Genomic DNA, 71,861 nt, shown 5'->3' with positions numbered 1-71,861 from the left:
TTATCATCACTGAGCCAAGACATGTGTTTGGATCCCTGGAATGTAAAGGGCCAAGGATTAAACTGCCATATGTTACTTTGGGTGATAATTATCTCTACGGTATTTCAGAATTAGGAACAATGTGGAATGATTCATGTCCACATTTTAATCTAACAGCTCACTATATAAAAGGGAATTATTCTCATAAACAATGAGCACATTTTCATGGCTGTCTTCTGATTATGACTTTTTTGAATCACAAATGTGATTAGTACGATGCTTGATCTGTTTAGTTATCACATAAACCACCTATAATGTCTCTAGGATCTCAGTAGCTGGTGGGGCCCAGGTTCCAGCAGTCTTTTCCTGTGTATCTGTGCAACTGCAGACTGAAATGTAGCAACACAGCAGTGTATGTGAAAATAGGTAAATAAAATATATACAATATCACTCACAGATCAACATTTTGAATCCTGGTGGCCTAACTCCCAGAATCAGGGCTCAATAGTAAGAAGAATCCCCTGAATCATATATATAGTAGCCCAGTGTCTGAGAGTCTGTAACACTGAAATGCTGGCTATTCCCTCTGGGCGGCGCTGTTGCCCGAAATGCTGGCTGTTCCCTCTGGGCGGTGCTGTTGCTGAAATGCTGGCTGTTCCCTCTGGGTGGCGCTGTTGCCTGAAATGCTGGCTGTTCCCTCTCAGCGGTGCTGTTGCTGAAATGCTGGCTGTTCCCTCTGGGCGGCCTGTGCTGCATGGGGAGTGTGGGGCCCAAACAGCCGCTTGCTCCCCCGTGGCGACCCGGCTGAGTGGCGCAGAAGTCAGCCGAGCGCCACGGCAGAAGGGGAAGGGAGGCGGGCGGTGATGTGTGGCATGACAATGGCTCCAAGCCCCGCCCCCTGGCCGTGAACATCACCGCCCCACCCCCCTTCACCTCCCGCCATGGCACTTGACTGACTTCTGCGCCACTCAGCTGGGCCGCCACGGGGGAGCATGCAGTGCAAACGACTGTTTGGGCTCCATGCTCCCCATGCAGCATGGGGAGCGCGGAGCCCAAAAGGCCATTTGGGCTCCGCGGTCCCCCGAGTGAGAGGCAGGAGGGGGAGGAGAAGAGACAGAGAGAAAGGCAGGAGGCAGCGGAGAGCTGAGAGAGAGAGGGGGAGGCAGTAGGAGGAGGAGGGGAGAGAGAGAGAGAGAGAGAGAGAGACGGAGCAAGAGACCGGAGGCTCAGGAGAGAAGACTAACGTGGAGGAGAGACCTGAAAATCCCGTCTTATGATGGGCTAATTGTCTAGTTAGATTATAAACATAGTCAATTCCAGAACTTTCAAACTCAGATGCCTGAAGTTTGGCTTCTAACATTTGTATTTAGGCTCCTAAATAAAAAGCCTGATTTTTAAACGATGCCGGACACATGCACCTCCTCTCAGGCCATATTTATTTAGGTATCCATCAACTGAGGAGCCTAATTCTAGTCACCAGATTTTGCCCAATGTACCCTTTTCTTATCATTGACAAAATACATTTGTTAGATCTTGTAGTGAGCAGGGGTGGCCGCTCACTGACCCCGAGAAGGAGAAACCCCTCTCTGAGCCCGGGTGGGCCATGACGGAGCCTGCCCCTTTAAGTTCACAGAGACCTAGGAGTGGGGCAGGAAGTATAAAAGCCCATCTCAGGAGCTCAGTAGGGGACCAGCCACTGGAGGGAGCAGAGGCCTATGCTGAGCCTTCAAGCTTAAGCCCGGAGGATCTGGCAGAGGTGGACGACTGGCCCGGACTGCCAGGACCAGGCACTGAAGAGTAGACTCATAGACTTTAAGGTCAGAAGGGACCATTATGATCATCTAGTCCGACCCCCTGCACAGTGCAGGCCACAGAATCTCACCCACCCCTCTTAGAATAATCCTCTCACCTATATCTCAGATATTGAAGCCTTCAAATACTTTGAAGACCCCAAGATGCAGAGAATCCTCCAGCTGTGATCTATACCCCATGCTTCAGAGGAAGGCGAAAAACCTCCAGGGCCTCTGCCAATCTACCCTGGAGGAAAATTCCTTCCCAACCCCAAATATGGCGATCAGCTAAACCCTGAGCATGTGGGCAAGACTCACCAGCCAGACACCCAGAAAGTTCTCTATAGTAACTCCTATCATCCCTCCATTGACCTATTTCCCACTGATAATGAATGGTCAATTAGTTACCAAGATCATGTTATCTCATCAAACCATCCCCTTCATAAACCCATCTAGTTTAATCTTGAAACCAGATAGATCTTTTTCCCCCACTACTTCCCTTGCAAGGCCGTTCCAGAACTTCACTCCTCTAATGGTTAGAAACCTTTGTCTAATCTCAAGTCTAAACTTTTCATGCACTATCCCCATAGGCAGAGTATTGAGACCCTGCGAACCCGTCGCTGGTTGAGAGCCAGGTACAGTGTGGAGGAGTTCAGAAGTGGCCCAGGAGAAGTGGATGATGATCAGGTGGAGCTGATAGCCCCTTGATGTGTGTCAGCATATTTCGGAGAGGATTCCCCGCTGACCCCAGTGGCCGCCAAGGCTGTCACTGCCAGGACACGGTGAAGTAGGAAGGGCCCACGTCCCCCCTGCCGCCCCATCTACATGGTGGCAGTTTCCCCATCTCCACTTGTGCTGGGAAAACTGTTTGTTCACCTGCCCCGCCTTGAACCAGGGCCCAGGCTGTATTGACTGTGGACTGGCACAAGCGTTGCAGCCTGCCTTGCTCTCTGGCCCCACCATCTTAAAGAGTCCATCAGACTAGTAGGTATAGGCCCAATCATCAGTCAGGAGCCCAGGACTAAGCGAGACCGCTTACATGTAGTGGAGAATGGGGGCACGACCCAGCCCCTGAAGTAAGGGGTTTAAAGGACAAAAATGGAGAGAAAGAGAGAGGGAATCAGGAATGGCTCTAGAGGCAGTCGAGCAGGTACCCAAGCTAGCAGGTTGGGCCCAAGAGCAATTGACCACCCTATCCGCTCCCAATGTATCAGGGACCATCCGTGTGACCTATCAGAGACTCCCTGGGGAGGTGCCCCAGGATTATAAACAGATAAAAACAGTTGCTTTAGAGACACTACAGAGGCTGGATATGGCTGTTACTCTAGGGAAAGACATCCTGACTTCAGAGAATTCTGCTAAGCTAGGGGCACGCGTCCCAATCCCAATGCCAAGGATACGGGGTCCCCCACCAATCCCAAGACCCAGAAGGAGGGCCGACGAGAGGGCCATGGGGTTCCTGAAATTTGGGGAACAAGGAGGGGGGAGAGATGCCACACGTCCAGGAGAGTCAAAAGCCCAGGAGGATGGTAACTTTGGCCAGGTTTGTATGGCAGAGGTCCATGCCTGCCCACCCGGCCCACCCAAACTTGAATACCATAGAACTGGGCCTCCAGGAGGTTATTGTCCTTCTTGACTCAGGCTGCATCCAAACACTTGTAAAAAGAGGGGTTATCCCGGACCCTATGGAGGTGGTCAGAGAGCTCAGACTCCAGTGTATCCATGGGGATGTAAAGACTTACCCCAGTGTAAAGACTTACCCTAGTGGCTTTAACAGTAAACGGAGTCACTGAGGAGATGGCAGTAGGGTGGCCCTCACCTTGGCTTACCACATCATTCTAGGTCAGGACTGGCCCGGGTTCAATGAGTTTCTCTGAGAGACCAGCCTCTGAAGTCTGGCCCCTTTGGTGGTCCAGGAGGGAGAGCCCCCTGGGAGGGACTCTGCCAGCCCCCAGATTAAGGAACCTCACAGGGAAGCTGAAGAGGGGTCCTCCATGATAGAAAGACCAGAGGAATTTCTGCCCCTGGGGAGGAACTGGGTACGGACAGCCTGGGCAACTTCCCCCAAGACCAGCGAGATGACCTAACTCTGCAGTTTGCCTACGACCAGATAACTCATATTAATGGAGTAGTGATGAGTCCTCAAAACCCTGAGCTATGGCCCCATTTCAAGTCAGTAGCAGACTGTCTTTTCCAAATGTCTCAAGATCCACAGATGCAGGAGGCTCGCTTCCCTCTACTGGTCCCTCATCGTCACTGGAGGGTGGTTTTAAAGCTAGCTCACGACATCCCCATGGCTGGTCATCTGGGGTAAGATAAGACCTTGGCTTGAGTCCTCGCATGCTTTTATTGGCCTGGAATTTATCAAGAGGTGAGGGACTACTTCCGCTCCTGCCCCGAATGTCAGCTGGCTGCGGAAGCACCACTGGTCCCCTTTCCCATTGGGGGGATCCCCTTTGAGCAGGTGGCCCTTGACTTAGTGGGGCCGCTACTGTGAAGCAAAGCATGGTATCGATATATTCTGGTCCTGGTGGACTACACAACCTGGTTTCTTGAGGCCGTTCTGCTCTGAAATACTGGAGCACAGACCATCGCTTCAAAGCTGGAGAAAATTTTTGCCTGAGTGGGACTTCCCCGGGAGTTACTGACTGACCAGGGAACCAATTTTACCTCCCGGCTTCTTTGACTAGCGTGCACCCTGTTGGGTGTCCAGAAGTTACAGACATCAGTCTACCACCCCCAGACTGATGGGTTGGTCGAGTGGTTTAATCAAACTTTAAAGGGGATGTTGAGGAAATTTCCTCCTACCGAAATGCAGCACTGAGACCAACTCCTCCCACCTTTGTTACTGGCTATCCACAAGGTGCCCCAAGCCTCCCACCATTTTTCACCCTTCGAGCTCCTCTATGGGTGTTAGCCCCATGGGGTGCTTGATTTGATGTGAGAGGTCTGGGAAAATACCCCCTCCCTCTCTAAGGGCCTGCTTCAGTAATGTGTTACAATTCCAAGAGCGCCTGGACTGAGCTGGAGCTTTGGCTCGAGAAAAACTTCAGGGTGCCCAGGGGACCCAGGAAAGGTACTACAACCAGAAGACCTGGGAAAAGACCTTTGAGCTGGGGGACCAGGTACTTCTTCTACTCCCCTCGGAGGAGTCACAAATCATGGCCTGATGGCAGGTCCATCAAGTGGGCCCAGTCATGTATGAGGTCCATCAGCCTGATTGAAAAAAGAAGTGGCAAGTATATCATTGCAACCTCCTGAAACCATGGCGATCCTGGGAAGGGTTACTCATTAAGCCCTATGCTCCAGAACCGGCACTGGGACCCCAGGTATCGGAATTAACTGAGGAGGAAGGACCACTGCTGGGAGACACATTGTCTGACAGCCAGCGGAAGCAGGCTCAAAAATTGATAGAAACCTTTAAGAACACCTTTGCCACCTTCCCTAGCCGAACGACGGTGATAACTCACTCCATTCAAACATCTCCCATCCAGAGAGTGCTAGAAGGGACCCATCCCCTACCAAGATGAATGAGGGAGACCATGGACCACGAGGTCCAGACTATGGTGCACCTAGGGGTGATTGAGAGATCGACCAGCAAGTGGAGGAGCCCTCTGGTTCATGTTCCAAAGCCGGACGGTAGTATACACTTCTGCATCGACTTCTGCAAGGTCAATGCGATATCAAAGTTTGATGCATACCCAATGCCTACAACTGAAGAACTGCTGAACCATCTGGAAATGGTGCAATATCTGACCACCCTGGACCTGTCCAAAGGGTATTGACAGATCCATTTGAATCAAGAGTCCTGGGAGAAGATGGTGTTCTCCACCCCTTCAGGCCTATTTCATTTCATCCAAATGTCTTTTGGCCTTCATGGGGCCCCTGCCACTTTCCGGATGATGATGGACCAGTTTACTAAGTCCCCATGCAGCGTATGCACCAGTTTATATAGATGATGTGGTGATCTACAGGCGAGACTGGGAGGAACATTTACTGCAAGTGACGGCCATCCTGCAAACACTCTGGGATGCTGGCACTGCAACCAATCTTAAGAAATTCCATATTGGATGGCAGGAGACAACCTACCTGAGGTACCAGTTGGGGCAAGGATTGGTGTGCCCCTTCATAAGTAAAGTAGAGGCGATTCAGGAGTACCCCATACCCACCACAAAGCGTAAGGTACGTCAATTCCTGGGACTGGTCAGCTACTACTGTTGCTTTGTGCCCCAGTTTTTTGGCCATCGCGGTGCCCGCTATGGGGCTGTTAACCAAAAATAGCCTGCAACAAGTACGGAGGTCATTGGAATGCAAGGAAGATTCCCAAACCTGAGCCATTCTGTTTAGGAGACAAATCTGAGGAATTGTCCCAGATTGAGGTGTCATTAGAGGGGGTTTTGGAACAAATTGAAAAACTTAAGAGTAACAAGTCACCAGGACCAGATGGCATTTATCGAAGAGTTGTGAAAGAACTCAAATGGGAAATTGCGGAACTATTAACTGTGGTTTGTAACATATCCTTTAAATCAGCTTCCGTACCTAACGATTGGTAGATAGCTAATGTGACGCCAATATTTTAAAAGGGCTCTAGAGGTGATCCTGACAATTACAGACTGGTATGTCTAACGTCAGTACCGGGCAAATTAGTTGAAACTATAGTGAAGAATAAAATTGTAAGACATGTGGATGAATATAATTTGTTGGGGGAAAGTCAACATGGTTTCTGTAAAGGGAAACCATGCCTTACTAATCTGCTCGAGTTCTTTGAGGGGGTCAACAAACAGGTGGTCAAAGGGGATCCAGTGGATATAGTATACTTAGATTTCTAGGAAGCCTTTGACAAGGTCCCTCACCAAAGGCTGTTAAGTAAAGTATGTTGTCATGGGATAGAGGAAAGGTCCTTTCGTGGACTGATAACTATAAATGGTAAGTTTGCTGCATGGAGAGAGGTAACTACTGGGATCCCCCAAGGGTCTGTCCCGGGACCAATCCTATTCAACTTATTTATAAATAACTTAGAGAAAGGGGTAAGCAGTGAGGTAGCAAAATATGCAGATGATACCAATCTGCTCAAGGTAGTTAAGACTAAAGTGTGACGAACCATATGAAGAGAGATTAAAAAGACTTGGACTTTTCAGCTTAGAAAAGAGGAGGCTAAGGGGCTATGATAGAGGTCTATAAAATCATGACTGGTATGGAAAAAGTATGGTCATTCTTATGTTCTTATGAAGCCTTCCAGACCCTGAAGGACGTGTTGTGCCGGGAACCTGTCCTATTCAGCCCCAACTTCAGCTGACCCTTTGTTGAAACGGACATTTCGGAAGTCAGTGGTCCTCTCACAAGACATGGATGGGGAGGAACATCCCATCCTTTACATTAGCTGAAAACTCTTTCCTAGGGAGCAGAACTATTCCGTCATCTAGAAGGAGGCCCTGGCCATTAAATGGGCAGTCCTAGGGGACTCGTTCACACTAATTATGGTCCATGCAGCCCTCAAGTGGCTACACAATATGAGGAACGCCAACGCCAAGTTGATGCGAGGTACCTTATCCTGTAGCAGTATGCCTTTACTGTACAGCACCAAGCCGAGAAGGAGAATACCAATGCTGATTGCCTGACCCGGGTGGGGAAAGACCAAGTGCCCAAATCCTGAGAACTGGGAGATGGACTTAAGGGGGGAGGTATGTAGTGAGCAGGGGAACCCTGCTCTAAGCCCGGGTGGGCTAAGATGGAGCCTGCCCCTTTAAGTCCACAGAGACCTAGGGGTGGGGCAGGAAGTAAAAAAGCCCAGCTCAGGAGCTCAATAGGGGGCAAGCCACTGGAGGGAGCAGAGGTCTATGCTGAGCCCTCAGCGTAAGCCCTGAGGATCTGGCAGAGGTGGATGACTGGCCTGGACCGCCAGGACCAGGCACTGAAGAGGAGACTTTTCATGTGCTATCCCCACAGGCAGAGTACTGAGACCCTGCGAACTCGTCATTGTTTGAGAGCCAGGTACAGTGTGGAGGAGTTCAGAAGTAGCCCAGGAGAAGTGGATGATGGTCAGGTGGAGCTGATAGCCCCTTGATGTGTGTCAGTGTGTTTTGGAGCAGAATCCCCACTGACCGCAGTGGCTGCCACTGCTAGGGCCCTGGGCTGGGACACAGTGAAGAAGAGAGGACCTGTGTTCTCCCTACCTATAGAGTGGCGGTTGCCCCCTCCCATTTGTGCCAGGGAAACTGTTTGTTCACCCACTCTGCCCTGAACCAGGGCCTGGGCTGTATTCACTATGGACTGGTGTTAGCCTTGCAGCCTGTCCCACCATCTTAAAGGGGCTGTTGGACTAGTAGGTATAGGCCTGATCATCAGTCGGGGCCCAGGATTAAGTGAGAATGCTTACAGATCTGTTGAATAAGACTATGCTGAATGCTTTGAAGGTATCTTTTTCTTATGTATTTATTAATCACTGTAATCTGTCTAATATTTAATATAAAACTTTATTATCATTTTGATGTCCAACATGACAAATCTTTGGATGGGTTTATCCCATTTGTAACCATTTACAGGTGGAACAGGGCTAAAGATGAATGTGGTGGAATAGGGCTAAAGATGAATGTGGACATGAAAAATCAAGGAGTAAGTTAAGTTTGTTGTCAAGTTAGCTGTTTGCTTCTGCTTTGGACCATAGAATTAATCTGCACTGATATGAATATTTGGTGCAGATTACACAAAACTTCTGTCATTATGTGCCAACATTTCTACACCATTTTATGCTGCAAAGGTAGCTTTCCAGATACTGAATATTAACTGGCTCCTGTTTAGGTCAGGTTATTAAATCTGCTCTACCATTTTTCCTTCCCTGGACAGCATTGGTTTTGAATTACATCAGTATGCTTCACTATATATGATAATGTATCACATGAATACATCATTAAAGTGACAGCTTGTTCTGATGATGCATTATCGGTGTACATTATGTATGTCTCAAAAGAAGCTGCAGTCTGGAGAAAAGTAAATCCAGGAATGGATTTAGCCAGAGACGAAAAGCACATGCTAAGGTGCTGGAAACTGTATAGACCAGTGGCCCCCAACGCAGTGCCTCCGGGCACCATGGCACCCACTGAGGCATTTATGTGTGCCTGCCTAGTGACCAAGGCCGGCCCGAGCCATTCTTGCGCCCCGAGTGCTCGGCGCATGCATGGTGTCATCCCCGGGCACGCAGTGCATGTGCAGCCCTACTCCCGGACGCCTGGCAGCCCCAAAAGGTATAGACATAGACTGTGGAATAACAATATATTGTAATGTTGCTGTTGCATGTATTTCTGCACTTAGGGGATGCTGGTATCTTTTTTAAATGATCAGATTCTGACAATGTTGCCAGTCCTATTTGTTCTGCAGCATTTGTCCAGTCAAAGTGCAAAGGAAGAAGTGACTCTAAGGATATGTCTACACTGCCATTAGACATCTGCAGCTGTGCTATACCAGCTGACAAAGGCTCGCAGGGGTTAAGCTAAAGGGCTGTTTATTGTGGTTTTGCCCCTTGGGTTCAGGCTGGAGTTTGGGATTATAGGACGCTGGACAGTGTGAGGGTCCCAGAGCCTGCACCCCAAGTTGGAATATCTATCCCATAGTTCAAGCCCCACAAGTCCAAGTCACCTGACCTGGGGAAGCCATGGGTGTCTAACTGCAATGTACACATAGCCTCAGAACAAGCATCACCATCTTTCCTGTTAGAAATAATAATACCCTTCTAGAGTGCTTTTCACAGTACTTTACGTGGTAGGTTGCTGTCATTACAGAGGAGGAACCATGGCATAGATAAGGAAAATAAGTTGCCCAAACAGTTAGCATGTCACTAGGGCCACATCTACACTGCACATTAATTTTGAAATAAGCAATTTTGGAAGATATCTTCTGAAATAGCTTATTTTGAAAGTGCATCTACACACCAAAAGTGCCTCGACATAGCACTTAGCTATTTTGAAATAGAGCATCCACACTGATTGGACACTAACTCGCATTTAAGGCCACCCAGAACCACTTCAGGCCAGGCATCAGGTCAGCAGTTACTTTGTGTGGCTGCTGCCTGAGGGTATCTGAGGCTCTTGCCTAAAGGGACCCCCTGTACAGCTGTGTCTCAGGCTCCTCTCCTTTGCCTACCTCCTTGAGAGACAGCAAAGTCTTTTCTTCTGCTTGCTGCAGTTGCCCTTGTGGACACCTCAGCTTGCCAGCTATGGAGCCAGAGCTGCCTCGGAGCAGTCTATGGCTATTGCAGCTTATGCAGCAGTTTCTGCAGGCTGCAGCCTAGTCTCTGCAGGAACCCAACCCCCCGCTCCTCTGGGAGACTCTCCTTGGATCTCTGCAGGTGCAGCTCATGCAGCTGGATCTCGCCTACCTTCCCGTGTACACCATGTGCCGCTGCCTCTGGCATCTGGACACCAGTGCAGACTGGTGGGACTGGATTGTCATGGAGCAGTGGGGAGACCAGCAATGAAGAAAGACACATTTCTAGACCTCTGAGTGGCTTGCCCCTGCCCTCAGGTGATGGGATACTCACTTGAGACCTGCCATACCCCTCTGGAAGCTCACCACACCAGCTAGCTACCGATCTGTTGGGAACCAGTTCAGAGTGGGGAGATTGATTGTCGGGCCCATGGTCATGCCGGTAAGGCATTTGAGGGCTATTGTTCCAAGAAGGGCTGGGCTGCTGGAATGGGGTTCCCTAGATAAAGGAGGAGTGGGGAGGTGTAAACACTCTCCCCAGGAAGTTTTCTCAGTTCCACACTCACCCCAGCCTCCTGGCAGACTGAGTGGAGGGGTTGCTCCTGGTGTGTGGGGAGGGGAATGGGTGTGTGCTGAGGGACCTCCCAGGGATCCTGGAACCCCTATGAATCTCTGTCACCTTCTGCAGGTGGTGCGGGCCATCAACACCATCCTGTTATGCAGGGTCACCCACCTCGGCAATATTGACACCATTATCGCTGGCTTTGCTGACATGGGCTTCCCTAACGGGGAGGGGGACTATTGATGGTACCCACATGCCCCTCTAGGCCCTCAACAACCAGACATCTCTGTTCATCAACCGTAAGGGATACTTTTGGATAATTCTGCAGGCTGTCATGGACCACTGGGGCCAGTTCACCGACATCTATGTCTGGTGGTTGGGTAAGGTGCATGATGGCTACGTCTTCCACAACTCTAGCATATTCCAGAAGCTATATGCTGGAACTTTTTCCCCCCACTGAATCATCAGGGGTGGGGATGTGAACATGCCCATCTGCATGGTGGGAGACACAGCCTACCCTCTCTTGCCTTGGCTCATGAAACCAAACACCAATCACATTGACCCTCTCGGGAATGCTACAATGCCAGGCTCAGCAAGGCCTGCATGTTGGTGGAAGGTGCCTTCAGGCGTTTGAAGGTGTGGTTCAGATGCCTCCTTACCCGGCTGGACCTCAGGGAGCACAACATCCCTCATGTGGTGGCTGCATGTTGTGTGCTCCACAATATTTGTGAGCAAAAGGAGAAAGCATTCCTGACAGGGTAGGGAGCAGAGGCTGACCACATCGGCAGGGCCTTGGAGCAGCCGCACACAGCTGCCATCTGGCAGGCCCATCAGGGACCCGTGTGCATCTGGGAGGCCCTGAGGCAGAGTTTCTTGCAGGAGCCCCAGTAACACTCTCCCCTGGGCCTCCGCCCTAGGGGCCCTCTCTGCCTTTCCCCCTCCCCCACCTTCCCTAATGAGATTATTTTTAAAAAAAAGTTTGTTTTGGAAAAAATAAAATCTCCGTTTCTCTTTATTTGGGGTCAAAGTAACTGGGGAGGGACTGGGGAAAGAACCTGGGAGAGGGGAGGAAAGGGGGAGATGAGCTCCTTGGAGGGGTGAAGAGAGAGCTGGAAGAGGAAGAAGAGGTGAGGAGAAGCTTGGGGCTGGGAGTGGCACCTGGCTGTGGTGATCTCTGGCGGCCATGGCAGCCATGGAGAAGTATGGAGTGTTGAGGGAGAAGCAGGGGGAACAGGAGTGGGAGGAGGAGCTACAGCGAGAGCAGGCGTCATGCTGACAACGAGGGTTTGCATGGCTGCACACATGGTGTGGCCCGTATACAGCAGCTCCCGCCAGGTGTATCACTAGAGCCTGCTCCAGGGATCGGAGTACCGCAAGCTGCTACCTCTGGAAGTCATCCATGGGTCTCAGGCACCTGCAGGTTCCTCGGGTTTAGGAGGCTGTCCTGGGTGATGTCGACCGCCTTCTTCGCAGCTGGTCTGATTGTGGAGAATGAAGAGAGACTGTTAGTCATCCCAGGGGCACTGTGCCTGAAGCTTTGTCCTCATCTCTGAGCCAAGAGCGACAGTTCTCAGCTCAGTCGAAGGTGACGTGCTAGGAGCATGGCCATGTGTGCTCTAGCCTGTGGTCCCTTTCCGGCAGAGGCCCAGATGTCCCCAGCAGGGGGAGAGCTCACCATCCCTACGTTCCGGGAACAAACAGGAATAGGAAGGTGCTGGCCAGATCAGGATCCTGCAGGCGGAAAAGGGGCTTTGGGGTGGCTGAGCTTCCTTCCGTGACACACACACACACTGGGCCTGGCAGTGGCGGAGGAGTAACGAGGAGTAACGGTAGTTCGAACTACCTAGTTCGTGCCTAGTTTGAACTACCTAGTTCGTGCCCCGTGTAGCCGTGCTGCACGGGGTTCGAACCAGCAGGGTTTTAAAAATGGCGGCTCCCCGCTTATGCAAATGAAGCCCGGGAAATTCAAATCCCGGGCTTCATTTGCAAGTGCGGTATGTCTACATTACCCCGCTAGTTCGAACTAGCGGGGTAGTGTAGACATACCCATAGTTATTTTGGAATGATGGCCATTATTCCAAAATAACTTTGCTGGGCAGACATACCCTAAAAGACCCAAGAATAGAACGCAGGTTCTTTAGTAATTTTTTCTCTGTACATTATTGCCAAAAAGTGGCTCACTGTCTCTCTCTTCCTGCCATTGGGGGTTGGGATTCCAGATTGAGCATACACCTATAAACCACAATTTTGCCACTTCTCAGTCTGCCCATCCTGCCCTTCTTTACATTCCTACATAAAGAGCGATTCCAGAGCAGTGCTCTACATAACACAGAAAGTTGCTGACTACTGTATGCAGGTATGTCCTGCCCTCTCCTCCCAAACATACTTTGATATGTAGAGCTTTCAATGCATTTTGGGACTTGTTTCATGGAAAGCAGGGGAATTTGGACCTTAACTGACAAGATTTGAGAACTACCTTCTTACTTGCCCTCACTGAAATACCTTCTGGAAATTCCTTACTCCACTGAAGGTACGTCTACACTACACAGATATTTTGGGATATCAGAGGTATCCTGAAATAGTAACCCGACATCTACACAAGCTGCCCATTATTTTGATTTTTTTTTTCAAAATAACAGGTGCACTATTTTGCCATCCCTGTTGCACGAGGCTGATGGCTCGAAATAGCACGTTATTTCGAAATTTGGTGCTATGCAGATGCACCAAATTTCCAAATAAGCTATTTTGAAATAGGTTCAAGATAAGATATGCATAGTGCAAATGGCGTATCTTATTTTGAATTTAAGGTGCTGTGCAGACGAACCCTGAGATGTAACATTGCTGAAGCCATTCAACTGGACATACTGACCATCAGTGCAAAATACTGCAATGACATGCAGATGGAACATTTGTATTTACTGCAGGTGTTACTGTGTGTAGCTGAGAGGAGTTAGCATGGCATTTATGTAGTGGAAAAGAGGGGAAGAAGTTGCTTAACAAATGTGACATTGCTAGAAATGGAAGATCAACTTTAAACTTGTCCTAGTTCGATTAAAAATGTTAAACACTGTTATAACCAAATCAGGCTCTCAGGGAACACAGAGTGCAGCAGCTTGTGGCAGAGAGGCTTAGAAGCCAGGTTGGCACACTCAAGCAGTTGCAGTGGGTGGGTATCAGAAGCCAAAGAAGACCTCCATGGCTCAGCCGGTGGACCCGCCCATGCTCTGTCCCCCCTCCTTCTCAGCCCTGATGCCAGCAGGGGCTCCGCTCCAGGTTAAGGATGTTAAATATTGACTAACTGACTAATCGAAGAGTCGATGCATTTTGCATCAACTATTCAATTAGTCGAAAGGGCAATTCTGCCTTCCAAATGAAGCAACAGCCTTAGGGCTGTTGCTACACTGCAAAGGCAAAAGCAGCACATGGCACCTGGGATTAGCTGGGGACTCCACCTGATCCTGGGCTCCACGAAGTGCTGCCACTTTGAAACACTGCATACAGCCTGGGGACACCCCAGCTGGCCCTGGGCTGCACACAGTATTTCAAAGCGACAGTGCTACATGGAGCCCAGGATCTAGCCCCAGGCTTTGAAGTATCCCCTACTTTCCCCCCGTTGCTGCCTCTTTCTGACAGAGGCAGCAAGGGGCTGGGGAGTGATTAGTCGACTAGGATGTTGGCTAGCCGATAAGTGTTTGCTTATTGGATCATCAACTAGTCCTTCACATCCCTACTCCAGCTGTGTCTGGAGTTCAGCAGACAACCAGAGGCTGGGCCAGCCATCAGTGAGGGTTGGACCAACTGGGATGGCTCAGGTGGCCCAGGGCTCAAGCCAACTGGCTGGGGTTGGACCCACCAGCACAGTCCAGGGCAGCTTGGGAGTCAGGGCAAGAGGTGTCATGGGGCAGGCTGATGTAGCTGGGGCAGGCCAGCCAGTGTGGCTCAGGTTACGGGGGGCTTGGGGTTCTGGCTGCAGACAGGGATGGGGGTAGACTCCCTGAAAGCAGGGGGACAGGTGGGGGGGAAGTTCAGCTACCACCTGTGGACTCAAGCTTGCAGGGGTTGGACTAATGTGTTGAAACTAGGTTGTATAGACTCGGGCTGGCTCTGAAGCCAAGCGACAACATCTATTCAGTTATTTTAGTGCTGAGCCCTGCAAACTGGGTCAACCCAGGCTCTGAGTCTTGCTGCCATAGGTTTTGTGTAGATATACCCAAAGAGTCTGAGTTTTCACTAAGTTTAAGATATGAAGAAGAGAAAGGAGCGTTAAGTCACTTAAAATTCTTTGCTTCTGTTAATACCCATTTATTAAAAAAAACAAATTAACAGTCCCTATTGTTTCAGCTGTCTATTCATAAAGGAGCATAATTGCTTTTTCATTTATTTGAGATGAGAGTTATGAGTGTTATGCCCACTTGCTTCAACAAAGTTTTGCCCAACTCTCAGCATATCAGGTTTACCTCTGCTTACGCTAGTATCTCTTCCAGGTCCTCCAACAAAACCTGATTGTATACTCCGGATAATTCTAAGTTAAAAAAAAACTGGAGTGAAAAGTTTTGTTTTGCTTATCAAACAAACAAAAACTTTTCAAGTCTCAAAGGGGCAGTCGTGTTAGTCTGTAACTGAAAAAAAAATTAAAAAACAATGAATGGTCCTGCAGCACCTTAGAGACTACAAAAAAATTTAGATAGTATCATGAGCTTTCGTGGGCTTCATCTTGTTCAGATGGAGTGGGTTGTGCCCACGAAAGCTTGTTTTAAAAAAAAACTTTTCAGGCCTTCAGACATCAGAGAGAAGCCAAAAGAGGGCCTACAGAATCTTTTTTGCTTCCTAAAAAATATTTTACATGTCACCTTTAAAGTGACTTTTGCCTGTGTTTTATAAAAACTCGGTGATTAAAATGGGAACAATAATAATTTCATGCCTATGTAAATTATTATACAAACATCTCCAAGGACTTTACAAATGTTAACAAATTAGATGAGGTAGCTGAGTGTTCCTATCCCCATTTTTCAGATGGGACAGCTGAAACACTTTACACAGGGTCATACAGAAGGCCTCTGACATTGCTAAAGAACCCACATCTTCTGACACCTGCTGCTGTGCCCTAACCACAAAACCATCTTTCTCATTCATACTATGGACTGTGAAACACAAGGATTTGCATAGAAATGGAGCCTAAACTTTTTTTTATCAACTACACTTTAAAAAAGGAGCAATGCAAGAGGAGTTTACATGTCTAATTAACGTCTTGCCAGACTAACGGAAGAATCCTTTGTTTAAAGCGAAAATATAATATTAAGAATCATATGTAAATAAATAACACTTGCCTGCTGATTGTTACTAATAAATTCTTGGACTATTAAAACCGATAGTATTTTAAAAATATAATTTGTTTAACTATTTTTACTCTTTTTTCATTTCTTTATTTGGGCAATGAAAATAAAGTATTAGTTTCACTTTCTGATTGGCTTGCTATGGAACAATGCTGCAACACAGGAGAATGCTTTTTAAAAAAAACAGCTCAGGCTAGGATGTAAAGAAAAATAATAGAAATTTGTCTTGGTTTTAGTTTTCCACTGCATAAACTGGGAGGGGGGGGGGGGTGCCTACATCTGATGAAGCAGTAGGTATCTATTGAACAGCTATTGTCCAATTTCAACCTAGCAAGTAAACCGTATGGTTTTATATTTTTGTATCAGATTGCCTCCTGTTTCACACTTCCTTCTGTGCAGATCTGAGGACTGCAAAGCATAGAATTAAAAAAAATATCCAGGACTTGCTAGTGATAGAAATATAGTATGAAACCTAGAGCATTGTTTTGAACCTATTAGAAAGCTACAGCCGCTCTGCTCTGCACGTGTCTTGATAGTTTTCTACCTAGGGTGAAGCACCTCTCGCACCGACACCAATTTCAAAACTGTACCAAATGCTTCCCAGAGACCAGCAGTTGAATATTTTTCACTGGGAGGATACCTGCCAAAAATCGAAGCACAGGCGAATTCCCTAGTCAACTCCTAATATCTCCCCCCTTTGTTTCAGCAGAAATGAGCTGCCAGCCTTTTCCGGAGGGAGATGGCTGTTGCTTTGCTGTGACCAGTGGAGACTGCCTGCCAGCTTTCAGGCGTGCGCTCATGAGAAGCCAGAATGGAGGAATGTGGTTAAGTCAAGGTGGCTGCTGCTGCAGCAGCGTCCTGAAGCACCCCTAAGCAGCCATAGTCTCTAGAGCGGGGGCGGCGCTTCCCCGCCTGGAGCGGCCGGAGAGGTCAGTCATGGGGAGCGAATGCAGCATTGGGCCGCTAGAGGGTGCGTGCTGGAAACGAAATGCCACAGAGTAACCTCTGTAAATTGTCAAACACAGTAATTGTTAAAGGGCTGGAGACTGATCGCTCAGGTAACGTGAGCCCTGGACTTTTCTCTTTTTTTCAGTGTCTTTGCAACGATTCTCATTTGCTAGCTTTTTATCCTGCTTTTGGATTTTTGTTTTGCTTCGGGTGTTTTTTGTTTGTTGCCCCCCCCCTCCCCAATTGCTTTTGGTTGTTCCTTTCCGTTTAAATCCTTATTACAGGCGATTCCAGTGCGACTAACTTCAAATGAATAAGCAAAGCAACCTTTTCCTCATGGTCAAACATCGACCAAACAAAATTAATCAAGACTGAAATAATCGAGTAAACAACAGCAGCAGCAGCAACATTGTAAGTTCAGTGAGCCCACAGTTTTAATTAATTTGTAACAAGGTTCTATGGACTTGTGGCTCACACCAAAAATGGATTATTAGAGAACTGCAGTATTTAGCTGACCTGTGCTGAAGCTGTTCCTTTTGGATCCCGCAGATAATCCAGTTATTCAAGTTTAAAATTAATTTAATAGAGCTGTGCAATGTTTTAATTACTTTTATTACTATAAAAAGACAGTTTGAAGGGAAACTTTTAACTTTTTCTATGAGTTTTAAAATAACTTGTTTTAATCTGTTAAACTAAATACATTATGGCAATATTTTTCTATCATGACTTTTTAATACTCTAGTCAAACTGATCAGTAAAGATATTTCAAATATTTGCAATGAATATATGCATCAAAATAAAAAAGCCTAAACTTTGCCATTTTTTGTTGATCTAATATATTGTAGAATGTGTCTCATATTACTTTATCTTAACTACTACAGTGCTAGCCATCCTGCAGTTTCTAATTAAAAAGAAAAGTGTTTACTTTGCAAACTGGAAAAGTGACTTATTGTTTTACATATAAAGATGTAATTGATAATAATCACGGCCATCTATGGTCTCTTGGAATATATATGTAATCACAAATTCTTTCCTGTGGTAAGTAAAAGTCTGATTTCTATTTCACTGCTTTATTTAACTGAACTATTTCTTGTAAACCATAATGATTATTAAATAATGCAGACAAGGCACTTTTTACAGCGCTGTAGGCATATATTTAAAGAAGTAATATGATGGTGCGATCTGGAATGGATAGGAAGGGCTGATTGACCTTGGACCCCCTTCTGAATGCAGCATTGCTCAGTAAGAAGCAGTTGTCTTTTCATGGTTGCACTGTGTAGTATAGGCCCAATGGAGTAACAGTTTGGTATACCTTAAGTCTAGAGTAAGATTTACAACCTCTGAAATTCACTCAGCACTGACAACTTTTAGCCTTTGATTGTATATGAAGAAAAAAGCGCCTGTTGGCCTTCTTACTTTTAATCAAATGTGCTTCCAGATGAGACTGTTTTTTACTTCCTTGTTGCTCTGCCTTGACAGGCCTGAAAGGAAACCTGAACATTTGCCCAGTCAGCTTTTGTTTGATTATTGAAAATAACATCATTGAATTGTTATTTGAAACAATAATGAAATACATTTCACTTTAAACATAAAAGGACTCCTCTGTTCAGTGTTGATCTGAGAACTCCCCCTTGAAAAGAAATGCGTATGCCTGCAAATTCAGTGCTGTATATGGAAGAGGCCTGTCATGATTTCCAGTAGCCATCTTCTAATGCAACAGATTTTTGCTTTATTGTCTGCTAAAAATACCCCTAGCTATCTCTTCCTTAGTTAAATGAATAAGAACTGATTTAGTTTTTCTAGTACCACAGTATATCATTTAGAAAAAAGGCATTCTAGAAAATGGGATTTATATCACTTGAAATTAAACTGCAATAATAAATCCAGGTTTTGAAAGACAGCCTTACTCATTTGGAATCAGACACTCCATTTGGGATTAATTGTAAAGCAGTTTTTACAATATCATTACATATGATGAAGCATTTTGCATTGTGTGCCAGTAAGGCTTTTGAAATCTCACACATAATTTATTGAAATTTCACTCATTCACTTACAATTTGACACTCCTGCAACTCTGTAAGAGCAAGTGTTTGAGTTATAAAAATGTACAGATTGATGGGTGCTGAGAAAAGTGAGTTGTTCTCAGTTTCCTAAGAAAGCAAATTTAAGGTTGCAGTTAACCCCTTTTAAGCGGATATAAGGACTTGCTGGATTTGTATACTTGCCAGCATTTGAATGCCATAAGACAGCCTTTAAACGCCATTGTAATATATGTGAACTAGGATATCTTTTTTAGAGCTGCAGTATGGGAACAGCTTATTTAGTTTTAAAAACCCCCACAAAGACTGCTTCTTTCCTTCCCCCTTTTACATAAGGACAGACCAGACAGTCAATACATATGGATTAGCAGTAAATGACGGTGTAGTTGTCTTTCACAAGGAACAATATGGAACCAGGAAAATTCTTTAGCATGGGTAAATGATCGTGCTGTAGACAAGTGAGGATGGTGTAATTATGCCCTAAAGCAAAGGTTGGAGCAGAAGAGGGAACATCCTTAACCTAACCTATTATTGCATGTGGAGTATTCATCCTCCTCAAACCGAGGCTAGGGAAAAGAGAGGACTCCTCGATTCTTTAACGTGCTATGGATCTGATTTTCCTGCATCCCAATATAGCGCAGAGGGGTAACGCACTGACCCTTTAACACGTTGAATACGGTGATGTGAGGGCAGAGCAACTTGACTCTTATGTTACTGAAGTAGTGTTCTGGGGGCAGAAAGGAGACCTGCTTTCCACCCCCCCCCCCTTCCCCCAACAGGCCACACCGGCAGCAGCAGTAGCCGCTTTAGTCTTACTGACATGCTCTTCTCCAATAATCACCCTGAACTGTAGCCAATTGTTGCAGGACTCGGCCGTGGAACGTTCCCGGGAGGAAAGCATTGTGACGTCAGCGCACCTACTAATCCTCCCAATTGAGGGGGAGCCTGGAGCCATGAGGTCATCGCAGCGGCCGGTGTAGCTCTCCGGGCGGCGGCAGCAGTAGCGGCAGCGGCGGGGGAGGGGATTGCAGAAAGCAGAGCAGAACGGGCAGCGGGCCCAAGCGAGGCCGACTGGGAGCCTGCTGCCGCGCTCCAGCTGTACTGAGGCGGACGCCGAGCTCCTGCAAGCATGGAGGAGGCTGAAGCGAAGGAGCTGCAGGTCGGCTCCTGGCTACCGGTGCTGGTGGAGCAGATGGTGAACGACACGTTGGTGGTCACCTTGAGCTGCGGGGAGAGGCGTTTCACGGGGATTCTCCTAGACTGCACTAAAAAGTAGGAGCCCTCAATGCTTTGATTGTTACCCGGAATATTTCCAAGGGTGATGATTGCAACTGAGAAGTTTCTTTCTAGCCTTTGGCCTGCTGTTGCACAGAAAGATCAGAGCAGCTGGGAAGGAGGAGGGATTAGGCCATAATCAGATTAAGAGTTAAGGTTGCATTGCACATTGCATGTGGGGGAGGGGAGGAAGGGAAAAGAGGGGGGAGGTTCTTCTAAAAAAGCAAACTCTTGGGCTTTGGTTTCATTTTCTTTTCAAAAATCTAGCATGGAAGGAGACTTTCAGAGGGTTGTTCTCTGCAAAATTAATCTGAAAATACTTCTCCGTGACCATTTTAGAGTCTTTGAGAGAGAAGAAAAACCTAGTGTGGGAGTATTTGAAAATAACTGTTTTTATGGGCATAGGTTACTAGAAAAAGTAGCCCCTTCCCCCCCTCCCCCCCCCCCCAAGCAGGGAATTGATTACATCTGTTTAAGTGCCTTCCTTCTCTGTCCCAGAGGCTGCTTGTAGAGTTAACGTTTTGTTTTGGATCAGAAACCACATTTTTCAAGGAAAAATGTTCTGTTGAATAAAAATATTAGAACTTGACAAAGTTCTTCTTAATGATGTTATGCTTGTCCAGTATGTCTGGGTGTGCTGGGTAATGGTATGATACGCTCATGATGTCAGAGACTGCCATAATTACAGACTTTCTTTCTTTGTTCAGGAATACCATAGGCTTCAACAGCTTTATCTCCTGGGGAAACTGACCTGTTACTTTTAATAATGCAGAAATTAAAAGGGCATAAGCATATTAGTTCTAGGTTTTCTAGACCATTATACAAAAAGAACAGTTGAGTAAAACACTCTTTTTCACCCTGTGTTTGGCGCTAATATGCTTAGTGAAAAATATTAGTGTGGTAGAAGACCCTGATTAGTATGCAAGCATACAGTAGTAGAATACTTTTATGTGCATCAAGTTAACATATGCTCTGTGTTTGCCATGTAATCACAAAACTGTAATAAATGATCTCTTAGACATAATGAAATGTGTAATAGCCATTTAGGCTACTGAATCTTATTTATTGATAGTGTGGAGGGTTTTTTTAACCTACTTAGAAATCCGTGTAATCACACACAGATGATAAATATTTGTTATAACTTAGTTTCAAATTGGGGCATAGACTGTGTTTTAGCTAGTTGTCTGTATTGCATCTTTATTTAGTCCTCTGGTATAGTAAAGTCCCTGGAATATATCACTGTAGAATAATGGGATCCTTCTACTAGAGGCATTAATCAAACATGTATGTCTTAGCTTTCCTTTAGTGTTTTGCTGGGTTTTTTTTGAGTGGGCATGGTAAATGTCTTGTGCCTTTTGAAGGTCTCAATTTTTTCCTTAATAAATTCCTAGACTTTGCTACAACCTCTTCTCCTCTTCCTCCCCCCCCCCCCCCAGCAGCACAAAGCCATTATCCGTTGACAATTATCCTACTGGCATTATCTCTTAATTAGATATGCCAGAAGCCATTAATATTAAAGTCACGTGAGTTAACATATGGCTTCACGTTAATTTTATCCATCTACCTCATTATCTGCGGTGTATGACAGTGCTCAACTCAAATATTTTAAACTAAGATGCAGCTAATTAGGGGGTTTACATGCTTTCCTTCTCATTGTCCAAGTAGCCAGCTAGCATTACTAATATCAGATAGCCCTAGAAATCCTTGCATTATGTTGTCAGCCATTGGAGAAGGACTGCAGCTCTATTGATTTCTCTCTGTCACTGAAGACTCTGAAGCCAATAATGTGTGTTCATTCCAACATTTCAAGCTTTCCATTGGGGAATCTCTATGGTCATTCTGCTGCCTTCTCTCAGAAGCTTGCCATATTAAAATGATTTTCAATTTCTGTTGCTCATCTTAAATCCTCAGGGGGGCGGTGTGTTTTTTATTTTTGTTTCATTGTTTTGGGGGGGTCTTGTTTGATTTGCTGGCCTGATCTTATTTAATTTTGTTTGTGGATTCTACTGCAGCAGCAGGGTCCCATGGCCATGTCTTCTGCCACAAAGCCATCATGGGTATATTGTACCCACTTTTAAGTGATCAAGACCTCTTCTGATTTTGATAGTAGTTGCCCCAAATGCTAATTTTATTGAGAGTAGGGGTCATGTTCACACCTAGGTTGCTTTAATGATCATTTCATTACAATGATCTTAAAAGAATTTAGACAGTTAATAGTAAAAATACCTTTCCAGACAGTAATGTTTGTTGCACTATTGTCTTTTTAATGTTTTAAAGTTCATGGAGGAGTTATCACTTTTATTCATTTGCGTTTTACATTTGTGAGCTAGGGTGGACTGTTGATTTATATATTTGAGTAGTCATTTTCACTCTGGCAACATTTGTTTCAGACTCATAGGACAAAGGACATGTGAAAGGAGACTTTTGGCTTACACTTTTATAAAATGTTTAAATAGTTATCAATTTCCCAGACCACTTCAGATTTTTCCAGAACTTTGGGGGTTAGATTTGCAAAGTTATGGTGCGTTAACATGAAGATAGGTATCTAACAGGAATTTTTAAATACCTAAATGGATTAGGTGCCTAACGCCTATTGGTTTTTAATGTATGCTACACACCTAACCTGTTTAAATACTTTTGAAAATCCCAGTAGGCACCTCTTTGTGGTGTTAGGCACTTACATATCTTTAAAAATCTGGTTCTCAGAGTCACTTTTGAAAATGGGACTTGGGTTCCAAAATCACTTTAGCATCCTTGAAAATGTTACTTTGAGTGCATAACGCTCTCTCCCTCCCCTGACCTTAACCTTTTTATCATGGTTTTCCTCTCTAGTGGAAATGGTAAGTTGCTTCTCAATTTCCAATATGCTTCTTTTCAAACACTTAAGCCAGGTCTATTCTACAAAATGTTGTTGGCATAGCTATGACCCTCAGGAATGTGGAAAAAATGGCACCTCCCAGCCAACATACTTGTGATTGCAACCCCCAGCATACATACTTCTGTTGATGTAGTTTTATGTCATTCAGGGATATTCTGTTACTATTCTTGCAGAAACCCCTCTTCAAGGGCATATGTTATGCCTATATTCGAGAGCTGTGCCCATAGGGCTGTATCAACAAAGACTGTGTAATGTATGCTAGGGATGTAAGCTAAAATTTAAAAAGTTAACTGTTTAAACGGTATGGTTAACCATGGAGCAGTCCTCCACTTGTGGCATGACGTAGTGGGCCCGTCTTGGCCGAAGCAGCCTATTGGTCGTGGTAGAACTGGCCAGGCTAGAGCAGCTCCCTGACCAGGTCACTGGTTAAGCAGTTACTGGTAAGTATCAAATCACTGGGTACCCCTTCATATCCTTAATGCATATCAGCCCTTAAGGTATTTTTAAAATTCTTCTCTGCCAATTCTAAGGTTAAGTAAGTGGAATGTTAATGTATGTTCACACTATCTTCCATCCACAAATTCCTGGTGAAATCAGTGATCTTAAAAATAATCTGAATGTGTGGAGTCCTCTTAGAGGCTAAAACCCTCCAATTATCTGGCAAGTCAGATGCCTGCTTCCTGAAAGTATTTAACTATATAATCACACAGCAAAAAAATGATGTATTAAAGTCTATTTCTGACTAGGAAGTAGGGTAAGGAAGCCAACATGAATTTAAGGCAAAGGAGTGGCTTCTCTTTCCTGATTATATGTGGCTCATGTTAAATAGAAATAGGGTAATGTGGACTAAAAATAATTGCTTGTAGATCTGTCTATTTCTCTTGAGTAATTGTCGCATTTTGGTGTTTATCTGTGATGACAAAACTAAACAGAAGTACTTCTGAGATCCATCTTTGGTCTTTTTTTTTTTTTTTTAAGAAGAAATTTTGTTTAAGATCTTTGAGATGGCCCAGTGATTCAGTCATTTCAGCCATCTTGCAAAGAGGTGCAGTGAAACAACTGGGAGCATGACTAATGCTTTGTCTAAACATAGTAGTTTAAAGAGCAGCCACAGCAGCACTTTAAACTGAAAGTGTGGCCATGTGCTGGTAGCCTGCTTTACAGTTCTGTCACTTGCTGTGCTCTGGGGAGAGGGGGGGTCTCTTCATACCCCGAGCCAAAAATGTACTGTACAGCACTGTAACTAAGAGAGGTTGTATGGTAGGGACTGGAAGATACAGCTTTTCCCTGCCTGCATTTAGTAAGGATGAAGAACTTTAAATCACTTCAGACAGAGGGTGATATGGAAGAGGGAATCGCTATGTACATTACTTGGCTACAGTTAGATCTTGTCCATAGGGTATGGATTCTAGATCTTGTTGGTTGGTTAGACTCCCCTTTTGCAGGCCCCTTCCTAATCTTCTGGTCAGCCTACCTAGTTATAGGTGTATGAATATTGTGCCTGTACTATCGAGGTATCAGTGGGGCAAGTTCTCTCGTTAGGTGTCCTCTCATCCCTACTTAGTCTGTTCTTGCAATAATTTATGCAGGTGGTCGCCTGGCTCCTTGCAAAAGAACCCTAGTTACTTTAGTGGGCCTCCATAAGGGTTTTCTTATGTGGATCACACTGAAGGATTGGAAACTTTACTGCAGGGAAAGCTTTAGCCAAGACTTTTTTTCCAAGAGTGACTTGTGGTGGGGTGGGAGGTGTCTGACTTCAGAAAGCCAGTTCAGATAGCTTGGAGAGGCTGGGCACTCTTCTGAAAATCAGGCTGCTTTATAGCATCTTGGCCTAGGCACCCACAATCACTAGTTGCCCCAAAACTTAAAGGTTAAGGTTCTCATGAGAACTTTCAACAGTGAACATTAATCTTGCTTATCTGTTGATTTGGCTACTGAAAGTAGAGCTGGAACATGCCATAAAGGAGCTGCATTTATTCTGTTGCAATGGAAGATGGATCTATTTATGATGCAGTTGCCTAGAATTAATAGATTTTGCCTCCATAAGAAAAGCTCAAACTCCAAGCAATTACTGTTAAACCCAAAGACAGCAAGAATATTCTCACTGTTGCAAAGCTGATTAGGCCCTTGTTCAAGACAGGACATTAGAGTACGATTGTGTCTGAAACCCTTTATAAAATAATCTCTGTGGTCAAAGCTTGAAAAACAGACTTGCTTAGAATCTTTTCTTGTGGCAAATGCCACAAGTTCTGCAGAACTTAAGCTTTTCTCTTTTATATGAATGCTTAGGTTCCCTTCCACCTCCTTGATAGAGAGAGTCTTTGCTGCTGCATAGAGCTTTAAGGAAGAACAGCAGAGTTAATGCTGACTTGAGTCCTGTCACACTTTGTGCTGCTGCTCAGATGCCTGCTAGCAGCAGTGGAACTGACAAAATTCAGGCAGCTCCATGCTATTCATTGTTAATAAAAATAAGGGGATGTCAGGTAAGGATGATAAAATGTATTTAGGTAAATGTGCTGCCTGTTCCCCACACTACTTCTTCTGATACGGAGGCACTAGCTCCTACCTAATATAGAGGCTGCAGTGCCATGGAGGAGGGCCTGCATGTAATCGTGAAGGTTAACAGATGAGATCAGGCTCATCAGTTAATCGTGTACACACTTTACCCTGCACTAGAGATGTGAAAGTGTGTGTGGGGAGATGATGGGAGATGGAGTAGATGCTACAGCCCAAAGCTGGAGGGAAAGGGAGAACAGAAGAGACTTCACCCTATCTTTTATCAGCCATGAAATTTTACTGCTTTTTTGGGGGGGGGGGGAGGAAATGGTGACACTCCCACATTTTATCAAAAATCTACTATCTGGAGGGTGAGATGAAAACCAAAGACTCTGAGCTGGGTCCAGGACAGATCCTTGGTAGCAATCATAACACCCTTCTCTTTCCCAGCATTGGGGGAGGCTGTTTCCTCCATGTGTTGTTTCTCTGGAGAGCAAAGGTCTGAATCTCCTGTCCTTGGCTAAGAAACACAGTCCTTAAAAAATGTTACTAGCCTATCAGTGGGCAGGATGCCAGAGCAGCCCCTATCTGAGAGGCAACCTGGCCTGCCACAGGCTGCTCTCACAGGAAAGAGACTCAGTTTGGGGCTGCTCCAGCTGGGCTGGAGCATCTCTCCTCTCCCTCCTCCTCTCCCCCCCCTTCCTCCTTTAATCAGTTAACTGGTTAAACATACTGTTTAACTGGTTAGCCAATTAAATGGGATTTTACATCCCTAATTAGTAGACTTAGCCATTAGGTTAGCAGAAAGTTGCCTGGGTAAATCCTTTTTCTAAGCCTTGCCTTGCCATTAGCATCACAGGAATTTGCACACACAGTCCGTGTTTTTCTGACAATGACAGAACAGATGTTGCTCTTCAGAGGAAAATAACATTTCAATATCACAGCTTCTGGCCCATAGCTGATATAGGTAGGCGCACGTGCATGCGCACACGAGGTATAAAAACAAAAATGGTGATTTTTATATAGCAAGGGATGGCCAGACACCTCTCGTGGGCCGGATCCAGTCCACCAAGCACTGGATCTGGCCTGTAGGCCACCCTGCCTGGACCCTCAGGGTATGTCTACACTACAGAGTTTGGTCAGAAAAACAACCGTTTTTTCCAACAAAACTCAAGGAACGTCCACACTGCAATTGCATTCTTCTGCAAGAAAATCTAAAGAACAGAGGAGTTTTTCCGACATTGATAATCCTCATTCTACAAGGAAGAAGCGCGCCCCCCCCCCCCTTTTTTTTTTGAAGATCACTTTTGCAAAAAGGCACGTGTGGACGGGGAAGAGGGAGTTCTTTCGGAAGAAGAAAAAAGGCACAGGTGCTCTGGTGGCCATTCCGTCCATAGCAATCACAGCTTAGATGTGACAGCGCTCGCATCAAAAAAGTGATCTGCTTTTTCAAAAGAACTTTTGCAGTGTGGATGCCCTCTTTCAGATTAAGTGTTTTCGGAAAGTCTCTTCTGAAAAAAAGCTTCTTCCAAAAGAAGGCTGCAGTCTAGACGTAGCCTCAGGCACGCAGCAGCTGCGTTTTTAAGCACTGGGTTGCTCTGTGTGCCCCTCTGCTCTGGAGGGAGGGGGAGGCTTCATGTGATCTCCCCGCCTCCAGCCCAATCCTCAGCTCTTTTGGCCAGAAACAACCAGCCAATAAGAAGCTGAGAGGTTGGCCTGGAGAATGGGGGCAATGCAAGCCTCTTCCACCCCCTCCCTCCTTCCAGAGTTGAGAGCCATATGGAGGGAGCAGCCTGCAGTTTTAAGTAGGGATGTAATAGTATAGTCGATATAGGTTAATGCTATAGATGCGTGCATTTCCTCCCACCCCTTGCCAATACACTTTTTAGCATGCTGGTCAGCAGCCCAGCTCAGTCCTGGCTTTCACTGGGTCCTGGACCTACCCCCACTGTGCCTCTGCATTTAAAGAGTATTAAGAGCCCAGTGGGCGGGCAGCCTGGCTCAGTTCTGGCTCGTGCTGGGTCTTGGAGCTCAGACCCCTTCTTGCCAGACAGGGGTAGCCCAGGGACTATAGCATAGTCAACTAACCAATAAGAATTCATGAGGTTAATTGAATAGTCAATTAACCAAGTTTTAACATTCCTAGTTTTAAGTGATCTGGGGCTGCAGCAGGCAGGGAACCCAGTTTGCCTTGGGGTGCTGCAGGGCTGCTGGCTGGGAGACACTTAGGTAAGCGCCTCCCATCCAAAGCCTATCTCTGGCACTCCAACCCCTCCTGTGCCCCAACTCCCTCCCCCAGGTTACCATCCAAATCCTGTGCACCTCTTTACCCTAGGTCACAACTCCTTCCCAGACCCTGTACCACCTCCTACACCCCTCCTGCACCCACACTCCCTCCCTGACCTTACCCCCCAGTCCCTTGACCCAGGTCACAACCCCTTTCTTCACTCAAACTCCCTTTCAGACCTCATACTGTCTCCTGCTCCCCAGTCCCTTACCCCGTGGGCCCTTCTGCACCCAAGCTCCATCCCAGATCCTGCACCTCCTCCACAGAAAAGTGCAGCCCTTGACCACTTTCCAAAATCTTGGAGTAGCATGCCCCTCCCCACCAAAAATTATTACCCACCCCTGGTATGCAACTATATGTTAATCTTTAAAATAATGCCTGTATACGGAGCCCATCTTTCACTGCAGTTAAACAGCATGCACTCAGACTTTACTGGGTCTGACAGTAACTCTTATCAGTTCAAACCACTGATTTGTGTGGATGATACTTTTGGTTTGTCATAGGGATGTGAACAACTAGTCGACTATCCAGTAAGCAAATGCTTATCAGATCAACACACTAGTTGACTAGTCGCTCCCCCCCCCCCCCCCACACACACACCTTGCTGACTATCAGAAAGATGCAGCAAGGGTGGGGGGAACAAGAGGGGGAGCCGGGGCTACTGCTATATCGAACTACCCACACTCAATTGGCCAAATAGCCACATGTGACTAGTGTATTGGACGCTGCGAGTTTAGAAGGACTATGCCAGTCCAGAAACTTATTTAGCTGCAGGCAGATCATAAAAAAAGTCTTAATTCTGTGTGCAAAAAACTTTTTTTGGAGTACCTTTAAAATTGTGTAGCATAGTTTTCCTTAAGAGCTAATATGTCAGCCTGAAATCAGGGGGGGCTGCAGAAGCCTGGTGGAGGGCAGGTACGTGGGGAGTTGGGAATGTGGGTTTATGTTCCCTGAATAGGCTGCCAGAGACTGTGGCTCAGCCATTAGGTCAGGCAGGCACCTGAAGCCCATCTGCAGTCAGCCTGGAGTGAAGCCTAATTAGAACACCTGCCACCAGTTAAAGCCTGTGGGCACGTAATAAAACCCTACCCTCAGGCAGGGTGGGGGAGGAGGAGAAGGGTGGACCAGAGGAGAGGCTGAGCGAAGGCGAGCCCTGTAGGAAGCAAGCTGAAAGGGCCTGTTCCAAGACACCAGGGAGGGGGTACTTAGGGAGTGGTTGGGGAAGTGGTCTAGGGAGGGGCTGCTATTCAGTGGGACAAGGGCCAGGTTTCCCAGCCCCACTTGGGGCTACTTCATAGGACCCTGGGCCAGAACTTGGAGTAAGTGGGTGGGACTGGATTCCCCCAACCCTCCTCCTGGCTGGTGGGCAGCCAGCAAGGAGAAAAGGACCCTTGGACTGACTGAGGGGCTGATCTCCAAACCTTTGACTGGCCAATGATGAAAAGGGCTCTTGAGCAGAGGACCCTTGCCTCAGTGGTAGGGACACCGTGGGCTAGAAGGAGATGCCTTTAAAAATGTGTAACCTCCGAGGCTGGAACTCTATGCTCATGTCCACAAGACAGCTTAAACATGTATTCTGCAAATCAGGCAGCAGGCTTGTGTGAGGAGGTCTCTCTCACTACTTCTCTGATAACCATTCTGATTTTTCAATGGCTTTCTTCACCTCTTCCCCCTCCCTCCCACACCCTCAGCGGAAAGCCGAGCTGTGCTGCAGCCTCCCCACTGCATGGGGGCTCTGCTGCATGGGGGAGGGTGAGGCTGAGCTCCCTCCCCCTCTCCATCCTTCTGGGGGAACAGAAATGCATTGACTCGTGAGACTTTCCCCACTGCAAGGGGGCACAAAGCCAGGTAAGTGTCCCCCTTATGCCCAGACCCCTGCACCCAACCCCCTCACTACCCTCCCTCTACCCAAGACTGTGCACCCCCAGCTTGCTTTTGACACCCTCCCTTGCTCCTGCACCCTCCCTCTTGGCCAGATACCCTATGCCCAGGCTGCACCTTTCTTACTCCTGCACCCTTGCCCCTGGCCAGACGCCTAACTCCTACCCTGCTTCTGCATCCACTGTTGCTCCTGCTCCTTCTCCCTACCCAGACACCCTACTCCAAGCCTGCTTCTGCACCCTACGCAGATACCACCCAGACCTCAAACTTCTCCCCCTTCTGCACCCTACCTCCCAGATCCTGCACCCCATCCCTATCTTACTCACTAGCATCCCTGTTCCACACACTGAACTCCCAATTTTTGTCCCCACCCCAGAGCCTAAGGCGTTCCATAAAATCCAGAACCCCAGGAAAGTAAATCTGGCCTATGGGAAGCCCTGAACCTCAGTCCTCCCTGTCCCTTCCCCTCACCTGGTGGGGCTGGAGCACCAGAGGAGTGTGGTGTCTTAGTTGGGAGCCACTTCAGTGAGGGGGTTTTGGGAGGTGGTTGGTGTGGCGTGTGGTTTGTTTGGTGTTTTTTGCTTCTGGTTTGTGTGGTCCCCCACTGATTTTATTTTTCTGTGGGTCAGTAGCCTCCAACTCCAAAAAGTTCCCCACTCCTGCCATAAATAAAACATTGAATCTTTTTGTGTTGAACATAAATTAATATTTTACTTTATTTAAAATGCAGTTTGATAAACTAACATGCAAAAATAAAAACAATCTGTTTAAATTAAACCATTTCTCTCTAGTTGAAGCACTAGGAAAATGGCTCAGATGTAATGTTGTTTCCATTAGCAACTGGTGGTTTGCAGGAAAGTTTACATTGAGCCAGGTGGTCCATGGGCCAAAAAGTTTGAGAACCACTGCTTTAGATGCATCTCTTGGATTCAGACAATATACTACGGTACAGTATTGGATATTAGTTGCCTGTTGTCTGCAGTACTATGGTAACTAGTCCAGAGCTCAGACACATTAGATACTCCTGTGTTTGATCTGTCAGAATAACACTGTGAAGTAATTGTCTAGGCACAAAGGTTCTCACCAGATGGCTCCTTTATTGAGTGGCATCTCGTGTCCTCCCTTCACTCCTGTGTACCCACACCAGGTCAACCACGATGAGTTCTGCTCAGTCCTTGTAATACCGAAAACACGCTTTAAAGTCCCGATCATGTTGGAACCGACAGTTGCTCCCAGTGGCGGAGTAGGGGTGCTCAGGCCCACCTCCTCTCCGAGCCCCAGCCCAGGGCCCTAAGGCAGGATTAGTGTATCCCTCCACAGCAGCTGGGGTAGTAACCCCTAACCCCACCCGCTCTCTGGTTCCACGGCCCTGCTCTGGGCCGCTTCCTACTCCACCCTCGCGATACCCTGTTATGCTGTTGGCCCCGCCCCAAGGAGGGTTCCCAACTCACCTCGTGTCCCGTTCCACACTATGCTTCCTTCTCCCATGTGCCCTGGCCACTTCCCAAATAGTCTGCCAGGCCGGCGGGTGACGTCATCCGTCCGCGCCTCCGGCCGTGCGTTTATTCCCAGCTCAGCCGTGCCGGCACCCTCTCTGCCTTCCCTGGCTAGCTCTCCATGGCCCTCCTGAGTACAGTGCGGAGGCGCCCTGTTGCAAACACTAACACAATGTTATGCCAAATTCAACTATTTTAGTCATTTCAAAATTCATGTGGAATGCCATGTCTCTAACAATATAGACAACAAAAAATTCCTTACTACGCCTATTAATACAGAGCTCTAATTCAATTAAAATACAGTATAGAGTAGTGGTCACCAACTAGTAGATTGGGATCTACTGGTAGATCTTGGAGCCTTTGACAGGTGATCCTGACAGGTTTGGCTGGGAGGCTGTCAAGTGCCGGCATTTCATCTGCCCCTCTCAGCACTGCCATGCTGCTCCTACCCTTTGCCTTGGAGCTGCCTCCCACTCCCTGGGAGCCACCTCTTGCTGTGCCAGGCATGGGAAGAAGAGGAGGGGGTTCTGATATCTGGGTGTCTCCTGCCCCTCCCCATGCCACATCTCCATAGAGCAGGGGGGAGACAGGGATGAAGAGAGTTTGCTGGCTGCTTTTGGGAGTGGTGCAGGGCCAGGGTAGGAGTGAGCCTGCCTTAGCCCCTCTGCACCACCACCCGGCAGCCACTTGTGGATGCGTCCGCAGCCACCTAGAATGTGCCCGCATTCTGAGCCTTGGCCCTGAACTGCTCCTGCACCCAAACCCCTGTCCTAGTCTTGAGTACTCCCTGCACCCAAACCCCCTCCTGTATCTTGACACCCCCCCTGCACCTCAACTCCCTGCCCCAGGCTCAGTTCAGAGCTCCTCCCACTCTCCAAATCCTTTGGCCAAGATCAGAACCTGCATCCCCCTCCCCTGCACCTCTGCCTGATAAAAGTGAATGAGGATGGAGTGAGCAGGAGTAGGTCCTTGGAGACGGGGCGGGAAGAAGGTGGGGGCAAGGGTGGTCGGGTTAGAGGTAAATCCTGGATCGCATTTCAATTCAAAAAGTGATCTTGTGCTTCAAAAGGTTGGGGATTACTGGTCTAGAGCCATATTTCCCACACCCTTCCCCTCTGCTCCTATCATATTATTGTTTTCACCCCATGCCTTTGCACTGCTCTGAAGGAAGTTATTGCTAGGAGGTGGGGGGAGTCTGGATATGAACATGAAGGATTATTGGGTGTGGGTGGTGGGAAACCTATGGAATGGAGGTTTTTTTGGGCAAGGTGGAATTGTTCGGGAACCTCTATCATGCATTCTCTAGCTGACCCCTTAGTCTTTTCCATGCAATCAGGCACATCTACGCCTGTCTCCGTGTAGCCCTGAACCTCTGCTCCCATTCAGCCTTTCCAAACCCTAGACTGTGCTCCTTCCTCCCCTCCCCCCACAGCAGCACTATATGCCCCAGGTTTTCTGTCCCTCCTGACTTGGATGCATAGGCAGTGCGTGTGAGGAAAGCATCCTCTTCTCTTCTGTATCAGCAGCTAGGGCTGGTCCCAGGGGCAGCTGTTCTCGTGCCCCAGTAGTCCCCAGTGGATGAAAGGCATAAATGCAGCACTTTTCCACTAACATTTATTTTCTACAGGGGGAAAAATGTGCAGCACATGAATTCCACACAAATGCAGTGGTGCAGAATTCCCCTAGGAGCAAACAGAGAAATCTTTTTTCCTGGGCGGGGGTGGCTCTATTTCACTGCCAATCTTTAGTTATTTAATCTATAAAGAGTTCAACTTCCAGTTGCTTTGTTTCACGCTATAATCTTCAAACAAATCTTTGGAATGACCTTGAGCTCAGTTAGTAGACTAGACAGGTGTTGCAGTTCTGTGCTTAGCTCATTTTAGCAGTTATGATTGTGGGGACAGCTTTGTCAAGGCAGATCCAAAACCAAAATGATCAATTTAAACTCCCACCTAGAAACAAACATGAAAGCTAAGCAACACTGGGGTGCAGCCCCACCTTGAGCCTTCCAGAGAGTGCACTGTATACTCTACTCTCAGCATGATCCAGGTAAGGATAACTGTGAACCTCCCTATATACTGATCCTTTTCCCCAAGAGCAGAAAACCGTCTGGGCCACTACAGCTGTTAACTGAACATGCTGGAGCAACCAGGGATCTGAAATAGCCCCTAGATTTGAGTTCTGAGTAATAGATAGCCCGGGCAATCCCTCAGTCCCAGAGGCTGGTAGTTTCTCCCAAGCCACCAGAATTATTTGTGGCAGGGCTGGGCCCATGCCGATGAACAGATTCAACTGCTGCCTTGGAGATGGATGTGGCAGCAACATGACTATTTCTAGATTACACAGAGCTAACATTAGGGGCTATCGCTTGACTACAATGTTGTCTAGAGTCTAGCATAATGAGGCCCTAGCTTGGTTGAGCCTTCTTGACATTACAACAATATAAATATTAACTAGTCGTCAGCTCTACCGTTTATTGTAGCGCTGCCCCTTGATTGACTTTAAGGAAAGGCTAAAGTGTAGAGGATAAGCCAAGTTAGAAACACCTCTCGTTACTCACACTCACACTCTGTCTTTCTCTCTCTCGTACTAGGGTAGTGACTTCACTTCACTGAACTTTCCCAGATAAAATAGCTTTGGATTAATTATAATCTGGCCATATATCAGTATCCATTTGCTATAGCTGATTGACATTTACAGTAAATCAGAAGAACAGAGGGGTTTTTGCTTTGCAAGCCATGTCTGCTCCTGAAGCCCCCCTCAATCTCCCTGGTCCTCAACAAGAGCAGCCCCAGGGGTCTCAGGACTCACTTGGGGGAGCAGGAGGTGTGCACTCTCCTGGTCAGGCCTGGAGATCGAGTCCTTCCTGGAGCTGTGGGGCCGGGATGAGAGGCTCCAGGATCCCTGGGCCAAGAGGAGAAACGCTGACATTTATGGCCAGGTGATGCAGGCACTGGAGGAGCACTGAAACTCACCCCGGGCCATGTAACAGGTTCAGAGTAAGGTCAAAGAATTCCTCCAGGGATACGTCCCTGCCACCGAGCACACAGGGGCAGGACCCCACACCTGCCTCTACTACAGGACCCCACACCTTTGTGGACTCTGGGCTGCCAACCCCTGTCATGCTCCAGCCAGAGGAGGAGCAGGAGGGTGAGGGCCAGCCAACCAAGGACGAGGAGGAGGAGGAGGAAGACAGAGGCATTGTGACCCTCTCCCTGGAGCTGGTGTCCGTCAGCCAGGACATCTCCCAGGCCACCTCAGAGGCCTGGGAGGGATCCTCAGGTGAGTGGTCTCTGTCACTCACACAGAGGGTGGGGGAGGCAGCGACACTCGCACCCCACCCCCTGTGCACCGAAGGCTGGACATTGTGCTGTGGTCTGTGCATGTGCAGCGTTACTGTGTGGCATGTGGATGCAGCAGGCGGCCGCTGAGTATGCCTGGGATCCTGCTGGGCGCACAAGTCCTGCTATGGGGGGAGGGAGAGGGTGCACCGGCTGGAAGCAGGCTAGACACAAGGGTGCAGGCCTGACCCCTCACGCACCACAGACAGTGCTGCGAGCCACCCCTGTGTGTGCGGCCCTCAGGGAGGCCCAGGCTGCTCCTGGCTCCTCTGCTGCCCCTGATGGGATCCCACTGTGGCTGGACACTTCCCTTGGCTGCTTGTCTGTGGATGTGGGGGAGGGGGTGAGGAAGTGGGCAACCCAGTCCTCTGGGCCGTGGATGGTTGGTCGTTGCTCACAGAGGGCGGCACAACCTCGGACAGTGTCTGCAGGAATGACTGACAGTCTCTGCCTCTCTGTGTGTTCTCCACAGCCAGACCAGCTGGCAGTGAAGGGCCAGCCAGTCCACCTAGCCAGGTGCCACAGCCCGGGACACGTGAATGCATGCCAGGTTCCAGGAGCAGCTGATGCGGTGGCATATCACCGTCCTCGAGAGGATGGGGCAGATGCTGATGCATAAGGTCCGTGCCGACCTCGAGCGGTTTGAACATGCCTGGAGCCGGTTTCTGGAGCGCTGTAACCTCATGGCCAGCATGGCGGCACACCTGCCTCATGCCACTACTCCTGGCTCCCACCCTCCTGTGCCCCCTGCTATGTCCATTCCCCATCCACTTGCCGCCTTAGCAATGCCTTTCTCCCTCCCCAGGTGATGCCCATGCCCCCTCCTCCTGCCAACCCTGACCCCACTCCTGCCGACCCTGATCCAGCCCCCATCCTGGCCACCTCCCTGTGCTCCCTGCTCCCACCTGACCAGAACCCCGATGAGGCCCCCGCACCCGAGGTGGCACATGGAGCCACCCCCCCCCACTCCTTGCAGTTCTGAGTCTCCCTCCCTCTGCCCACCTTTTTTATGTACAATAAATAGTTTATTTTTTGTTAAACACACCTGTTTGGTTCATTGGGAGGTCAGGGAAAGGGTAAAGGGAGGGGTTGTGGTGGGAAAGGGATAGGGCTGCAAACCACAGGCCCCAGTGCGGTGGCCCTGGAGCCAGTTACTGGAGAGCTTGAGCGAACCTCTCCCGTAGGACCTTCTGGATGCGCACCCCAGCCTGATGGGCCTCGTGGATGGCAGCTGTCTGGGACTGCTCAAACGCATGTGGCTGGCATCTGCCCCCCAGCCCAAGGGGCAAGCCTCCCCCTTCCTCTCCACAGTGTTGTGGAGGACACCAGCATGTCACGACCACCTTGGGACTGTTGTGCTCCCCCTTGTCGAGGTGGATCAGTAGGCACTGGATGGAAGCATGCCTTGAGGCAGCCAAAGGCGCACTCGACCTGAATCCTGGCCCAGTTCAGGCAGGCATTAAATTGTTCCCTGCTGGGGTTTGGGTGTACAGTTTCATCAGCCACAGCATGAGGGGGTAGGCCACGTTTCCCATGATGCACAGTGCCATCTGCACATCCCCATCTGCAAAATCCCAGTATGGGGGGGGGGGGGGGAAAGGTGCCTGCCTCGGGCTCGCGCTACAGGCTGGAGTTTCTGAAGATGCGGGCGTCATTTGTCTTGCCCAACCACCCCACAAAAATGTCCGTGAAGTGTCCTCAGTGGAGGACCAAGGCCTGTAGCACCATTGAAAAGTAGACCTTCTGATTAAACCAGTGGGCCACTTGATGTTCTGGGGTTCAGATTGGGATGTGGGTCCCATCTATGGCTCCCCTGCACTTGGGGGAACCCCAGGGCAGCAAATCTGTCCATGATTGCATCCAGGTTTCTGAGCCGGATGACCCTCTGCAGCAGGATGGAGTTGATGGCCCTCATCACCTGCAGAAGGACACAAAAACAGAGCATGGGAGAAGGGGTGTGTGAGCCCTTAGGAGGTGCCCACCCTCCTTCTCTCCCTCAGCATCCCAGGAGCCACCCTTTGATGCTGCCCCTTGCCCCCCAGCAGCAGGGCTGTATAGGGATGGGATGGCACAAGCCCCCCAGGGATGGGGCTTCTCTTCCCCTCCACCTTGTACAGTTCCCAGCCCCTCCTGCTCTCTTCTCTCCTCCCCCCCCCCTCCATATTCAGGGACTGCAGCCCGAGAGCAGCTTACCTGCATGAAGAAGGCTCTGAGGGTGGACTTCCCCATACCAAACTGGTTGGACACTCCCTGGTAACCGTCTGGGGTGGCTAGCTTCCAAAGGGTGATGGCAGCCTGCTTCTCCAGGTGGATGGTGGGCCGCAGGTGGGTGTTGCATCTCCGGAGGGCAGGGGTAAGCCAGGCACACAGCTCCAAAAAGGTGGCCTTCCACATGTGGAAGATTTTAGAGCCACTGCTGGTCGTCCCACCAGTCGGAACTGGTGTCCAGCCTCCAAAACCACGTCTCCACAGTGGACTGCGGTTGCCAGAGTGTAGCAGCTGCTCCCAGGGAGAGGGACTTGAGGTTGTGGTCAGGGGTCAAGCTCCTACAGGAGTAGCATGGCAGCATGAATCACTTGCTGCACAAACTGCAGCATAGCCATGGGGGGCCAGGACATGCCCAGGCCAGCTCTGGCTCCACGGCACAAGGGGAAAAAGCTGTGGCATCCAAAAAAGCACCGGGCAACCACAGCAGGTACTGCTAGAGCTTTCCTGTCCCTCAAAGAGGTAGTAAGCATGCAGAAGCAGCAGAGAAATGGCTGTCTAGGGGGTCCCTTTAAGCACATGTCTCTGCAAGGCTCCAGCTCCAGCACCAGCCCTCAGAAGCAAGGGTCACCTTAAGCCCTGCTTGAAGTGTTTCTGGGTGGCCTTTTTTGTGAGAGCATCCATGCAGTCTGGATGCTCTCTTGCGCAAAAGCACATCGCTTTTTCGATGCGCTTTTGTAGTGTGGACGCGCTCTTGTGCAAGAAGACTTTGTAGAAGATCTCTTCCACAAAAAGTTTCTTGTGCAAGAATCCTGCAGTGTAGACATAGTCTAAGAGTAAGGTGAATGGGATTTCTTTATTCTACTCCATTGGAAGGTAGAATTTCTCTATCATAAAATTTTATTTGATCAAGCCAGAACCATTCCCTCTAACTCAATAGGTAAAATATTTCACAGTTCTGACAAAGCTATGAGAGTAAGAGCATTATGCTGGTTTCCGTTATAAACTCCACTAATATCTCAGGCTGGATGCACACTTATGGCTGCTTTATAGCAAATATGTTAAGAGTCTTTCCATTTTTAGGTAAAGCTCTCAGAACAGAATATCTTGGTTTTAAATTCTGTATTGTAGGTAAGAACTTTAATTCTTTACTTTTAGACTAAGCTAGTTTTCTCCTAATTTGGAAAATTAATGTCCCCTAGATAAGGTAGTGTCTAAGTATAAAAATGGTCAATATATTGCAATTTCTCTGCAGGAAAGAAAATTTCTTTTTAGAAAGGGCAAATGACAACTTGTGGGGAGGGATAGCTGAGTGGTTTGAGCATTGGTCTGCTAAATCCAGGGTTGAGTTCAATCCTTGAGGGAGCCATTTAGGGATCTGGGGAGAATCTGTCAGGGATGGTACTTGATCCTGCCATGAGGGTGGGGGACTGGACTCAATGACCTCTGAAGGTCCTTTCCACTTCTATGAGATCAGTATATCTCCATATTAATTAATTAAAAGTTTGTAGTTATCCAGTTACTAAATTATTTGAACTTTTAAAGAACAAAGATAGAGATGAATTGGTGCCAAAATTGTGACTCATACAAGCAATTTCTTTTTCTTGATGGGTTTTCTCACCCAAATCACATAAGAGTTTGGTGATTAACAATGTCTGCAAAAACAAAAATGAAACCAGTGTCCTGTTATCATAATAAAATAGAGGAATGTGAATATTCTGGTTAATGTTGAGAGGGGAAGCATTAGGGACTATTCCAGACTTGGGAAGAAAGCCACCATTTCTCTTCTTTGGTATGAGCTTGTACGTGATTTCCACTAATGCTTCTTTAGGAAGAAGAGGGTCTCTGTTTGATGTGCAACTGTCATCTGAAACATCAGTATTTTAAGAAGATCTGCTGCAAGAGTGGGAGGTGTTCCACCTTGGGGACATGGTGCTGAAGGAAATACAGCAGCCTCACCAGTACAGTTTGAAGGCATGTTCTGGAGACCAATCAGGAGAAGCTCCTGGGAGACTCAATCAGCTTGCCTATTTTGACTTGTTGTAACCAACAAAAGAATACTGATGGGTTCTTTGTGCTGCTCTCCTGAAGAGACTGGACGTGCGGTTGAGGGAGTTTCCATACTTCTCAATTATTGTGTGAGCTGGGGCTGACAAAATACCTTTTCTGCTGACCTGTGTTGGCACCTGCCACCTTCTCTTTATGCAGGAGTTGATCGCTGCAGATAGCAGGAGGGAAAGGGTGTGCTAGAGAGGAGATTAAATAGTTTCAAGATAAAATAGTCTGTGGTTGGCCTTTGCCTTCCATTCTTCTTTGTCTCTTAGAGCTTAACTTGCAAAACATTTAACATTTATTTAAGAAGTTAAACACTTGCAAGAAGAGCTCATAATATCAGCATTACCAAAGTTACCTGAACATTTATTTCCTCCTGAAACTTTCCATTTTGTTTCCGCCCAAAGATAGAAAACTACTTTACAAAAACCTAAGCACAATTTATCAAGATGATGATAGATTTTCTAAAACAAGCTCAAAAGTACCATCCAATAACAAATTGAAACTTTCTTACCCTAAAGAAAATTTAGCCCTTTACTTTCAGAAACTAAGAATGGATGTAATAATATGATTTGCAACAAGCTTGTTTCCAGGGAGCCAGACAGAAAAAATGTTTCAGGTATGTCAGTCAAGTATAAGGGAGCTATACTGCACTGGTCACTCTAATTGCTATTTGCTGAGTTAATTTTATATGGTAGCTGAAGGCTGAGGAGGATGTTGAACAAAAGAAGAAAATGGATAAGGAGAAGAATAGATATCTTGGGTGGAGAGAGACAATGTAGCTGTGTCTTGGTAAGAGAATTGTGGGATACAATAAATGTCATGTAGAAATTCACAGGATAAAATTAACTCATCTAGACCTTTATTAGAATGATCTGCCTTAAAAGGAGAATGTTTCCTGCTTCCAGTCCATAAGAATGGAGAGTCTTGTTCTTTCTGTTTTTTTTAAAGCAGGTTATGGTTGCTAAAACTGATCTTATAAAATATAACATTCAATAGGGTATCTCCCCCAAGGTCCTGGGGTGCTGGAACAGTACGTGTAGTGGGGGTGCGGGAGCCATTGAACCACCCTGTCAATCTTCTATATGATTTAAACCACGGTGTGCTGTAGCATCCCTTGTTCTAGCACTTATGCCAAGGCCCGGCTTGCCTCAAAGTATAAGGTGAAGTTTGGAGCTTAAAAATATGGCTACAAATTTCATGCTACATTTCTTACTGCCATCAAAATATTGGAGAAAAAGGTTGAATTGGAACAAAATTTTGTGTCTGGGATGTCTTGGTGTTGATATTTCAATCAGAAAGAATGTGGGTTGGCTCTCGTCGAGTTTTGAGGCCCACAGAAAAGCCATTGTAATATTTGTTAAAGGAATACATTGCATATCACATGGAATCATTTTGAAACAATAAACATGGAAGCCTCATGATGGCCTTCTTTAAAAAAAAAAAAAAAAAAAAAGACTATTTTATGAAGAACTTGAAATTTACCTATTCTCAATCTGTCAATAACAGAATGGACAGTCGAAAGTCAGTGGAACATAATGCTCTCACTTTTGCTTAATAAATCCTAAACACAAAGTAGAATTTCATATTACAAAGAGTCATTTTGTCAGAGTCATGTGTTTATGGAAAATCTGTCTCCCACTAATCCTTTACTGCTCTATTGCAAGGAAAGGTGAATTCCTTCCTCTTAGGCAACATTTTTCATACTGAAGTGGTGAACTTTCAGAACAATGAAGTGCTAGGTTAGTGTCCAAAGCATAGTCCTTGGTTAACCATTACATGCCCTGGTTCTGAACAAGCAAGAAAATCCTGAGGGCCAGGCCGAGGCATAGAAGTGAACCACTGCAGAAAAATATATCCCAAACATGTTGGTAGCGAAAGGGAGGGGAAAATCTACAAAGACTGGTGCTGCAATTAAGCAGTATTTCTACTCGTTATCTTGCTTTCCATTCTCCACAGAAGTGACCCTGGGCCTTGCTTGACTAAGATTTCGGAGATTAGCCCAGATATAATGCCTGATTCAGTAACAACTGTTGGCACAGCTGGCTGTCACTATTCAAAAGAAATCTGTGGAAATCAAATTTTCATTTCTTTAGATAGGGAGGGGCCCTATGACATGCTCAGGAGTGTATGAAAAGTGTAATATTCTATGATAAAAATTTGACATTTTCTGCTGGATTTGGCTAGCTTGAGAAATAGCAAGTGTATATATTTTTAAATGTAGACGATTAAGAGTTCAGGGGGAACATGCATTCTATTATAAAATCCCATGCTTGAATGTGCACATTGGGAAATTACTCATTCAGTGACCTGACTGGCATGTGCACGTGGTTCAAATGTTGCACAGTAATCTGAAAATTTAAGTCATAAAAGCCTAACATTCCAAAAGACTTAATAGTGCTCCAAAGACTTGCAGAGTTCTGTTCTTCCATACTTTATCTTTTCCATGGTATGACTGGCTTATTTGAGTGTGGCTGTACTAAAAGTAAATCTAGTTCTGGATTGTGTGCATGGTGGTAGACTAGAAACAAAACTCTTCGGTACATGTACCCACTTCGCTAATATAATGGTAAAGTGCACAGGTCACTTTGGACTTTCCACTTTAAGAATTAGATTATACAGTTTGAGAGGGTACTTTTTCAACAGGATAATATTAGCTGCTCTTTTAAAACGAAGGGGAAATGTTGGCCTATATTACTTAATTGGGCAAATATTCCTTCAGAAAATGGCATTTTGGTAAGTTTAATCTTGTCAAAGAAACTTCTTTCCAACAGTTCTGACTTGTGTATTTTTTTTCCTCTACACTTCTATAGGTCTGGGTTGTTCTGCCTTCCACCAACTTCGCTGCCAAAACAAGAGGAACCTCCTGCTGATGCTTGCACTAACTGGGTTCCTGAAGGCAGACAGCCAGTGAAGGGTGAGGCTGAGTCACAGCTTTCTAGTGAAAAACCTCCCAAAGGAAACAGTGATGAACAGGTTCCTCCTCTTTTGCCACCTCCATCTCCAGGCAGCGTTCCTCCTTACCCTCCCTATTTTGAGGGAGCTCCTTTTCCTCCTCCCTTATGGTTAAGATACACATATAACCAATGGATTCCTCAGCCACCACCAAGGACTATAAAGAGGACAAAAAGACGGTTGTCACGAAATAGAGACCCAGGAAGGCTTATCATGAGTACTATTAGACTGAGGCCCAGGCAAGTGCTCTGTGAAAAATGTAAAAACACTCTGAACCCAGAGGAAGCAAACAAAGCCAGGCAAAATGCTAAAACTAGGAGGAAACTAAGCATTCAGGACAAAGAGGAAAAAAAGCACAGTGATTCTGATTATATAGAGAAAAGGAACAAAAGAGAAAAGAGAGAGGAAGACAAATTTTCTGGGGAATTGGTGCATCGAACTCCAGTTATAAAAATATCTTATAGCACACCTCAAGGTAAAGGCGAAGTTGTAAAAATTCCCTCCCGGATTCATGGCTCAGTTAAACCATTTTGTTCACAGCGGATATTGCAGAATGGAGGGGAGGACCAAGAGGAGAACAGAGACTCTGAACGATGTCAGGAAACCAAATGTTTTATGGATAAGTCAGCAAGCAGCCAACTTGCTTCCATTCCAAAACTGAAGTTAACTAGGCCGGTGCATTCCAGTGCAGATGTTCCACCTCCAAAAATCAGACTGAAACCCCATCGAATAAATGATGGTCAGAGTGTTTCCATTTATAAAGCTGAACTTATTGATGAGATAAATGTCCTTCAGAGTAGCAGGGAGTCCAATCCTGCTGCATTTTACACTGATGAATCTGCAGATAGAAGTTTAGCAGAGATGTCTTCAGGGAGTTCAGGTGAAGATGACGACTTCAAAAGATTTTCCCAAGGTAAAGATGGACATGATAACTTGGCTTTTCTTATGAATTATCGTAAAAGGAAGGCAGATTCTTCCAGTTTATCAGTGTGTAGCAATGACAGTCTAGACGAATCCAAATCCTCTAGTTCAGAAGTAACATCACCAGAAATGTGTGACTTTTTACCTGGTGATGATGCGTCTGTCTCTTCATCTTCAAAAGATGAGCGTAAGATTGTGCCACCATTAACAGTTAGACTACATACACAGAGTGTCTCTAAATGTGTCACTGAAGATGGAAGAACTGTTTCAGTGGGGGATATTGTTTGGGGTAAAATTCATGGTTTTCCATGGTGGCCAGCACGTGTTCTTGACATAAACCTTAGCCAGAAGGAAAATGGAGAACCTTCCTGGCGAGAAGCTAAAGTATCGTGGTTTGGTTCTCCAACAACCTCATTCTTATCTGTTTCAAAACTCTCTCCTTTCTCTGAATCTTTCAAACTGAGATTTAATCGTAAGAAGAAAGGGATGTATCGGAAAGCTATTTCAGAAGCTGCAAAGGCAGTAGAGCATCTGACCCCAGAAATAAGAGATCTCTTAACACAGTTTGAAACATAACTTTGCCTCCAGTACCAGGTGAGTGCATAGTGGACTGATGCTTCCTGAACTATCATTCTTGTACAGATTGCATTTGTCTTATTGTCATGTCTGTTCTTATTTTACTTTTTGTCTTTTTGAGTTGCCCAAAAGATATGGGTTGAACTTCTTAAATACGGGTTTCTGGGCCTTTGAATAAGTGACATTACAGAGGGGTGAGAACTTCCAGCTCCCATTGACTAAAGTGAATTTCACAGGAAGCAGTCCTTAATTCTACTATGGGATTATGAGTCAATTTATAGTTGTGGGGAAAGGTGCATTGTTGTTCAGAGTGTCTATATACTATCTCCTGACCAGGTTTGCTAATGAAAGAGCCAGTGTACCATCTGGACAGATGAGGGCCCAGATGTGTAATACCCACGTTTAGAATCCCATGTTATGTGAGAAGCAGACTCCTTCAGTCTTGTTTTGACTCTGATAATGACCTTGTAGTAAGCGACTTGTTTTGCCATCTAAGTACCTATGGTTGTAATAATTGCCTATGATGAAAGGGTGTAATGGCTACTGACAGACAGTATCATGTGTTAAAATGTATCCTGCTGTGTCTACAGACCTAGTGGCTCCCTAAACTACTACCTGCTTTGGTAAACTGTCCTGTGGAAAAACACTTTTCTAAATAACTTCATGCATGCACTAGGGCTACCTCTACACTGAGTTTTCTTTGCAAAAAATATGCTAATGAGGGACTCATGCCAATCCATTTTTGCACTGGGGTATTTTGCGCAAAAGCAAACAGTGTAGATGTTTTCTTTTTGCGCAAAAATACCTTTTCCCGCAAGATCCTTGGACGTTTTCTTTTTGTGCAAAAAACCCTTTTTCCACAAGATCGGTACACCTTTTTTTGGGGGGGGGGGCATAAGGATCTTGTGGAAAAAGGGGGTTTTGCACAAAAGAAAATGTTCACGCTGCTTGTTTTTGCACAAAAACCCCAGCGCAGAAACAGATCGGCAGAAAATATGCAAATGAGATTGCGACTCATTCAAGTGAGTCCCTAATTAGCATATTTTTGCCGAGAACTCAGTGTAGACGTAGCCTAGGAAAAGTAGCTTTAGTAATCAAAGATGCTCACAAGCCCTTTCTCTCTGTGCCTCCTTCTGCCAACACACACCTCACTTCATTCTTCTTGAAATCTGACAGTCTGCTAGCTTTAGTTTCCTTCTGCAGAAGACATTCTCTTGTCCAGATGTCTGACTTTTTTTTATTATTATTAACTAAACTGCATCAGACCATTTGTCCTGAAGCTGAGAACGAAACACTTAGTTTCTTTTTCTCTGATGATTTCCTGAAAGTACCATAGCCTGAGTACTACTGAGAGATAGTGGAAAGACCTCAACAAAGGAATCACTTCTTAGGAACAGCTGAGAGCATATTATTGGTTCTCCTGTGTGACTGAAAAAGCGGTGCTTTTCCCCTCCCTTCTAAGCTGTAATATGCATATCTGTTGTGATCAGTTTTCAGTGTTTAAGTTTATTCTACATTTTATAATTTTAAATTGCTTTTATTATTTTAATTGTGATCTCCATTTTGTAAAGTCTACCCCTGCTCCAGCTGAAGTTAGTGGCAAAACTGCCAGTGACACTGAATAAGATCAAGATTTATCTCTTGGCATGCTGCTAGTAGTGGCTGTTCAGCTAAACAAGACCACATCCATGACATTTACAGTTTGGCACCCCAGTGAAAGATTGTTAAACCAGGATAGAAACTTATTTTTTCCTCTGCATCAGAACTGTGATTTAAGTCTTTCCTTTATTAAAATCTAGTTTTGTGCTCTGGCTCCCATAGAACTCAGTATTGGTTCATTAGTTTGTCTCATATTTCCTTCATTTGCCTAACTTCAGAAATGTATAATTCTCCCCCCCCCCCCCCCCCAAGTTTCTAGCATAAAGAAGCTTGCTCATGGTTATATCAGTATCTGACTCCACACTTCAGATATTGGGACTGAAATAGTAAATGTTTGTACAATCCCAAGGTGGCCAGGTTTGATTTGAAGAAAATTAAAGGGAAATTCTGCTGACTATTTTTGCAAACTCGTTTTGTAGAGTTAAATCTCCAAAAACAAACTGACACACATTGGATGTTCTTTCATCCTCCATCAGATGTCACCAGCTCATTTACTTGAATATAATATAGACCCAGAATTCTCACTCTTTCTTTACACCATGACCATTGTGCCAAATTCCTTGCTTCTCCTAGGTAAAAAACTGAATTCAGTTTAGTAAAGCCTTACTGCATTTGTGAAATTAATTTTTGCCTCTTTATCCATGTGCCTTATCTGACTTACCTTTTCAGTCTCTCTGGTAAAATTATCTGTTGGTCACCACAAGAAAATACTAACAGTTGTCAACAACTATCTGATAACTGCACTACAAAATAATTCGATACTGACCATGGGGTAGCTATCAACATCTGATAACTTGTCAGGAGGGAAAGGGGCAAAAGATCAGAGGTTGTTATTACTTGGATCTGCAATGTGACAATGTCTTCCAGTACATTGTACTGCTCCTACACTGAATATGCTTGTTTGTGCCTCCCTCTTCCCCCCCCCCCATCATGTTATAATTTTTGACATGCATCAGTTTGTGAAAGCAACTTGCTCATTATACCTTATTTGAATACCTTGCCTGAAACAGAGATCCAGTGCTCTCTGAGAATTTTCTTGAGCGAGAGCTGACGTCTTCACACCACTTTTTGGTAACTGACTTTTTTCCCATTTTATAGTTGCTATAGCTCATGCTGGCTTAATTACAGTTACAATCAGTGGTGCCAGAAACAACTTGTTTGTGTTGTAAATCAAACTGTCTCTGGATTTTGAGGGATGTTCAGAGGTGGCAGGTTTTTTTTTTTTAATGTCTCTCTGATATGATACTTTAATAAGATTATGTATACATATTTGTAGTCACACTTTTTGTGCCACTGCAAAAATGGTCTCAGTAGTAGTTCTAAAGGGGGATCTGTTTACAAACAACATCCAAAAATCTAATAGAATCACGTGTTTGTTTACAATGAAAGAAATTTGTATGGTCAAATTCAAACAGTCATTCACCTGTCAGAAGTGTTCTACTGTTAACCTTCTGCAATCTCTTCCATGGCTTCTGGCCTGCAGGGGCTGAAGAACATGCAGGATAGTTACTGAAGACATCAGTAGATTGTCTACAAATGCAAAATAAGCTGAATGTGTGAATTCACTTAAAACTAAAGCTGATCAAATACTGACCATATGTGAATGCATTTGTTTAACCAACTATTACAAAACAAAGTTTTCAGTTAGCAAGGTTTAATTAGCCCTACTTTTTGCTTCCCCTGCGAAGTGTACTTCATGGGTGGAGAGTTGAAACCTGATCATTAAATTGCCAGTAAAAATACGACCACAGGAAAAGACTAGGCAGAGTAGTAACCCGTAAAATGCAATTTCATAAGACACTCTTGATTCAGCAGATAGCGAGGAAAAAAATCTCCCACTAAACATGTTCCAATGCATTTTTGCAGCTGTCATTAATATATAAGCATAATTTGCTGTTTGATAACTGCTGGCTTCATGAAAGTCTGTTGCACTGTAACTAAATGCTTGTAATATGCAGACTTCAGTGGTGTGTTGGTAAGGATTAAAACTCAGACCAGCATGGTTGACTTTGCTTTTAAGAGTATAGGCCTTAATAACTGTTACTGAAAATTACTTATGTAAGTTCTGAAAATAATGGGAGAATCAGAATAGTGGATGACATTTAACCTTAAATCTATACCTCTATTTTCAGAAGGCCTTTTTGAATTCTTCTGTAGAGCATTTTACCAAAGGCCATGTTGTAAAACAGACGTGGGCAAAATATGGCTGTGGGCTACATCCGGCCTGCCAAGCCACCAGATCTGGCCCACAGAGGCAGCAGGGAGCCCCAGGCAGACTCCCCTGCTTGCCCCGCAGACCTGCACACCATGCAGAAACACTGTTTCAAACCAGCCAATGGGAGCTGACTGTTTGATAACAGGCAGCCAAGAAGAACCACGCCTCCTCTCCTCGACTCAGTTATTCAGTGAAGCGCATGGCCAGGCAAGCAGGCAGGATGGCTGGCTGGGAAATGTTTTAAGCTCTGCAAGCCTTAGCTTGGCAGGCAGGCAGTCTGGTTTGGCCACAGCCTGCCTCTGGCACCCCAACCCCTCCCTGTCCTAACCTTCTGTCCTCCCCTCCCCCTGCCCTCAACATACCCAAACCCTCGGTCCCCCTCTTGCACCCATATCCTTTCCCAGATCTGGCACCCGAATCACCTGTCCTGGATCACAGTCCCTTCCTACCCTAGCTCACATCCTGAACCTCTGCGCTCCAGTCCCCTGCCCTAGGTCACAACCGCCTCCTTCACCCAAACTCCCAGACTCCAGTCTCCCTTCTGCACCCATCCTCCATCCAAGACCCCACATCTCCTGCATTAATATCCTGGAAGAGTGCGGTCCTTAACCACTTTCCAAAATCTTGGCGTGGATCGCAGTAAAATTATTGCCTACCCCTATTGTAAAAGGAAGGGCTTACTGATGCTTGGGAGCCAAAATGCAATCAGGTCTTTTTGTCCAGATTGCTTTTAAATGCAGACATCCTTGGGGGTAAAGGAAGTGGGAGAAAAGTGTGAGAAGATATCACCTCAAACTGTAATCTGTGAAAGATGGCAAGTATGTATCTGGATTTGTCTTGAATAAAGGCAAGCCTGAATGCACTTGCACAAGTCCCAAGTGGGGTAGAAGTTGCACTGCTATTACTTCTGGCATAGTTTACTTATAAGCAAGCTTACAGCAATTCTTGGTTCTGCCACTTTTAGATTACTTGAGCAAAAACAGATCTGGTTCAAAGGATGTAACCAAGTTATATTTATTGACTTGGCTTATAAAAATCATTCCACATTCTCCCCCAGCCCTCTTGTAGGAGTTCCTCACTAGTGTTGACAGCATTTAAGAGCCACTGATAGTTGATATTAATGGAGAAATGAGTCTTCAGCAAAACTGGCTTCCTTTAACATCAGAAACAAAACCACTGAAGATATATTATCGAGGGAGGAGGGAGAGTGGTGCAGTCTATATCTACCTAGATAGAAACATGTTTCATGTAACTTAATTTTACAAATGCATGTAGCATTTTTCTCAACTCAGATTTTACACATCAAGCAAATTCATGGAATATTGATTTCCTGAACAGTAATCACCTTTATCACCACAATAAAAAGCTCCTGTATTTCTTAGTCTTGTGGTGCATAGATTTTTCTCATTGTAATTCTAGCAGCAAGAAAGAAAGATAATGAATTTCAGGTAGTGTGACTGCCTTAATATTAGAACGTGAATTTATTATATTTGGTTTAACTTCCAAACATTCGGATGCTTATTTGAATCCCTACGTGTAGGGACGTAAAATCTTGTTTAATGGGTTAACTGACTAAACTTTGCTTAACTGATTTAAAGGGGACGTGGGTTGGGGAGCATTCCTCCCAGCTTGCTGGGGTACCTGGGCCCCCATGGACAGAGGTTACTCTGGATGACCAGAGTAGCCCCCTACCCACAGCAGGTGGGAGACTGCTCTGTCCCCACCAGTTAACTGGAACTGATAAGCATCACCTGTTAACCATTCACATCCCTGCCTTCCTGCCATTCCCTGTCCTCAGCTTCTTTCCTGGAAAAGGCTTCTGACTTGTTGTGTCTCCCTAAGATTAGAAGCTGCAAAAATGAAGTACGTATATTGTCCTTCCCATGCCCCCACTCCTTTTAAGGGGAGCTGCTTCTTTTCTGTATCCTCCATGTATTCAGGAGGACATTGAATTTTTAGGGCTTGCCTATCCTCTCAGAAGATATATTTACACTTCAGCTGGAGTATGTTTCCCAATTCACAGATGTTCACTAGCACATTAAAACTGGTGCAGCTGTTGGGAGTGGCACAGGTGGTATCTCAGACCTCACCACCTGATTACAAATCGACGCAGGTCCTCTCGGTGTGTCCACGGGCAGTTTGTTTGATCTGTCGCCTGTGCCATCCCGGCTAATGTGCTGTCTTTCAGCCTGCTAGCTCAAGCAAAAGTAGCCTGTCTGTCTGCTCAAGCTGTGAGAAACGCTCCCAATGGCAGCACAGCAATCTCTAAAGGAGAGAAATCTGACCTTTTCCTACATCCCCATCACTGACGGCTCATGATTTTAAATGAGGTGGGGTCAGTGCTTATGGGAGCACAGCTCCTGACTGCAGAGCAGCAGATAACAGACAGCTTCCAGGTTAGGGAGGGGTAATGATTTTTGCGGGGGAGGATCCATGAATTTTGGAAGTGGTCAGGGGCCAGCTCCAGGGCTGTAAAAGGCCTTGGGCGGAAAGGGCAGGGTTGGGACTAGAGAGTGAGTGTGCATGAGACACTCTGTGCACGTGAGACAGTGGCACAAAGACTGGGAGAGCAATGGCACAGTGTGTGTGCTGGCTGCTGTTGGGTAAGTTTCTGTGGGTTGCCATGTGCTGTCTCTTTTTTACAACTGGGAAAGCTGTTCTGCTCCTTGTCTTCCCCCTCCTCTGCTCTGCAGAGAGTGGGTATTTGGGGGGGGGGAGGGGAAAGTGTGAGAGCACTAGCTGCTAGAGAAACCTTAGAAACAGTGCACTGCCTCTTAACACTGGCACTCGGCTCAGTCACTTTCAGTACTTCAGACTGGAGCAACTCTCCTGTGTGTGTCCCTCTCCCTGACCCATACTCTGCAAAGATGAATTATGGGACAGTCACACCCTGACTTCAGCACTTCCCTCTCCTCTGCACCCCCCCTACCCTCCCATGGCTAGCAGAGGGTCCTGGAAGCAACTTAGCTGCAGGACAAGCAAGGTGAGAGAAGGGGCAGCTGAGCCCACATTGCTGTTTCACTCTATTAATCAACTGAGTGGGCCACATAGAAATGCGCACGTGCTGGGTCCAGCCTGCCTGGTTGTATTTAGCTCACACTACTTCAAGTGCTGCTGCAGTCCCAGAACAGGTGCTATTTCATTTATTGGGGCCATCCATCCTGTGACTGAGACACATTCAGCACTGCTTTGTGACTAGAAGTGGTGGTGGCAGTATGTCATTAACATTGTAACAACGCTGTTTTCATGTGAAATGACTTTCTGAAACATTCACTTTCTAGGCCATAACTTTCTATGCTTAGTCTCTGACCAACTCTCACAGCTGATCTGAAACCTCAAACTTCATATGCAAACAGTTAAGTCAGCATATGTATGGAGCTAAATTTGAGGCAGGGGAAGGCCTTAAAATACATTATACATGTCTGAGATTGCAGGGCTGCCCAGGAGCTGTGGGCTTCCAGATTGTGGTCTCCAGAGCTGGTTAGCTGCAGAGTGCTTGCTGGCTCTCATCTTTCCAGCTGAAAGAAGCGTTGCAGATGGACAGGACACGGCCTCTGATTGCAGATTTTGAGATGGTCTTGTCTATGGGCCTCCCAGTTTGTGGTTCATAGTATGGAATAGCTGTGGGCCCCAGCTGTAGAATATTTAAGAGGGCTGCACACTCCAAATAGGTGGTGGGCAATCTATGAGCTGCATGCAGGGGTTCTGTGTGTGGGCTGCAAGACATTTGTTTACTGTTGCTCACACCTGGGGTTGCCAGCGTTCAGCAAGGGCACATGAAGTGAGGTGTGTACTGATTGCACACAACATTGATAGTGAGAGCAGTGCATTCCCTCTGCATCACATCAGTGCTGCTTCAGTTCATTCAGTACACCCCACAAATTCTACATATGCAAGCACAGTGAGCAGAACTATTCTATCCTGCGAGGCCCTCTTGGTTATGGCAGACTTATGACCCACTGAGAGAGAGGGCCTCTCATGCGGCCCACTCACTAGCCTAAGTTGCCCATCACTGCTCTAAGTGCTCGGGGGGGGGGCCCTATTAGCAAACTGGAGCGATCTATACTTACAAGAATTTACAAGTTCAGCTGCTGAAGGAGATTAAGCCTTTCAGTTTTATAGTGATGCTCCTAGGCCATGCTGCAATCTGTTTTAACTCCAGACTAAGCAGACTACAGCAACATTTAGAGCTGGTGTGCTTGCAAAGTTCCAGAAAACAGAGCTAGTAAAGCCTCGCCAGCAAAGTTCCTCAGCTAAAGGCCAGCTAGCTGTGCAGGGAAAATGTATCTTGGGAACTTTCGCTAGCTCAGCCTGAATGAAGGTGCTGATGAGATCTGCTGAAGAAGCTGTCAGACATGATGGCTCTCTGAGCAAGCCAATCAGCGCTGAGTAGGAATTAACTGTACAGTTGGCCAGTGCAGTTTGTAAGCTGAGCCAGCAGATGAGCTCCATGCTTAAGAATGTGATCAATCCCCCAGGACCAAAATGCTCTCCTGTTTGAGTTCAGATATAGGACCTGAATGGCAGTTGCACGTCGCACCAAGGCAGGAGGGCAAATCTATCTGTTCTCCAAATCACAAGAACCCTTACTCAGTAAAATTCTTGATCAGTTTGTGGCTGCAGTTCAAGGAATTTACAAACTTAGTTGACGAAGTTTGGCAGTTGTAAACTGCGCAAGTCAAACTTCTTGAGGCTTTCCTTTAGTCAGACACCTGCATTACAGTCAAAGTGTAGGCACCATATATTTAATTGGGTTTCTCTTTTTACATGTACAGTGATTGCAGCTAGTGAAGTGAACAGGATTATTTCAGGGACAGAACTGTTCTGAGATGGGACTTGAGTGTCAAGTGGCCTTTATGAATAGGAGATGAGGCCATTCTGAAAGGAAGGCACATTATCTTTAGGATGCCCTGCAGTCAGGGTCAAAGGCTTATTTTTATACCTTGTACTCTCCAGGAGTCTGCTTAAATGTTTCACTAAAAACAGTTGTTGCCAAGTCACACCTCAAAGTAAATGCTGCACAAGTAAACAATATAAATAGCTTGAATGTCTCTTTAAAGTCCAGAACCAACTTCGTGGATACATTGCTTGAGACTTGTTGGGGAAGGAGAGAAGAGACTTGGACATGTGATAGTAAAAATAGAAATATTAGTTGTACTACAGTTGCTGTCACATGGGACTTGTTTGTGAAGGGCTGAAGTTATGCATAGATAATTTTCACACTCACTTATGTGGTATATTGGTGGTAGTCCTCTTTTTTTTATTAATGTTTTGTTAACATCAATGAAATTTTTTTAATTGTTTTTTAATCTGGCATGAATCAGAACAGAATGATTTAAAGATTTTTGTTTCATTGGGCAGTGGCTGCGTGCAAGTCTCTTAATCCCTTTCTTTGTGTTTTCCACACTAGTGCCCGTAACTGACATTGTGACAGGATTACTAATATTGGTGAAAGACAATGCCTGCCTACATCAATCCCGAAAACCAGAGGGACTTGATCAGGTGCCTGTTTGGGTTTGTGTTTAAAAAAAATGAACTAAAGTAGGTTAGAAAGTACCATTTATAGTTCGACCTTCTACATGTGCCTTCATTTTGCACCTTTCTCTTTTAACTGTGATTGTGTGTATCTGAGCTTTTCCTAAGAGAAGCTACTGAAAATATTGTTGCATAAGCTAGTAATTTGGATCTCTATTGTGTATTCTCATACTTGGTGTTTGAAATATCTTTCTCGCACTCAGGCTGTAAGACTCTTTTCTGGGTGAGTCAGTGTGGAGCTTCAGCTATTCATTTATGGAGAATTCATGCCTTCCCAAGATGAAACAAAACTAGCCTTTTCAGCAGTGGAAATTGCTTTTCCATGTCTGCAAAGAGCATAGCTGGCAGCAGTAATCTGCTCATGCTTCTCTGGTGATTGTGACTCCTCAGGCCATTGGGATATAGTTCTGAATAGTCATGTTTAGGCTACCATCTGAGTGTGTCCCATCCTGGGATGGGATGGCCCAGCAGGCATCCCTGTCTTCCTCAGAACTCCTCAAGAATAGCTTTCCAAAAGAGTGGAATATGCAGTGGATTGTTACTAAGGTGGACGCCTCAAATAAAGTAAAGCTCAATACCACAACTTAAAAGGATCTGGCTGTGCCACCTTCTGTGATTTCAGACTCTTCCTTACCCTCAATTGTTCCTGTCAAACTTGAGAGCTCTCCAACTTCCTGCTGGAGTCTCCTATTAGTGTTCAAAAGCTCAAACAAAGCAAGAATGTAATATTTGCCTGCCCTGGGCTTTGAAGGGCTCACATCCTTCCTCGCTTTCCTGGCACCCAGCCCTTTTGCATGGACCTTTTCAGGGGTGCTCCCCAGGGAACTTGCTCTTGCTTCAGAATCTTCTTCTTCACCACCTAGGCCTCCTGGGCTGTTCCCCTACTCCCAGGGAACAGGCTCTTTTTTAGCTGATTCTTAGGCTTAACTTGCATAGTTCCTGCGCACATGGCCCAGGTGCTGCCTTATACCCCAACTGGATGTCAGCTGATGGTCACAAGTGCACTGGCCTCCTCCCTATTTAAAGGGCCAGTGCTACCCTGTGACAAGTAGGCTTGTGGGAAAGGAAAACTCTTCTAGTTCTGGATTTAGATGACAAATGTGGCAAGATACTGACATCTCCTCTTCCCCCCCTCCCCCCCCCCATGCAGTTCCTTGGGTATGATTTGTATTCCCTATGTAAATGAACATGAGTCATCTGTACTAGGGCAAAAGGATAATAAATTCTCTGGCTGCTTAGTATCTGTGCTGGAAAGGCTCAGAGCTATCAGCTGCCTTGAATCAGTCTAGTAACTGTCTGGTCACTGGTTACTCGTGTTTTTCCAGAAGGAGGGAGCAATGTCTTTTTACTGAACTTCAAGAACTGATTAATATTCTGAAGGAATGGACACTTCCAAGTGGTTTAACGGTTTCCTTAGTGCATGTTGGACTGTGTTAAATACTGTCTAATCTTCTGAGAGTGTCTGTCTTATGCAAACTTCCTGGTGGAGGGGAATGAAATGTAGTGATGGGACTGGTTTGACTCCTGAGTAAGCTAACTTGTTACATCTAGATTCCTGGCCAGTTTACTGAGAGGTGTCATGATTTAGGCCCAAAAACTTAGGAGGCGCTGGGGTACAAACTGGGGGGATCTGAGAAACCTGGGTTACTATTTGCAGTAAAAAGCAAAGTAAACCTCCCCTCCCCCCCAAAAAAAGGAATTAAATGACTTGATTTAATAAATACCTATTGGGGGTGATGACTGTTAATGCTAATGAAGACATGTCTGCCTGTACTTCCTGGTGAACTGTGTATTGCTGCACTGGGATTTGAAGCCAGTTCCAAAAATCTGTTCTTAATGTTAAGGAAGGTTGCTATGACAAAAAAAGTGAATTCATGATACTTATGTTGGTTTAACTCTTTCTCTGGGCACTTCCAACAATGGCTCTTAGATTATTTGCTCTTGCTGCATGCCTCTTCTCCCTCCCCCATTTAGGAATGTAAGCGACCAGTCAACTAGTTGACTACCAGATAAGCCTATGCTTATCAGATAGTTGAGTCACTACTCAATTAGTCACGTCCTCCCTGCCCCTTGCTGCCTCTGTATCAGAGGCACCAAGGGGGAGAGCAGGTGCTGGGGGGGAGCCAGCTTAAAAGCCGGTCCCCCCCCCCCCAGCACCGTCTCTGTGGGAGGGAACAGGGGAGGCAGAGGTGCAGTGGGGGAAATGATGCTAGTGGGGACTGATGCAGTCCCTACTGGTGCGGGGTCTGCACTGCTGCGCCTCTCCTTTTGAAATGTACCAAGGGTAGCTCTTGTACATTTCAAAGGCAGAGGCGCAGAGGGATCGTGAGCATTCCCCCCCATCAACTAATCGAGTAGTCAATGGAACTTCCATCGACTACTTGATTACCTCATTAATCAAAATTGAACGATCCTACCTCCATTCCCCCCTTCATTTTTTCCCCCCTTTTGACAGAGTTTGTCCTACTCTTCACCCCCAGTGTATTTCTACTTGAGAAGCTGAGAGTTTAGGAAATCTTGTTGCTGATGGAAGGGGAAGGAAGAGAATGATACCTGATCCACCTTCAAGGAGATCTTGAGACTCTCTTTTGATCTCTTCCCTGAACTGGATACTCTTGATTTCATCTGGGATTTGCAGGCAGAGGTTGGTGGTTTCACTTCACCTCAAAGCTGTAGGAAAAAGCAAGCCTTGAATATTCTTTCTCTCTTTCTCTCTTTCTTTCTCCCTCCCTCCCTCCCTCCCTCCCTCCCTCTGGAGCAAATGGATTTGGCAAGGCTGTGTGAGAGTAACTGTTCACGAACTGGATGATGGATGGAAAATATCCCTCTGAAGTAAACTACTGGGGGCAAAGGAGAAGGCTCAAAACATAGCCTTCAAAACTCCCATTAACTTCCAACCAAACAAGTGATTCCATCTAGTATTCATGTTGCTTGGAATGAGGAAGATGTAAGAGCAAGTGCAGGAGAGAAGAAACCACTTGGAAATTTGTCTAACTGGTCCCAGTGATGAGTGTGCACTCCAGCATATCTGTAGTGGTGTTAGTCCAGGAAGCCTCTTCAGCCTGTTCTTTTCCAGGAGAAGGAGAATTGTAAGATTTGAGCCCTGAGGTTTCAGAATAAATCATGGGGATTAAAATAGTCTCAGTTCATACTTTGCACTTTCTTTAAAACAAGTAAGTCTTTGAGGCTCCAGCCAGACATGGTACAGATCAAGAATCTCTCTAGGAAACTGCTTTCTTTGGGCCCAAAGAGATTAATCCTTTTGATCTGTGCTGTCCATGATGTACTGTAACAACTGCCTTCCTAGAAAAAAGTGGAGGCAGATAGATGAAATTCTGTAGGCTTTAGTGTGAGGGGAAATACTCCATGATCTATAAGGATTGACATTGGCCCTGCTTTGGGCAGGGGGGTGGACTCGATGACCTCCTGAGGTCTCTTCCAACCCTATGCTTCTGTGACTACAAGCAGAATGTCGGTAACTGCACCACTTACAAACATCAGAAAATCCCTCTGAAAGGACGACTCCCTCACTTTTCAGCCCATAATGGAGCAATGATGTGGCTAGAGAATATTGAGTTTGGGCCTTCACAGGCACAAGCCCTGTCCGCATGAGTGAAAATATAAAATTTCCATTGCTGCCAATGCCCATTCAGCTCCAGCACTGTTGGCTACAGTGGATGCTCATATATAAATTGATCTTGGTGGGTGCTGTCCCTCCTCCCCACGTACCACATCTTCCTATTATGCTGGAAATGGGCTTTATTGGCATTTGTAATGCTGAAGGTAGCCCATAGGCTGCCAGTATTGGGGCTAAAGCCTTTAGAGTTGAACCAGCATTGGAAAAAGTAAGAAACTTTTTGTGTAATATTTCCCTGGTGCAGACAAAGCAATGTTGCCAGATGATGGCAGAGTGTGAAGAGAGAAGCCACCTAAATAGATGGGGGTGGGAGAATGCCTTGTTCCCAGGACCCTCTTCTTTCCCATCATCTTTAGGCAACTGGTCTTGTGATTATCTTAGCTATTTTTAACGGCTCCATTTGCTTTCTCCATTGCCATCCCACAAGGGGCAGCATGATTCCAGGGCTTTCATATATTAGCGTGGCCAAGAACAGTGAAAAAGGAAGTGGTGAGTGTTCTCTCTTTCTCTCATGCCAACCTGCCTGAATGAAGAATCTACCTCTGGGGGGGAGGGGGGATTTTTCTGTCTCAATGGCACTCTGCTCATTAATATATCGCTGCTAGCAATACTTATGCAATTGCTTCCAGTAGTGAGTCTGGGTTCAATACCTGAGGAAGAACTAGGATTCTTTTACTATACTCCACCTCCATATATTCCCACATGTAATCTCTCACCTAAAAACATACTCTGCCCATCCTTCTCCTTCTCTGCTTTGCCCTCCTCCTCATCTTGGTTAGTCAGCGATACCATGCAAGGATCATTTGTCTAATCTTTCTCCAAGATCACCAACTGAAAATAGAAAACTGCAACAGTCAAAACAACATGGAGGTTAAAGAACCCCCACTAATAGTCACAGACAGAGTAAACATAAAGACAAAAGTCCCATTCAGTACCAGGGAAGTAGAAGAAAGATCCTTAGCATCCTTTCACTGAGACGACATCTTGAGGAGTGGAGATCTATGAAAAACTGTATCCTTGTTCCTGTGAAGCCAGCCAGCTCTGTAACATGCTGAACTTGGGGTGGGAAAGAGAACCTACTTTATTAAATGTGAGTCAACTGTTATGGTGTAGGCTCAGATTTGTGTGGTTTTTATGATTGTTTTGTGTTATAACCACTTGTTTCTATGTAACTGTTGTTGCTTACATAAACGCACATTTTTAATTAGAGATCTTAAATCACAGCACTTGTGAGCACAACATTAGTAATCTAGGGCATGCTATCGCTTTTGCTGTTGCGGAGGATAGAGAACCTAGGATTAGGAAGAGTAACCAATGACAGAGATTGAATCATTCTATGTGATATCCAAAGGGGCTCAGGGACCTATTATTAACTTTCAAGACATAGCCAGGGCTGGCTTAGCCCAGAGGATTTGGGTATATAGAATGGAGGGTACAGGATTGGGAAAGGAAGGAGCTGGGGTACCAGAAGGAGGATGCAGCCAGGAGACTTACTAGCCAGCAGCCAGCCGTTCTTGAATCAGCCTCCCTGCTTGCTCCAGCCCCACACATAGAATCATAGAATCATAGAATAATAGGACTGGAAGGGACCTCGAGAGGTCATCGAGTCCAGCCCCCCGCCCTCAAGGCAGGACCAAGCTCCGTCTACACCATCCCTGACAGATGTCTATCTAACCTGTTCTTAAATATCTCCAGAGGGGGAGATTCCACCACCTCCCTTGGCAATTTATTCCAATATTTGACCACCCTGACAGTTAGGAATTTTTTCCTAATGTCCAATCTAAACCTCCCCTGCTGCACTTTAAGCCCATTACTCCTTGTCCTGTCCTCAGAAACCAAGAGGAACAAATTTTCGCCTTCCTCCTTGTGACACCCTTTTAGATATTTGAAAACCGCTATCATGTCCCCCCTTAATCTTCTTTTTTCCAAACTAAACAAGCCCAGTTCATGAAGCCTGGCTTCATAGGTCATGTTCTCTAAACCTTTAATCATTCTTGTCGCTCTTCTCTGTACCCTTTCCAATTTCTCCACATCTTTCTTGAAATGTGGCGCCCAGAACTGGACACAGTACTCCAGCTGAGGCCTAACTAGTGCAGAATAGAGCGGCAGAATGACTTCACGAGTTTTGCTTACAACACACCTGTTGATACAACCTAGAATCATATTTGCTTTTTTTGCAACAGCATCACACTGTTGACTCATATTCAACTTGTGGTCCACTATGACCCCTAGATCCCTTTCCGCCATGCTCCTTCCTAGACAGTCGCTTCCCATCTTGTATGTATGGAACTGATTGTTCCTTCCTAAGTGGAGCACTCTGCATTTCTCCTTATTAAACCTCATCCTGTTTACCTCTGACCATTTCTCTAACTTGCTAAGGTCATTTTGAATTATGTCCCTATCCTCCAAAGAAGTTGCAACCCCACCCAGTTTGGTATCATCTGCAAACTTAATAAGAGTACTCTCTATCCCAATATCTACATCATTGATGAAGATATTGAATAGTACAGGTCCCAAAACAGACCCTTGAGGAACTCCACTTGTTATCCCTTTCCAGCAGGATTTAGAACCGTTAACAACAACTCTCTGACTACGGTTATCCAGCCAATTATGCACCCACCTTATCGTGGCCCTATCGTGGCACAGACTGCAGCCGTGTGCTCTGGAACCCCTTGTTCTTCGTGGCTGCCTATTATTGAAACAGGCAGCTCCCATTGGCCAGTTTCTCACCAGAAATCGGCCAGTAGGATTGTGCTGGGAGCAGGAGCAGCTCCTAAAGCTTTCCACCCTTCTTCTTTAAAGAAAAAACACCCCATAGTTGTGTTTCTGAATGGCGTGCGAGTGGGGCAAGGCAATTAGGGAGCCTGCCTAGGACTCCTTGTAGCATCCATGGACTGTATTCTGCCCACGGGCTGTATTTTTGCCTAGGCCTGTTTTAATGTGTGTCTGATTAGTAAAGAAGAAAAGAGTGACCATAACTTTTTGGCCAATATTTTTGGTCCCAGTGATTTTTAGCTGTCCCCACTCTCTTTAGAAAGTAGTGAACTATCAGTCCTCTGAAAATCAGATATTAATAAGTTATCTTTGGTGATTTTAAGTGTCAACTTGTCATTTCAATAATAAGCTTGGCCTTGAAATATTAGTGTTAGTTTTAACTTTTGGATTTCATTCAGCTATGTGGTATCTGATATTTCTTTATGAAATAGAATTAGAGTGAGGATTGGTGGCGCTTCTGAAGGTATCAAAATAATATAGTATATTTAAATGCCAAAGAATTCTGAGAACATGACACTGACCCAACTACTGTGTTTGACTTTTTTCCATGGGGAGGAATGTTTTAAGCAGCTTTAACAGAGTGACATAACATCACCCAGATGCAAAGCAGGACTAGGCAGAAGAAAAAAGTGACATATTTAAACCTCAATGCATGTTACATCAAGTGGACATATACAACAAACCTCCAACAGGATTAAATCCTCTAACACAGTGGTCCTCAAACTTTTGGGACTGCCGGGGGTGGGGCCACTCATGTGCTGAGCACCTGGGGGCGGGGCCGCACACGTGCCTGGGGGGCGGTGCCGCGCACAGGCCCGGGGACAGGGCCACCCATACACCACATGCCCGGTGCCGGCGCCACCCATGCAACGCACTCCCAGGGCCGGCGCCACTCCTGTGCTGCACGCCCGGGGTGGAACAGCCTATGCACTTCATGCCCGGGGCTGGCGCCATTCCTGTGCCACTCGCCCAGGAGCCGGCAGCACCCGTGCGCCTGGGGCCAGCGTTGCTTCTGTGCCGCGTGCCCAGGGGCGGGGGGACGCCCATAAACCGTGCTCCCGAGGCCAGCACAGCCCATGCTCTGTGCGCCGGGGTGCGGGGCTGTCCATGTGCTGCGCGCCCGAGGCTGGCGCCGCCCCTGTGCCATGCACCCGGGGCGGGGCCAGCCCCGATCACTCGGCGAGCGCACAGAAATGGCCCGACGGGCACCATGGTGCCCACGGGCACCGCGTTGGGGACCACTGCTCTAACGCAACTATCTGGTTTTTTTGAGGGTTTTGTTAGTAATTCTTCCAAAATTCAACCCAGAAATTCAGTCTGTGTGCTTAATACATCCTCCTATACCACAAAATAATTAAGTTTATTTTATTTATGAACTTAGTGTGGGAATATCCAGTCTGAATAAACTTGCGTTTATTTCTTTAAGGCAAACATAAAGGCTGCCTGTATCCAGTAGCCAAGTATCTATGCTTCCTATGTTGGATGGGATTTTCCCAAGTGTTACTTTTCAGAATTCCACCTATTGTATTTTGTTTCAAATTGTGCACATCTTCTAGGCCCCAGTGTGCTTTTCATAGTAATTTTCAGTAGGTTTGTGTATTCCTTGAGGCTATTCTGTGAAGTAGCTAAGTTTTGAAAATGCACCTTAAATTTCTGACTACAGACTTTCTTGAAAAAGAAGGTGCTTTAGCATTGGTGTTTGATAGCGATGTCAAAGTGACTTAAACAAAATTCTTATCACTAACAGTATTTTAATAATTCACAACTTTGAAAGTTTAGCTTTTTATCATGTTTACAGAATATGGTGGGGTGGATTTTTTTTGTCTTGTTTTTGGGTGGTTGGGGGATTTTTTTTTTTAGTTTGGGGTTTTTTTGTTGTTTTTTGTGGGGGGTTTTCAGTCACCTTGGACAGCAAGGATAGGCAGGTCAGTTTCACTTTTAGCTTCTCATGCTAACAGGAGGCTTTGATGCATTTTTAGCAGTGCATGGAAATGTAATAATTGTTTAAGCCAATTAAAACATTATATAATGGATTTTTCTTTTCATGATCCAACTTTTGGACATCAACTCTAAGGCTTTTTAAAAAAATCTTCCACCTAAGCTATGATATTGCATTGGTTCCCATTAGCCATCAGAAAGGTAAACGTGGAATTCTACTGATAGTATAATTTTATTTGAGCTAGGACTGATCATGATTTTAGTACTAGTACTTTGAAGTTCATGTGTGGTGACCTGTTTTCTCTAGAGGAAAATGTTTAAAAAACTTGTGGATGACCTCAGATGTTTTCACCCACCCTTTGTCAACAGGATGTCCTGACTTGCTCTGATCCGTCTCTATTCTTAACCAGTTTTACTCCAGTCTTAAAGGGTGTGTGTTTAAATAGCTATGTAAGTTTTTAAGGCCACTCACTGATCCTGCTGAGGTATTGCAGCACAATTTCAGTACAGCTTGCATAGCAGCGTTACTAACAGAATGGCAGGCAAAGTTGCAAGGACTTCCAGGTAAAATCTTAGCCTTGTTAGATATTGCCTCTTCCATTAAACAAATAAAACCCTCCTACTGATATGGCCTTCTGCCCAGGACTACTGCAGGCCAGATAACAGGTTCCACAATCCTATCTTCTGCCTAATAATCTTAGCACATGCTGTTCATATCAGAGGGGGAGGAATGCAGCATTTTAAATATTGTGACTGTATTACATATGAGTAGCTGAAAGTGTTGCATAGGTGCAGTACTTGGGCCAAATAATCTATCCGTTCAATCTTTTCCATTCAACCAGTCAAACTAGTGCATAGAAATGATCTGAGTAAGATGATTGAATGTTACCTCTCATGGTCTAGAATTCTTGGCTTGACACACATACATGCCTTGCTCTCAGATGTGTAACTTTGTAAAGTCAAAATGGCTAAGAACTTAACAAATTGGACAGTAGCAGACTGTGAATACTGGTGATTGAACCTGGCGATATTTTGAGCAAAAAGAGCTCTCAGTCATATTTGTAGCTGTTTCCATCACTTCGCACTGACTCCACAAACATTCTAGGCTTTGGAGCGATGCACAGTAACCGCTCTAGAAGCTCATTATATTGACAGCTTCTCTCTTGTACTGGAACACTTCATCTACGTTTAGTCAAAGGAAGTTAAGAGGTAGATAACTGTGTAGTTGATAGAATTTGTATTGACTACACCAATAGTCGGTGTAGTGAAGGTGATCTATCCCAGCTCGTGCCAGTCCAGGAGCTACCCCCGCTGCGGCTCTGTAGTTTAAATGTAGTAGAAGCCGGGCGGCTCTTACTGCATTTAAAATGCAGAGCTACAGCAGTCCTGGACCAGCCTGAGCCGGGCTTGCACTGGGTCCAGCAGGCTGTGTCTTCCGGGGGAGGAGAGGGGCAGCTGCTGCCTCTAATAGGGGCAGCTGCTGCCTCTAATAGGGGCAGCTGCTGCCTCTAATAGGGGCAGCTGCTGCCTCTAATAGGGGCAGCTGCTGCCTCTAATAGGGGCAGCTGCTGCCTCTAATAGGGGCAGCTGCTGCCTCTAATAGGGGCAGCTGCTGCCTCTAATAGGGGCAGCATCGTGGAGGTGGTACTGACAGGAAACTGGCTTTTACGCTGGCTCCTCCCAGCACTGGCTCCTGTTTTCCCCTCCTTGTCCCTCTTCCCCCCCCACTCGGCCCCGCTGTCTCTGATAGAGAGGTAGCAAGCAGGAGGGAAAACAAGGAGTCGCCTTGACTACCCAGTAAGCTTAGGCTTATCAGGTAGTTGACTACTCGATTACTCACTTGCATTCATAATTTAGTCTTTGAGCTAACCAGGTAATCCAAGCTTCTGGGACTTAGTCTGACTTTCGAAGGCCAATAAAATGGGTACATATCACAAGCTCTAATAGTTGTGATAGTCCAAGCCACTCCTCTAAGCAGAGGAAAGTATTTATAGCTACCTATCTGGTGTGTTAATGATTCTTGCTGGTAGCCTGCAAGAATGGTGTAGGACAGTGGTCTCCAACCTTTCTACACTCAAGATCACTTTTTAAATGACAGACCAAGCCAAGATCTACTGCCCTGCCCCTTCCTTGAAGCCTCTCTATTCTCCTTCTCTCCATCACTTGCTATCCCCAGTCCTTATACTGCTGCTTTTTTTTTTTTCAATTCTTCTTTAGGAAAAGGTTTTTCCAACATTTGGCCTGTCTAGACTGGACCACATGTCAGGAAAAAACCTATTCTTTTGGAAGCCCCCTTATTCCTCATGGAAAGAAGAATATAGGGGTGACCGAAAGAGCACGTTTGCTCTTCCTCTAAAAAAAGAGGAAGAACAAACACATCCCTGGATGCAGAAGAGTGTTTCTGGGATATCTCCAGAATCCTGTAAAACTCCTGCAGTCTAGCCGTACCCTCGCTGGGTTGAAACAGGATGTGTAGGCTCTGGGGTGGGAATGAGGGATTTGGGTGTGGGAAGGGGTGAGAGGTTTAAGCTCTGGGAGGAAATCTGAATGCAGGAGGAGGTGGAGATGGGGACACTGGCTCGGGGAGAGGGCTCCAGGCTGGGCAGTGTTGGGGTACTAAGGAAGCCACTGGCTTGTGGATGTGAGGGTGCAGGATTCTGGATTGGGGTATGTGAGGGGCTCAGGGCAGGGGGTTCCAGTGTATGATAGACTCAGATCCAGGGTCTGGGGAAAGGAGGAGTGCAGGAGTGGTTGCTGCCAGATCGGGGCTTGGCCCCAATTGGGGGTTTGTTGGCCAGACTTCATTTTTAAACAAAATATTATGTCAAACACAAAAAGTTTCTGCATTGTCTTTATTTATGAGAAGGGCAGGGAACCTGTCTTGAGTCAGGGGTCACTGACCCACAGAAAAATCATTTGGGAGCAGGGGACATGGTACTGGGGAATGGTGCTAGTGGGTGCTGGGGCAGGGAACAGGGTGCCAGTGGGGGCAGGGTTCTGCGGCTGGGGGAAGGGGAGAGGGAACAGGGTGCCGGGAGGGCAGAGGACAGGTTTCTGCAGCAGGGGACAGGGTGCCAGTGGGGACAGAGTTCTGTGGCTGAGGGCAGGGGAGAGGAAACAGGGTGCCAGGAGGACAGGTTTCTGCAGCAGGAGGACAGGGTGCCGGGGGGCGACAAGTTTCTGCAGTGGGGGCAGGTTTCTGCAGCGGGGGCAAGGGAATAGGTTTTTGCAGTAGGGGGCAGGGGGACAGTGGGGACTGGTTTCTGCAGAGGGGGGGCAGGTTTCTGCAGCAGGGGGGACAGAGTTCTGTGGCTGGGGGCAGGTGAGAGGAAACGGGGGCAGGAGGGCAAAGACAAGGTTCTGCGGCAGGGGACGAGGTTTGGGGGCAGGGGAGAGGGAACAGGGTTCAGGGGCAGGGAGTCACCTACACCAGCCTCGGAGGGAAGCCTCTATTGCGCACGCTCTCTGGGGCCGCCCCCCGCCCCTGTGGAGGAAGGAAGCCCTGTCATGCGCCTGCACCGGGACTGACTTCCCCCCCTCACGCCTAGCAGGGAAGCCCGTGCATGTGCCCCCTCATGTCCTCCCCCTCCCACGCAAAGCAGGGAAGCCTCTGTTGCGTGCCCCCTCCGGACCTGACTCTTCCCCCTCCCCCCCCCCCCCACCTCCCCGCAGAGAAGGGAGGTCCCAGCGCGTGCCTCTGGGGACTTACCCAGTAAGTCCCCAGAACGTCAGGGAGCTGGGGCAAGGAAACAGCTAGCGCATTTCCGGAATCCCTGGAAGTGATGCGCTGCTTTAGGACTTCTGTCCACCCCATGGGAAACTGCCACTAGCTCCATTGTTGCTCAAGGTAGGTAGTGGGGCTTCTTGGGGGTGGGAGGAAATGGGGAGCCCAGAATGCCTCACAATTGACTGGTCGAGGCCTCTCGCGATCGACTGGTTGGTGACCACAGGTGTAGGGGGAATATTCTGTGTTAATCTGATTTAACAGTAATATCTCACTATCATCCTATGTCTTATCTGCTTCAACACTATTTGAATTTGAAATTCAATGAAATGTACTCATTTCTGATTCTTTCATTTCCATTCTGGAGTGTGGGTGGCTGGAAGGAAACATCTCTTGCTGCTTTTCTTTTTCTTTTTTTCTTTTGAAAATAAAAAATGTCCATTTCTATCTGAAGATTCAGATGTTAAACATGCATCTGATAATTTAAATTACTGCTGTTCCTTATTTAAGAGTTAGTGAGGTTGGAGTCCACAAAGAACATTTTTCCTATTTATATATTTGGGAAGTACAAGTCACAAGGGAAAAATGGACAATAAGAATCTTTAAAACTCCAGATAGGTCTCCTCTTATGCTGGACTTCGCATATAGTTAACTTATAGTATCCCTACACTGAAAAGTGAGTTGTTTTAAGAATTAAATACGAAGCTAGCTAGCAGTTAGTCTGTTCTTCACCATTAAAATGACAACTCTTCAAAAATTTCAACAGTATTGTTGCTTATTTCAGACTTTTATTTAGAGCTGTTAATTCAATGAAGCTCTTACAAAACTGTATCTGCTATGTTTTCAGTTTGCTATGCAAATTTTGACCAGGCGAGTTCCAGGCTATATTTAGATGAAGTAAAGGAAAGGTGAGCCTCTCACAGCTAATATTGGTCAGTTCTGTGCCACTTGCAATAACCTCTCTCCTTCTTTCACTTTCTTCAAGGTAACAGAAGATAAGAGCACAGCTGTTCTCCTAGAGTTTCATGAAGTCTGTAAACATCCTGACATACTCCCCAGGAGAATCTTGAGGTTGCCATGCAGATGACAGCAGGATGAGTTTCCTTATCACATTGCACTGCTTATCTGTGAAGGGTGACTGGAACCTGGACTGGAGTTAGGAGACTCTTCTGGTGTGAGGCTGACAGGAAAGTCTTAAGGATATGTAACCTAAAACAAGGGAATAGACAAGTAAAACAATATACTAGGAGAATAGTAAATACCACAACTTGGAATGTATTTATTACTTAAAACTAGCTACTCTTGACAAAATCCCAAAAATTATTGCTGCTGCTTATTTTACTTACAGATTTCACACACTTGTTAATTTTAAAGCTACAAAACTTTTATTCTATACTGTATTCTGAGAAATGTACTTGGAGCAGGACATGCCATAGAAAGAAATCAGTGTAGTGTCTTAAATACAATGGACTCACTTTTATGTCAATTAAAACTTGGAAAATGTGCAACACAATTATGGGGCCATTATTGTGCACACATTAAAGCTCTTCAAAGATGTTTACTGCAGAGCCGAGCTTATCAATTAAGAACACTACAAATTCCAAGCATATAAACAAGAAATCTGCCATGTTATCTCAGTTTGCCTGTGCTGCTTTGTCATCTCTGATCACATACTGTACATTCTAGATGCATTCACCCTAAATGCAGTGAGGTGGATTTTTGTCTAATGCAGTTCATTAATTAATTTAATCTCCCATTCACACTTTTCTGTTCAACGGGTGTTTTTGGCCCATTGAGAATACATGCTGACTGAAAAGGAAAGGATTTTTCCACACTTAATGATGTTGGTTTGTTACTGCAACTTGTTTCAAATGTTGCAGGAGGAAGGGGTTAAAGCATATTTTAAAACCAAGTAAATTACTATGGCATTTGAGAGTTTTCAGTATCTGTATAACTTGGATCTGATCTTTTTTATTTATTTATATATATAAATTAAAAAACCCTATAGTTCCAGTATCTAAGAACATTTTAGTAATTTTTCTTTTTAAAAGGGCCTAATACTGTTAATGCAACTTGAATGTACTAGAATGAAATCAGTTGAAGTGTCATTTCAACATTGACTATTTTGTGCTTTTTGCTAAAAGGTCCATGGCACCTTAGCAAAAATTAAAAAAAACAAAACAGTTAAATTCTGCTAATCCAGAAATATTAGTGGGAAGAGACAAATAAAAGCTTACTATTTTTTCTTGACTCTCATTAGTTTGTAAGGATGTGGTGTTTCCAGTGGCCAATATTAAAGGGACAATATTTAAAAAAAAAAAAAAACTTAAAGAAATCCATTGTGTACACACATTATGAGCACCATTAGATATGAAGTAAATCTATATAATATATCTGAAATGGATAAAGTTAATTTTAAATTTTTTTATGCTGTTATTCTGTCACTTTGGCTATGTCTAGACTACATCCCTTTTTCAGTAAAGGGATGTAAATTAGGCACTTCGAAAGTGCAAATGAAGCGGGGATTTGAATTTCCCACGCTTCATTTGCATAATTGCGTTGTGGCGCTTTTTCAAACAAGCGCCATTTCGAAAGTAAAATCGCAGTCATTTTTTGAGGTTTACAGGAGCTTTTGAAAAAAGCCTGCCTTTTTCAAAAGAATCACATCTCGACCGCAGTTTTACTTTCGAAATAGCGCTTGTTCGAATAAGTGCCATGAAGCGATTATGCAAATGAAGTGCGGGAAATTCAAATCCCTGCTTCATTTGCACTTTCAAAGTGCCTAATTTACATCCCTTTATCGAAAAAGGGGTGTAGTTGAGGCGTACCCTTATTCAGACAATGAAAGTGAATTAGTCATACTACAGCATAGTGTGGTCAGTTTCTAGTTTAACTGTTTCCCTTAACCAAATAACTTTTGTAAGAGTGTTAGGTTTTTTCACTTTTTAGGAAGTGTTTTAATTTTTAAATTGTTTAAAACAAATTTAGCTAAATTTAAATGATGCCAAGAGGAGTTATTTTCCAAATTGAAATTGGTTGATAGTTTCTAGACTCGCAAACGCTTCCCATTAGCAAATTCTAAATGATTAAGTTATTCTTTACTACATTTTTAGAATTGCCTTAAATGTTTTAATGAATAAATAACAAAGAGCAGATCTTCAAAATACATGAGATTACACTCTCAATGTGTCCCAACCTCCATTTGGTTTGGAATTATAGTACTTGTTTCATCCAGGGATAACTACATTAGGTGCAAATTTATGGGATTGGATTTTACAAAGCTAAAATCACCTGTTAATAGAGAGAATGGCATTTGGAAGAGAGATCAGAGCTGTTGCCTTTTACCGTATACATTTTTAATCATTGAGCAGACACTTATGTATTTTATAATCTCACCAAAAATACACAAAGAATTTTCCCCCGACCGTTTTAACCATAAGCCTTAAAACTTTAGCATGCAGTGCTGAAAGGAGACTCCTGCAAGGCCCAATTCTGGCTTCACCAAAATGGTGCAAGAGGACAGCTGTGAACAAAGAAAGGAAAAGTCTTTTCTGCAAATTGTATAACAGCATGTCAAGGCAGTCATGCTTACCTGTGCATTTAGCGTTCCCCATCTTGGAGACGTGGCAGTCTGCTTGGCTGCAGAGCATTCCATACTGTCTCCTGGCAAGGAACTATATGGGCAGTAAGCCACTCATACTTCAAGGTTAAGCACCCTTCTCCTCCCCTTGCCCTTTTCTTCTTCACAGGCTTGTATGCGTGGAGTTTTCCAGGGTTTTCTAGAACTGAATTTAAGGCTGGCTTTCCTCTTGAGTCTTTTGCAATCCAGCCAGAATGTGGTATAAAGCTTTTGAACTGTAGCATTATAGCAGTTAGCTCTGGGGAAGTAACATGTCTGTTCATAAAAAACATATTCTAATTAAACATCTTTTCAAATCTGTAATAGTATGTTAAGGGCAGCTTCTACCTGCCTTTCTGGAAATGCACTCACTCCAAATGATGCCAGGTAATTCTTGCTGTCTGTTAAACTTCTTACTAAAGCACGTGAGTTGAGAAATATATAGGTAAACGTGTCCTAAAGAAGGCTTGTATTTTCATAAATTTCACTCAGAATGTGAGACACCCTGGATAGTCATTTGCCACTGGGGATAAGGTAAGGAAGAGTAATGCTTAAACCAGTGTTTTGCTTTGGATTTGCAAGAGTTCTGTATATGAATACAGAGAGCCTAAAACAGCAAAAAGGTTGAGAAATGATTTAAGATAAATGGTGATATTCATTCTTTAACATCTGAAAATGGTACAGGAGAGGAGGGCTTACATTATGTAGTTCTGAAACTGGGATGTGGAATAGGAGCTTGCTCAATTTCCCTCTTCACTGTCCCAAACCCACTCCGTCACCCCATGAAATGGCCTAGCAGTGCAATGCATCTCTAGAAACAGCATGTGTGCACACTCCCCAAAACCCAACACGTACCATTTAATGGTAAACTGTGTGTCTTCTGTCTGGCCTGGATGAAACACCAATTTCTGCACACAGACTTGAATCTATGTAACTTATGCAGCACTTTTTGAAATGGTTGGATCATTTAAATTAAGATGACTGTGGCACATTTGCATTTCATTCTGTAAGTAAAGGTAGACATAATTATCAGTCCTTCCTATCTCCAGGTAAACCCTCCTCATTGATTCCCATTCCAGCAGTCCCCATGTTGAAGCCTTGGTTTCTTCCTGTCTTGCTCTCCCTGCCACACATGGAAGTCTAATCTTTTAGATAATCTTATTTAGTCTTTTAGGTAATAGATTTTTGCATATTGCAACTTTTGTCGTATGACATCAGAGAGTGAGTCTGTCATACACCTCCAATAATGAAAATGCTTCCTGGTTAAAGGAGAGCAGGCGAAGCTCAACAGCATACATGATGGTACTTGAATTGTGTACCACTTTATTAAATTTAGCCATAAACAGTTTCCACAGTCCTAGTCCCAGTTAGTTGTGTTTGGAATTGCATGACTACATCAAACAGTAAAGTCATTTCATTTGCCAAATGCACAATTCCAGGAAGCATAGCCTGGTGCTTAGGAAGCCGTGAAAGGTTTAATGACACTAGAAGAGAATCAGATTTATTCAAGCATACCGGCCTTTGCAAACAGTGCTCCTGCCAAAGCTCAGCTTGGAATTTACTTGTGGGAAACTGAAGAAGCTGGCTCAGTTGGGCTGACTGAAAAGATCCATCCTGCAACTTTGGTGCAGCTTAGTGCTAAAATCTTAACTCGCTGCAAAATTTGCCACATTTGGATTTTTTTTCCAGTCACTCTGCACGTGTCAAAATGCTATTCACAGTAGACTAAATGACAGATACCAAAGCATAAACCCACTTGCAGCTCTCTATCGTGCTAATGTGAAATTTACTCACTTGAACAAAAAATGGCCTACAGTAGAAGTTCCTGGGCACTTCAAAATACCTTGAAATATGTTTAAAGTTATAATAGCATTTTAGAAGATTGGGGTAGGAAGAGACCTCAGGAGCTTATCTAGTCCAACTCCCTGCTTTAAAGCAGGACCAACCTCAATTAAATCATTCCAGACTTGGCTTTGTCAAGCCCTTACATGTATTTAAGGGTGAAGATTCTACCATCTCCCTATGTAACCTGTTCCCGTGCTTGTGTAATATGTAGCTTAACATTTGGGTCTTGGATTTTTTTTTTTAAGACAAAACCCCATTAGGCAAAAAGCTGAATGGAAAGTCTCTCTCTCTCTCTCTCTATATATATATAAAAACATTACTATTATTTTCATAAAATTTTAATGTTAGCCACTGACATTGAAATTGTTCTGTGGAATTCCATATTTAGCTAAAAAGTCCCTTAAATTTAAAAACAAATTGATAATATAAATAAGGCTAAATGTATATGCCAAGTAAACTATTGACTTGTCTAAACAGACTTTTATAGATGTTTTCTCAAGTATTTGGACTACTTTTTTTTGTTTGTTTCTTTACTATGGTCTTGTCTAATTAATACAATGGACCAAGGGTAGACAAAAGGGCCTCAACGGGTCAGATGTGGCCCACCAGTTGGGTTGATCCAGCCCACAAAGGCGGCCCTAAGGCACATAAAGTTTCCTCTGCCATGCCAGGAGCATGTGGTTCCTGGCAGGGCGAGAGGAGACTTTGCGTGCTTCCCCGCCCCCAAGCCCTGATTGACTTGGGGGCAGAAGGGGGAGCACATGAAGTCTCCTCCCACCACCAGGGGCATGGGCACCTAGGGGGAACCTTGGGGGGGGGCAAAGGTGCTCCTCCACCCTCAGATCAATCTGGGTCTGTGGGTGGGGAAGCAGGGAAGTATCCTGGCCATGCCCCTTCCGCTTGAGGCCACACTCCTCCTGGTGCAGCCTGGGACCACTTCAGAAATTTTTGAAGTGGCCACTGGCAAAATATCGGCCACCACTGCCATGGACACATCCATTCTCTGGTCATCTTAAGACTCTTGGCCTATTTCTGTAAGCCTTAAACCAAACAGTCCTTTGACTAAGTTTGAGGTAAATTTTTGACTACTGGGAAGTTACTGTGACTTCATTCAGATAAAAGCTAAATCTTTTACAAATTAAACTCTTCAAAAAGCATTTGTCCAAATTTATGCTATGACGTTAAAACATCTGATACACAAAATCCAAATTCCTTTTACTATGCCTAACTTGTAACTGTATGCCTCAAGTATTTAGTGGACATTTCAGGATGAAGTGGAATTAGTTTACATCTGAGTTTTAAGACTGTGTGTATGGTGTCTTGTAGAATTTTCGATGTCTCTTTTGGTTGTTGAATTTTTTATTTTATTTTGTATAGGTCAGATTCTAAGCAAACTTGCTGAAATTTATAAATAGCAGCAGGTATTTTTTTTCCCTTCCCACCTTCATCAGCTCACTAGCTTCTTTAAAAGAAATCAACTGTGGAGGTGGCTTAACTTTTAAATAGTCTGAATCACTGCGTGCAATGTAGCATGGTTCAGAAAAGGTACAGTGTGCTACTGCAGCAGTAGTACATTTGTCTGCCACAGCTTTAACGCCTTCGGTTTTTAAATGAAAACGGGATAAAAGCTGATTCCATTTTGAGTAAATTGTGGGCTGTGGGGATGTGTGACAGTGTTACAAATGCTAATCTGGGAATAGA

General features: G+C 45.5%; 1 protein-coding gene across 2 annotated transcripts; it reads left to right on the top strand.

Moving 5' to 3' along the window:
• Positions 1–19,788: 19,788 nt before the first annotated feature.
• On the top strand, positions 19,789–66,253 carry PWWP2B (PWWP domain containing 2B). 2 transcript variants are annotated; one of them, XM_006136627.4, is made up of 3 exons: positions 19,789–20,122; positions 41,575–42,629; positions 65,682–66,253. In XM_006136627.4, exons 1-3 carry the CDS (start codon positions 19,980–19,982, stop codon positions 65,693–65,695), a joined length of 1,212 nt encoding a protein of 403 aa, XP_006136689.1. In that variant the 5' UTR covers positions 19,789–19,979; the 3' UTR covers positions 65,696–66,253. The 2 variants fall into 2 exon arrangements, with proteins under 2 accessions (XP_006136689.1, XP_006136688.1); XM_006136626.4 differs by having other exon boundaries at positions 19,980–20,122; positions 41,575–43,231.
• The last annotated feature ends 5,608 nt before the right edge of the window (positions 66,254–71,861 follow it).

The sequence above is a fragment of the Pelodiscus sinensis genome, chromosome 8 (assembly GCF_049634645.1).
Source record: "Pelodiscus sinensis isolate JC-2024 chromosome 8, ASM4963464v1, whole genome shotgun sequence".
Taxonomy (NCBI): domain Eukaryota; kingdom Metazoa; phylum Chordata; order Testudines; family Trionychidae; genus Pelodiscus; species Pelodiscus sinensis.
This window is presented reverse-complemented; position numbering and strand designations above follow the sequence as displayed.

Coding starts and splice junctions, on each gene's coding strand:
- PWWP2B (XM_006136626.4), top strand. CDS start 19,980: ATGGAGGAGGCTGAAGCGAAGGAGCTGCAGGTCGGCTCCTGGCTACCG. Junction 20,123..41,574: donor CTCCTAGACTGCACTAAAAA/GTAGGAGCCCTC, acceptor ACACTTCTATAG/GTCTGGGTTGTTCTGCCTTC.